Genomic DNA, 72,089 nt, shown 5'->3' with positions numbered 1-72,089 from the left:
GAAAAATAATATTTAATTCGTAGTTCAGTATGTTTACCTTAAGAAGATTTACGTTAATCGAAAGATGGAGGTCTTTAGTAGCGGTCCAAGAACGACGAGCGGAGATCCCTAGCAGCTGCTCCTCAAGTGTGAAGCACTCCACCGGTATCCACCAAGGGTATAATGTGATGGAGGAGGAAGAGGTTGAGAGAATTAGTTACCTCCCTCTTGTTCTACTTTAGAATTAGGGTTAATTATTTGGGTTGAGGCAAATAGGGTTTATAATAGTATATTTATAGGCAAAATTTTCAGCTGAAAATTTTCCATAAAATATTATTATTATTAACCCTTTAATTGATTATTCTTATTAACCAATTAACTAATAATTAAAACACCTTTTAATCAATAATGCCTTTTCTAAACACTTTAGAAAAATAATTCTCTCACTTGATTTAATTTCCAAAATTAAATTCTTAATTAATAATATTAAGAATTAATTAAATCTCATTTAATCAATTATTAAATATGCTAATTAATTATTTATTTCACAAATAAATAATTACCAGCAATTATTAATTAATTTCTCAACCATTAAATCATTCTCTTTTATGGTGTGACCCTGTAGGTTCAATATTAAGCCGGTAGTAGAAATAAATAATAATAAAACTATTTTATAATTATTTATATAAATTCTCTAATTCATTAAATATGATTAATTAATAAATTATTCATATTTATTCTACATCGTGAGGGATACTTCTCAGCATATCGCGACTATCCGGATAATACGAATTCACTGCTTAGAATACCAAGAACCTATTCAGTGAGTAGTTACCGTACAATCAATTCCTTCTACCCTGCAATGTCATGATTAAATACAAGGCATGGAACTTGTGTCAAGCCTATCTTATTTAATCACTTGCTTTCCCATTCACTATGCTTAGTTCTATTTAATGTAAATTAGAAACTCCGTTCTAATTTCATTCACTCTGGCCAGAGATTCCTGAACTAACATAAGTTGATCAACATTGAACATTCTATTCCTTCACTGGAAGGGGTAGATCCTTTATTGATCATACACTATCTTCGTGTACAAATTCCTATACCCAGTAGAGCCCTTATAATTGTCCCTGAAGACTAAGAACTAAACCAAAGCATAGTTCAGTGTACACAAGATGACTATGATGACCTCAAGTCTAAGGATACTTGTACAACTATCACTATGTGAACAACTGCTGATACGTGAGTGAACTCCATCAGTTGTTCAGCTGTGTGAGTCATGTTCAGTGAACTTATTCTATAATAAGCTCCTACATACTAGCTATAGTGTCACCACACAAATGTGTATGAGAACAGACATCCTTCATAATGAAGCAATCATAGTATGTACCGATCTTTGCGGATTATTAATTACCAGTTAAAAATCCTACGACCATGAACTATTTAAGTTTAGAGTTATCATCTTTTAGGTCTCATTATTATGATCTCATCACAATCCATAAAAGCTTTACTCTAAACTGTGGTATATCTTATTTAAACATTTAAATAGATAGAGCCCGCAATAAAAACAAAATAAGTCTTTTATTAATATTAATGAAATCAAAACAGATTACATAAAAGTTATTCCTAAATCCTCATACATGATTGGACTTAGGACATATCTCTTTCACATACAACTCTTGTAGATGCATAAGGATAGTGTGAGCATCCATATGCTCATGTTGCTTCTGTAGCTCAATGTTCATGGCAGCTAGCATGATGCATTGAGCAATATTTGCATCATCTATCCACTTACGATACATAACATGTTCATCGTTATGTGCATCGCTAGCAAGTTCAGTAGGCTTAGGGAGTCAAGCACATATTCCAGCTTCTCAACCCTGAGAACAATTTTCAAGTTTCGAAGCCAGTCAGCAAAATTAGGACCAGTCAACTTGTGAGCATCTAGTATACTCTGGAGTGATAGTGCAGAAGACATAACGAATATAGTAAATCTGTAAATGATGAACACATAACAACACTTAGCAAATATTCAATTTCATTTCAAGACACTATATGAATCGGGTCTTTATTCATAAGTGGCTCCCACTAGTTTATCTAATTTATACAACCCCTAAGTGAAAATTAAGCATTCATAATGCTAGTGGGAATAGGGATCCTACATTCCATCACACAACCTCGGCTGTAGCACGAAACGTCATGTGATATTCAATAGGCAGACAACTCTTGTCAATTACATCTTATGTTATTCCCTAATAAAACTTTAGCCTCTTGAATAATTGAGTCACGGCGGTAGCACGACAAACTCAATATTCTAAGTCAAGTCTAACCCAATATTTCGTATAATTAAATCAGTCTCCAACGGCCCACGGCTGTAGCATGTAACGACCTTTAGATTCTAATTCAATGTACACATCTCTATGTAATAGACAAGTATTTCTTATTTCGAAATCAAAGCCCTCGGCTGTAGCACGAAACGACAATGATTTAAAAATAAGAACCACTTTCTACCATGTTGGAAGGCTATGACCAACACAAGCCCGTTGTGTCATTGGCCAATTACTACTTGATATTATTTAATTTTAGAGGGATTGTATTATGTTGCAATCATAATCATATTATAAAAAGATTCTTCCTTTTAAATTAAATATTTCAAATCAATAATCGATAATCAGATTATTCCCAGATCGGGGGGAGCATTGTCAAGAGGCGTCACTTAATACCCCTTTCTTACAGATAGAAATCTGCTTTTGACAGAATCATCCTTTCTCCCAATATTGAAAATTGATATTTAATAACGTGTTTCATAAATACAAGAATCTCATGATTGTATTCATAATATTATTGTTAAGGCAAGAAACGATTCCTATTCTAGATTTTCTAGAGCACGCCTTATATTGATTTAAGTTCACCTAAATCTATCATCGCATGGTAAACATAGGCATATATCTCATATATAAAATTAAATAAACAAGTAAATGTAAAGTGCAATAAAGTAAATATGTTTGGTTATGGCCCCATCCTATGTGATCTTTATCAAGCTCATGATAAAGATCAAGGTCAATCTAATATGGTGATGGAAATAAATACAACTACTTATTACATAAGTCTTCTTCTTTGTTTAGACTTCTTGTATGCCTCGTCTTCTTCTTTATATCACCTCCATTGGATAGCATTCTTGAGTCTTCAATTAAATTACATAGATTGAAAGTAAAACTAATCTAATGAACTTACAAGAATAACTCGAGTTACATTCGAGATTTATGATTACAAAGATTGATGACATGCAAGTCGTATTTAAAACCAAAACCAAAACCAAAACCATTACACTAAGGTCGAAAGGCCATAACCATCCACCATGCTCATACAACACATAAAAGCATGTTAAAACACATAATATGATCTTAACATATCATATTATCCATGATCTAATCATAAAAAAATATGATAAAAGTCAGAAAAATCAGAATCAAATCAGAAAAACAAGAATCACTGTTTACGGGCAGTAAACGACGTCAAACGCCTTACAGACGAGTCGTTGATAGCTTTATCTATCAGTTTTGTTCAGACGCTCGTTTACCTATGGAATAAGGTATTCGTTTGCGTAAATCGGACACCAGACCCAGATTTCAGCAAATCTGTAGCAGCCAATTCAGAATTCGTATCTAATATGATTCTCATAATTAGAACAAACATAAATCATGTATATATCAATATATATACAGATTACATAATAATCTTATGATTATACAACTCACACGAATATCATATATTCAAAACCATACATATATAAGCATATTATATCAACGTCAAAATCATGGCGAATCACGTACATGCTCATATATCGAAAACAGTTAAACACATAAACGAATTAAAAACTTTTCGCAAGTAGCTCTGATGCCATTGAAGGGTTTTTAGCACATAAACGCAACGAAAACGTAAATTTAAATCTTAAAAAAAAAACGAAACCCTCCGCAGGATCCTTGAGAAAAATAATATTTAATTCGTAGTTTAGTATGTTTACCTTAAGAAGATTTACGTTAATCGAAAGATGGAGGTCTTTAGTAGCGGTCCAAGAACGACGAGCGGAGATCCCTAGCAGCTGCTCCTCAAGTGTGAAGCACTCCACCGGTATCCACCAAGGGTATAATGTGATGGAGGAGGAAGAGGTTGAGAGAATTAGTTGCCTCCCTCTTGTTCTACTTTAGAATTAGGGTTAATTATTTGGGTTGAGGCAAATAGGGTTTATAATAGTATATTTATAGGCAAAATTTTCAGCTGAAAATTTTCCATAAAATATTATTATTATTAACCCTTTAATTGATTATTCTTATTAACCAATTAACTAATAATTAAAACACCTTTTAATCATTAATCCCTTTTTCTAAACACTTTAGAAAAATAATTCTCTCACTTGATTTAATTTCCAAAATTAAATTCTTAATTAATAATATTAAGAATTAATTAAATCACATTTAATCATTTATTAAATCTGCTAATTAATTATTTATTTCACAAATAAATAATTACCCGCCATTATTAATTAATTCCTCCACCATTAAATCACTCTCTTTTATGGTGTGACCCTGTAGGTTCAATATTAAGCCGGTAGTAGAAATAAATAATAATAAAACTATTTTATCATTATTTATATAAATTCTCTAATTCATTAAATATGATTAATTAATAAATTATTCATATTTATTCTACATCGTGAGGGATACTGCTCAGCATATCGCGACTATCCGGATAATACGAATTCACTGCTTAGAATACCAAGAACCTATTCAGTGAGTAGTTACCGTACAATCAATTCCTTCTACCCTGCAATGTCACGATTAAATACAAGGCATGGAACTTGTGTCAAGCCTATCTTATTTAATCACTTGCTTTCCCATTCACTATGCTTAGTTCTATTTAATGTAAATTAGAAACTCCTTTCTAATTTTATTCACTCTGGCCAGAGATTCCTGAACTAACATAAGTGGATCAGCATTGAACATTCTCTTCCTTCACTGGAAGGGGTAGATCCTTTATTGATCATACACTATCTTCGTGTACAAATTCCTCCCATTAGAGCCCTGATAATTGTCCCTGGAGACTAAGAACTAAACCAAAGCATAGTTCAGTGTACACAAGATGACTATGATGACCTCAAGTCTAAGGATACTTGTACAACTATCACTATGTGAACAACTGCTGACACGTGAGTGAACTCCATCAGTTGTTCAGCTGTGTGGGTCATGTTCAGTGAACTTATTCTATAATAAGCACATACATACTAGCTATAGTGTCACCACACAAATGTGTATGAGAACAGACATCCTTCATAATGAAGCAAACATAGTATGTACCGATCTTTGCGGATTACCAATTACCTGTTAGTAATCCTACGACTAGGAAATATTTAAGTTCAAAGTTATCATCTTTTAGGTCTCATTATTATGATCTCATCATAATCCATAAAAGCTTTACTCTAAACTATGGTATATCTTATTTAAACACTTAAATAGATAAAGCCCGCAATAAAACCAAAACAAGTCTTTTATTAATATCAATGAAATCAAAACAGTTAACATAAAAGTTATTCCTAAATCCTCATACGTGATTGGACTTAGGACACATCTCTTTCACCAGTTGCTCTAGAATTTTGACTTGGATTTGAGCCAGAAGGTGGTTGATCATCCTGCTTCTGCTCATCATCATCCTTGTCATCCTTTAAATTGAATTGTAAGTTTGGAAACATGGTATCATCATTTGTACGGTATCTTTCAAGAATTCTGATAATCTTATCATCTTCAGTTTTCTTGTACTTTTTGCATTTCAGATCAGATTGAAGAGTCATTATCAGCCTCATGTTTCATCTTACACAATTCTTAGGAACAGTAAAGAGTTTGCATCTTTTAGACTAAGGACAGATGTAGGCCACCCCTTGCTTGGATAAAGATTGGCTTCAGGAAAATATCTATCTGAGCCTTCTTGAGTTCATGTAGCAATTGGGTGTCCTCTGGAATTAATGTATGTACTTTATCAATCACTACATCCAGCTCAAATGCTCTCAATTTTTGAATATTGGAGAGAGACACCTATATACATTTGTCCAGTCCACAGTCATTCACATTTTCTACAAACCTCTTCTCCAGAAAGTTATCAATTTTGACAATAACCACTCTAACAAAGTTGATGTTGTTGGCCAATGCTCTTTTGTAGGTGATGTAATTATTGTGGAGAGACACCCTTAAAACTGACAGAAGTTCATTGAATTCTTGATCTTGACAGGGTCCTTCTGCAGCTTTTAGAAGTCCTTCCTTTCCAACATCTTTAGATAATTGAGCTTTTGAAGAGCTTTGACCAGCTCAAGTAGTAGTAGTTGATGTTAATTTGCTAGTCTCCTTTGATTTACCTGCATCCTTAAATTGTTGAATTCTAGCTTCTATCTCTCCCTTAGTCTTGGTGACAGGCATGAGTAGGGGAGTTGGTATTTCTGGTCTCACAATCTCAGGAAGTACAGGCAATAGAATGTTGAGGTTTCCCATGATGGCTCCCAAAGCTACAGAATTTTATATTTGTAAATGCTTGTGGGAGTCCATCAAGGTCTGTATATCTGCCTGTTGACTCTGCACCAGAGTGGTGAGAGCTTGCACTTGAAATGTGAGTGAATCATTTGAAGACTATAAAGTTTAAACTTGTTGTTGAAGTGCTTGCAGTTGGAGATTTGATGAAGTGGCAGATTGTTGTTGAGAGCTTGAAGGTACTGAGATGCCAAAGGTTGCTTGCACAACTTCCTTTATTCCTTCCATGAGTAGTGTAGAAGGATCATACCTACTTTGATGAAGTTGGTTCAATTTGAGCTTTGTATAATTATAATTGACAATATGTTGTTGAACCACCTCATGCAGAGCTATAAAAGACTGTCTGAGATTTTTGACATCTTTTTCTACAGAAGTCAAATCAAATTTTGCCATTTGGTCGGCAAAGTGTTGGAATCTTGAAGTGATCTTGACTTGAGAAGAAATAATCTCATCCATCTTATTTCTCACTAGCTTCCTGATCTTGTCTTCATGACCAGTCAATTTTATTTCTAGTGCTTTACCAAATAGGTGAAAAGTTTTGAGTTGAGACTTGTGATCCTCATTAAGTGCATCATAGACTTCCTCAGGAGTTAAGGCTTTTGCATTGCTTCCTAGTATTGTCAAATAATCTTCCCTGAATTTTGCCAAAACAGCTTCCATCTCAAGACTGTAGACTTTGTTCAACCAAGCATCACAGTTGCCATTCTGTTCAACTTCATTAACAATTTTATCTTGTTGTTCTTGGATCTCTGTCTGATATGTGAGCATTTTGGCCTGATAATCTTGGTTGGACATATCTAAACTTAGCAGCTATTGAGAGATTTGAGCAAGTCCAGACAGCTGATCAACTAGAAGATCATCTACAGTTGTTGGTTGAGCTTCAGCTGCCTGTAACCATTGGGAGATAAGGTGTGGTTGTTGTGGTTGAGAAGTAGATGGTTGATCTGATGGATTGGAATCACCTGTGACTGAAGTCACAGTTTGACTCACAGATTACTCTATGGTTTTGACAGTTTGTTATTCCTCACTTGTGGTGGGAACCTCCATTTGAATTGGAGGGGAGTTAGCTAAATTACTGTCATGTACTCTAGCCTCAAACCCTTGCTCATTTTGCAGTGAGCTTGCACTTGAATGTGCTAAACTTGCCTTCCCTATAGCAGGATCATTGGCAATTGAACTCCTAGCTTCAGTTGTGAGAGCAATCTCAGCTAGGGTTGTGAGGGGAATTATTCCCACAAGAGGAACCTCCATTTGAATTGGAGAGGATTGAGATAGCTCCCCCTTGGGAGTACTACCCTCAAACCTTACAACCTATGAAGGTTGATTTACACATGAAGGTGCATTTGTATTTATCACAGGATCTTCATTGAAAGCTGATGAAACCCCTGTGTTTATGTTGGTGTCATCAAGGTCTACCCCGGCATGTAGCCTCTCACCAACTAATTGTGGTTCCTGGGTGGTAATCACAGTTTCTAGAACCATGTCACTTGAAGTTGGAAATTCTTGAGAACTAAAATTAAGAGTTTCATTGTAGGAAGAAGAAAGTTGAGATATAAGATTTTGAATGTCAGTATTGAGTATTGGCAGCTCCCCTGAGTAAATGAGGGAGCTTCAAGAGATGCTCTAATTGTGTGTGCCATCCTTATTCCTCCTTCCATACACTTGAATTGGTTCAAGTGTTTGTGCAGACACTGTACATGATGCACTAGGGAGAATGCTCTTTTCAATAGAGACACCCTGTTGAGAGGATGCCCCTAGAGTCTGTTCTTGTCCCTGTTTTACAACTACATCATTTTGAGAGGATGCAGATGTGGCTTGAGTGGTCAACTCAGTTTGTTTTACCTTCTTTGGTTTCTGACCAAGGGTGACTCTTTTTCTGTTATATCATCACCACTCTCAGGAATTATAGATATTGGTGTCTGTTTTCTCCCCTTTTTACTCACTTCACCCTTTTGAGAGGATGAAGTGGTTGGTTTCCTAGATTTTAATGCTAAAGAAGAAAAGGTCTCAGCATTGGAAGGTCCCTGTTGGTGTTTTTATGTTTGTACTTCCACAAGTATATGAATCATTGCTGCACTAGATTCAACATTTGACCTCATGTCAGGCATGGGGTAAGGGTAAGTCTTAAACCTCTCCATCATAAATGGAGTGAGCTTGAGACTTACAGTTACCTTGTTCTTTGTAGTAAGTGAGCTAAATATAATTTTGGACACTTACTTATAATTGCCAGTTTTTGTCCTATCTATACCATTAAGTAAATGAATGTTTGAAACTTTATGAATTAAAGTAGACATGATAAACCTATGAAAGAAGATTTTCCTAGCTCTCTCTTGTAGCTAGGGGCATTGTGAGCCTGGTGGCAAGTTCTTCCATGATCAATAGACCAACATTCAGGTGTCTGTTGTAGGCTATGGAGAACACCCGCTTCTGTACCACACTTGATATGTTGTCATATCCTGTCTTCCTGCATGTGAAGGCTCTCACAATAGAATCAAACAAGAAAGACCATTCCTTCCTTAGTTTTTTTTGTTCAGATTTGCTAGGTTGATTCTTCCATCATACTTGATGAAGTCCATGAATTCAGCTAGCTCATTTTGTGTTGTAACCTCCACCAAATTTTCAGTTGGAAGACCCAAAGCTTGATTCACATCTTTCTCATTAAACTCCACTTGTTGGCCTCCAATAGAGCAGTTCACCACTATAGATGTAGAATTTTCATTCATAACTGTCCTTACCACAACAGTTGTCCAGAACTCATGTAGAACATCCAGGTACGGGATGGGGTTAGCTGTTAAAGCACCTGCAATATAAGATTCAGACAAGAATTTAACAAACCCCTTGAAAGTATCAGGAGCTTGGTTATCATCAGTGATAGCAAGGTAGTTAGTTCCATTCTTGGAGATTTCAGCTCTAACATTATTGAGTGCCATTGTTGTTGAGTAAGATTGAATGGGTAAGAAAATGAGAGCTTGAAATGAGAGAGAAATCGGTTTGGATTTGAAAATTAGGTCACTTAGAGTTCTCGAAGGCATAAAGAGGTGTACGTCGAGATGTCTGGATATTTATAGTAAAAGGTAAATGACTTACCAAGATCTCAAAATAAACGTTCTTATCTAAAAGTCATATAGAGAAAATAGATACATATCGATATGTCATATTTCTGAGTCTTATCGAGAACTAGAAAAAGACTTATCAAAATGTCAAATAAATACCCAGTTTGTCCTAAATGGATTGAGTAGTTTCCAATTTTTATTTGAATGAATCAAAATAAAATCAGAATGATTTTGTCAAAAGTATTTTTATCAAAATAATTTATTAAATTAAATTGTCTCAGTTCTGAGTTATTTATAAGTGTAAGATTGTACTTGTAAAGAACTCTGTAAGTTAAGACTTGTAGAGAACTCTATAATAACTTATCGATAAGTCATAATGAAGCTTTAGAAAATTGACTTATCGAGAACTCACTTGAGAAATCTTAAAATGACTTGTCGAAGTCAGTTAGACTTATTGAGAACTCAGTTCTCTATAGACTTTTGGTTATTTTGATTCTTCCTTGTGTTAATTTTACATATTGAAAATGTAAATCAACATTTAGACAGTTTTCTTAGAATTGAAAAATTCCAAGCTAAATTTTGAATTTTGAAAAATAAATATGCAGAGATTTCTGAAATATTTATAATTCATATTTCAGTTAATTTCCAATTAAATCAAATTAATTTTGATTTATTATAAGTTAATATGCTGCAAAACATTTAGCTGAGTTCTTGCCTTTAGGATGAAAAATTTAACATTCCAATTGCACCAACAAGCCTGGTGAAAGTTGCTTCATCCAAAGGTTTAGTGAAAATGTCAGCTAACTGTTATTCTGTTAGAAAAAAAATTAGCTCAATGGTACCATTTGCAACATGTTCTCTAATAAAATGGTACCTTACATCAATGTGCTTTGTTCTAGAATGATTAACTGGATTAGCCACAATAGATATAGCACTAGTATTATCACACATAATTGGAATTACTAGGCCATAATCCATTAGCTGATTTCTAATCCAAAGCACTTGGGCACAACAACTTCCAGAAACTATGTATTCAGCCTCATCTGTGGAAGTTGACACAAATTGTTGTTTCTTGCTATACCAGGATACAAGTCTTTGTCCAAGAAACTGACAGCTTCCACTAGTGCACTTTCTGTCAACCCTGCATCCATCAAAATCTGCATCTATGTATCCAACAGCTTTAAAACCAGTACTCTTAAGATACCATGATCCCAAGTTTGGAGTTCCTTTCAAGTATCTGAAAATTCTCTTCACGACCATCAAATGTGATTCTTTTGGATTGGCTTAAAATCTTGTACACAGACATGTTGCAAACATGATGTCTAGTCTACTTACAGTTAAGTACATCAAAGATACAATCATTCTTCTATAGCTTGAAAGATCTATACTTTTGCCCTTTTTATCTTCATCCAAATTTGTAGCTGTAGACATAGGTGTAGATGCAGGTGAATAATCAACCATACCAAACTTTTTTAATAAATCTTTGACATACTTAGTTTGGCTGATGAAGATTCCATCACTTCTTTGACTGACTTGAAGTCTAAGAAAATAACTCAATTCCCCCATCATAGTCATTTCATATTCACTCTGCATAACTTGAAGAATCTTTGACAAAGCTTTTCATTAGTAGATCCAAAAATGATTTCATCCAAATAAATCTGAACTAGGATTATATCACCACCATGTAGCTTGTAGAAGAGTGTCTTGTCTATTGTTCCTCTAGTGAATCCATGTTTCAGTAGAAAATCTGACATTGTTTCATACCAAACTCTAGGTGCTTGTTTTATTTCATAGAGAGCCTTGAGTAACTTGTATACAAAATTTGGAAATTCTAGATCTTCAAAGACAGGTGACTGTTGCACATAAACTTCTTCTTCCAACTCACCATTAAGGAAATCACTTTTGACATCCATTTGATATACCTTGAAATTTGAATGTGCAGCAAATGCACGAAAAATCCTTATTGCTTCAAGTCTTGCAACTGGAGCAAAACTTTCATCATAGTCAATTTCTTCCTCCTATGAGTAGCCTTTTTCAACCAACCTTGCTTTATTTCCGATGACAATTCCATTTTCATCCATTTTATTCTTGTACACCCACTTTGTTCCAATTACACTTCTGTTCTTTGCTGCATGAACAAATTCCCAAACTTTATTCCTTTCAAACTGATTTAGCTCCTCTTGTATAACAGATATCCAATCAGGATCAAGTAGAGCTTCTTCAGTTTTTTTTGGCTCAACTTATCAAAGAAAACATGCATGCATATATTCATTTACAGTTGCACTTCTAGTCCTCACTCCATCAGTTGGATGACCAATAATTGCTTCTCTAGTGTGACTTCTATCCCACTTTCTGGTGTGAGTTTGTTGACTTAAGTTTTCTGCATTTTCTTCACCATTGGCATGACTTGCAAAACCTTCTTCTCTTTCTCCCCCTGAATTTGCACTATCAAATTCAGGTACACCAGATGAACTTCCATTCTCATGATCCACTTGTTCAGTTGACTCTTCATTTATTATGTGATTTGTGTTGACTTCAACTTCATCATCAGAATCACTATCAATGTTGAGATTTTCAAACTTTAAGGCTTCAGCTTCATTTTCATCAAGGCATTCCAAGCCTGGGCACTTGTCATCATCAAAAGTAACTTCCGTGCTTTCTATAATTTTTTTTTGTTCAGGCACATAGACCTTGTAGGAAGTTCTTTCCAATGATTATCCCAAAAAAATTGCCTCAAAAACTTTAGAGTCAAATTTTCCCACATATTTAGAGTTGTCCTTCAAAACATAGCACTTGCTTCCAAACACATGAAGATGCTTCACAGTAGGCTTTCTTTTAGACAATATTGAGTAGGGTGATTTACTAAGATTCTTGTTAATGAGATATCTATTTTGAGTATAGCATGCAGTGTTCACAGCTTCTTCCCAAAAATTCATTGGCAATTTTGCATCTTGCAGCATTGTTCTAGCAGCCTCTGCTAGTGTTCTGTTCTTTCTCTCAACTATCCCATTTTGTTGAGGTGTTCTAGCAGCTGAGAATTCTTGAACAATGCCCTTGTATTTGCAGAATTCAGTTAAGGTTGCATTCCTGAATTCTGTTCCATTATCATTCCTCAATCTTTTCACACAATTTTGATTTTCAGTCTGCTTCTTAATCTTCTTGATGTATTCAATTATGATGTGTGGAGTTTCATCTTTAGAATTTTGTACACTACATTGTCAAGTGAATCTATTAAAATCAGTTGCAAGCCACTATCCAGAGAGACATTCTCCTTTTCAGGTTCAGTGTACTGTGAGGGATCCTTAGGAGTATAATGAGCTGGAATGACCATGTCTTCATCTGTAGTTTCATCAACTCTTTCCATGGGGATGAAAGGGCTATTCTTGAGAATCTGAACATATAGTGGGTTGGCCATCCTTATAAACAACATCATTTTCTTTTTCCATAATGTATAGTTAGATCTGTCAAAAGTATGGATTTTGATACTGCTAAACTTCTGTGTATTCATTCCTCCATGATCTTTAATCTGTTTGCTTTCATATTTTGCTCTGATACCAGTTGTTAGGTAATGAATACAACACAGGGGGTGAATGTGTTTTGGATTATTTTTAAGTTTTTTAAACTGTTATGGATGTGGTGAACAAAGTAGTCTAACTTGTAGAGATAAATTTTTTTAACAGAAATAATAAAACATGCACATGAACACACTATCTTCAAAACTCAATTAATTTTATATTAAAATCAAGAATGTCTTGTTACAAATTTCTGGGTTCTTTTTTGATAAAGAACTCAGCTTCTTTTTTGAGAGAGTTACAAGATTTTCTAGATCTATTTGTTACATCTAAAATAATGTATCCAGTGTTTACTTTATAAAATATTAAACACAGGTTTTACACAGCATGCAATAGCATGTACTAAACCCTACTTTAAGTTAACTAAAACTTTTTATTTCTGGCTTAGTGTATCTTTGCAAATCTAGCATGTCTGTGACTTTGCTTTGTTAATTAATCTTGGCCTTTGATCTTGTACTCTTCAAGATGTTTTTTGTATACTTTTCAAATCAGTGGTTGATTTGTTTGTTGATTGATAATCTTGGATCTTTAACTGGTCTGCATTCTGTACTTGAGGTTTATATCGAGATCTCCAGTTTGTTATATAGAGAACTCGACATCTCGATAAGTATAATGGCTTATCGAGATCTCTTATTTCTCTATAGTTGTTTTGACTTATCGAAGTCTCCAAGTTTTCTATAAGAGAATTTGGCTTGTCGAGAACTCTGAATTTTTGCATGTAGAAAAGACTTGTCGATATCTATGAAATCTCTATAGGCATATTGACTTATCGATATCTCTGAGATCTCTAACGAGAGTTTGACTTGTCGATATCTCCAATCTTCACATATTCAATTTGACTTGTCGATATCTCTGAATTCTCTATTGCAGAAATGACTTTTCGATATCTCCAATCTTCATATCTTCATTTGGCTTTTCGATATCTGTGAGACTTCTCTATAAGCTATTTTTGACTTGTCGATAACTCATTCTGGGGTTCTCGAATAACTTCTTTATATGACTTGATCTGTGACTTGTATATTTCTTGACTTAGAATGTTTTCTTAAAATAGATTTATTCAACTCCAAGTTTCTTCACACTGTCTCTGAGGCATGATCTTCATGATCTTCTTCTAGAGTTTATTCTTAGGATTGAGATTGTTAACAGAAAAATACTCCAGTCTAATCTATCGACACTTTTATAGACTCAAGTAATATAATACAAAATGCACACTTAGATTATCATACAACTTACTTAGGGCTGTCAGTTTGACTTAGTCTTGTTATAGTACATGCATGTTTTGCACAATAATGGCTTCAACAAAAAACAGATAAAGATAGGTGCTTCCTACATATTAGGAGCTACATGGAATAAGATAAGATAAACTATAAAGCCCAACAGACCTGATCTAAGCTACATTTCCCATAACTCTCTACAACTACGGATTATTCTGATAATACTAAATAAATAAAATACTTTTACTTAATTAATTGTTTTTATTTTTCCTGCTGCTATACTTCTGACCATAGAAAGCATCTCTAACATTACTTCCCTCTTGGACAATGAGCTTGTCCTCAAGCTCAAATATGGATAAACTTCTTGAAATTGAGCAACATCTTCCCAAGTAGCTTCTGCGGAAGTTTGACTATCCAACTTCACTAGTACTTCAAGCTTACCTCGATTAATTCGTGAACGAAGAACATCAAAAGGATGAGGAACAACTTTACCGTCACATAAACGAGGTAATAAAGGAGGAGTCAGAGGAGGTTCACCGTGGAAATCCTTAAGCATAGATATGTGAAACACATTAGGAATGCAACAATCTGAAGGAAGATTAATAGCATAAGCAACCTGTCCCACCTTGTTTAAAACTTTAAAAGGCCCATAAAATTTTGGGGACAATTTTTTTCCAGAACTCTTGCTTACTGACCATTGACGATAAGGCTGTAAGCGAAGCCAAACAAACTGCCCAGGCTCAAAAGACAGATCACGATGATTAGCATCATATGAAAGTTTCATATGACTTGAGCTTGTTGAAGACGTTGCCGAACATCACATAAGATATAATCGCGATCTTGGAGTGCAATATCAACTGCAGCTACCCTGGTGGCACCTGGTTCATAAGATAAAAGTTGAGGCGGAGCACGATCATAAACGAAATGAAAAGGAGTAGTACCTAATGCAGTATGGAAAGAGGTATTGTAGCAAAATTCGGCCCATGGAAGCCATAAAACCCACTTTCGGGGTTGGTCCCCAACTAAACAATGAAGGTACATCTCAATTGTACGATTAACCACTTCTGTTTGGCCGTCCGTTTGAGGACGATATGCAGATGAAAAAGCTAACTTTGTGCCACATAGACGAAATAGTTCACGCCAAAATACACTTATGAAAACTGGATCACGATCACTTACAATTGATGCCGGCATCCCATGCAAACGCACAATATGCATACAAAATACATGAGCAACTGAAGAAGTTGTATAAGGATGAGCTATAGTCATAAAATGAGCATATTTTGACAATCGATCAACCACCACGAACAAAACAGACTTACCACCAACCTTCTGAAGTCCCTCAATGAAGTCCATTAAAATATCTGTCCAGATTTGGTCAGGAATTTTCAGTGGCTGTAGAAGGCCAGCAAGGTGCAAATTCTCCCATTTATGTTGTTGACACACTTGACAACTTTTCACATAGTTGTGGACAGTGTTCTTCATACCTTTCCAGTAAAAATCAGCTTTAACGCGAAAGAATTGAATTCCTTCATGACAAGAATCATGCGTTGCTGAAACAATTGAAGGAATTAATGGGGATGTGGGCGGTAGATATATTCAATTTTTATAAAGCAGCAAATCATCTTGGTCATCACAATTTTTTACCCCGTCACCGCTAGATATCTTGGAAATAATATCTTGGAGGGTTGTTGAGGTGGCAACTTCATCTTTGATGTTATCAACGAGTAAGGAACATGGAGATGAAATTGCATAAAGAGTGTCAGATTCTATGTCCCAACGAGATAAATCATCTGCAGCTTTGTTCAAGGCTCCAACTTTATACTCCACAATAAAATCAAATCCTAACAATTTGCTAACCCAATGTTATTGAGGTGAAGTGGTGAGTCGTTGTTTTAACAAGAATTTCAGACTATAATGGTCTGTTTTAACTACAAATGGACGACCCAATAGATATGGACGCCAATGTTGAACATCTTGTACAAGTCCAATTAACTCTCGCTCGTATGGTGGCAATTTCAGATGACGATCCCCAAGCTTGCGGCTGAAAAAAGCAATAGGGTGAGATTGCTGATGTAAGACTCCACTAATACCAGCTCCTGATGCAACACATTCCACCACAAAGTCCAAGTCAAAATTTGGAAGTCACAATACTGGTGCTGATGAGAGAGCCTTTTTAATGCACAAAAGCATCTTCTGCAGATTCTGACCACTGAAATTGGTTCCTTTTCAGCAAGTTTGTCAAAGGTGCATCAAGTACACCATATTTTTTAACAAACTTGCGATAGTAGCCTAATAACCCCAAAAAACAGCGTAAAGACTTAACTGTTTGTGGGCGTGGCCACTCTGCTGAAATTTTAGCATTGTCAACAGAAACTCCTTTTCTGTGGATAATGTGTCCAAGATATGTGACCTGACTCTCGCCAAATGAGCACTTGGATTGTTTCAGAAATAATTTGTGTTGCCTTAGTGTCTCAAAAATCAGCCTGATGTGATTAATATGCTCCACCTAAGTTTTGCTATAAATCAAAATGTCATTAAAAAATACTAAAACAAATTTTCACAATTAAGGGTGAAATACCTCGTTCATTAAGGCTTGAAACGTTGAAGGACTATTCGTAATCCCAAAAGGACCTACCAGAAATTCAAAATGACCGTGATGCGTGCGAAAAGATGTTTTCTCGACATCTGCATGGTTCATACGAACCTGATGATAGCCTGACCGAATATCTAATTTAGTAAAAATTTGGGCCCCGTGTAATTCATCCAGCAACTCATCAATCATTGAAATTGGAAATTTATCCTTAATGGTTTTTGCATTAATTTCTCGATAATCTAAACAAAGTCGCCAAGCCTCGTCATTTTTCTTGACAAGTAATACCGGTGATAAAAAAAGAGAACGGCTGGTCCTAATGATCCCTTGACTGAGCATAGCGGCACACTGTTTTTCAATCTTGTCATTTTGCCGATATGGATAACGGTATGGTCTTACTACAATAGGTTGTGAACCTGGTATGAGATTGATGTGATGATCACAGCTTCTGGATGATGGAAGACCGCTAGGTTCTTTGAATAGGTCAAAAAATTCTGCCAGTATGTTGTCCAGCGAGGATCTTTGGGTCACCTCATCATATAATGCATTAACAACCATTGTTTTTTCCACTACTTCCCCTTTCCAAGTAACAATCTGCCCATGTGACTTAATGGCATTGTAAGTGATGTAAAATCCCATAATATAGGCCCTAGTGTCCGCAACCACTTCACCCCGAGCACAACATCAAAAATTCCCAGCGCAGTCACAAACACATCAATGCAAAAAGTTTCTTTCCCAACTTATAATTGAACTGCTTCACATATACCAGAGCTAGTAATCTTCTCACCATTAGCCACTGCCACTTGAAATCCTCGGCGCTGCACCACTGTTAGTCCAGCCTTGAGGGCAGCTGCTTCACTCATAAAATTATGCGTACTTCCAGAATCCACCAAGCCCAACATGGGTTCCTTTGCCACAAAAATCAGCAATTGCATTATGAGAATTTTTAATACAAGAAATGGCATGCAATGACATTTCCGGTGAAGTATCATATTCTACTTCCACATCTTCTTCATCATCTACCATTAAACAAAATAGCCTCTTACACTTGTGCCCGGTTGAATATGACTCATCGCAGTTGCAGCAGAGACCCTTTCCACGCCGCTCCGCCATTTCTGCTCGTGAAAGCCTTTTGATTACTGGAGTTTTGTTAATGCTTCCACTGGATGTTAAACTTGTTGTTCCTCCAGCAGGTCTGGAGTCACGACGAGTTGGTACAACACTTGTGGGAGCTATAGTTTTACTTGGGGTCCAAGATGAAGCAGAGCGTTGTAAACTAATAACATCAGTGATTTGTGATTTTCTTTCAAAAGCTCTGGCTAGATTCATGGCTTTCACAAGGTTTGGAGGACTCTGCATCTCCACATCAACTCTAAGTCCATCATTTAATCCAGCAGTGAATAATTCCACATGTTGGTCGCCTCGTACAGTTATTTCCCTTGCTAGTAATGTTTGAAACTGTTTTTGATATTCTTCCACTGAGTCCATTTGTTTCAGATTCACCAATTCGTCCAAAGGATTTCCACTTAATGATGGACCAAATCTAAGGAGGCAGTAAGATTTAAACTGATCCCATTTGAGATCAGGCTCCTTTTGTTCCAACTTATAACACCATATTGAACTTCACCCAGTTTGTGGAAAGCTGCTAAACCAACCTTATCCTCGTCGTTCATTTTTTGATTGCTAAAGAATTGATCACACCTATAAAGCCATCCCAGTGGATCCCCTGAACCATCATACAAAGGAAATTCTAATTTAGAGTACCTGGGTATGATATTTTTGTTGATGACTTGCTCCGTCGAATCTCTCTTCCCTGATGATTCTTTTTCTTTTTTAGCACCAGATGATTCCTTAACCTTTAGAATTTTCTCCTGATTACCCTTTTGAGATTTCAGAAAGTGTTTTATCCCTAGTATGCCTTCACGAAGTTCGCGAATCTCGTCTCCCATTTTCTTTTCTAGATCCCTTACCTTAATCAACAATTATTCAGAGTCACCCATGACGTTAAACTCTGATACCAAGTTGTTATGGCCCCGAGAAATGGATCTAGTCACAGGTCTATTTGCTGGAAAGAACTCTCTGGTCACGTTCTTGCCTTTCTTGGAAGAACCTATCTTGTTAAAGAAATTTTGTTGAAGAGACTTCTAACCCTCCTGACTTTTACTGATTAAATGAATCCATCATTTTTCTTTTCATTCCTACATCCCCATTATATTAAAAGGATGGCTTCAACAAAAAACAAATAAAGATAGGTGCTTCCTATATTTTAGGAGCTACCTGGAATAAGATAAGATAAACTATAATGCCTAAGAGACTTGATCTAAGCTACATTTCCCACAACTCTCTACAGCTACGGATTATTCTGATAATACTAAATAAATAAAATACTTTTACTTAATTATTTTTATTTTTCCTGCTGCTATACTTCTGACCATAGAAAGCATCTCTAACACAATATCTAACTATTATACAAACACAAAGATTGCCAAATAAATGATTCAAACTATAATTTAAAAATATTCATGATTGTTGCTTCAAAAGAAATAGAGCTACAAGTTTAAGTGCAGTTTGCACACTGCAACTGGAGTTTGCAATCTACAGTTCTGCACAACAGTTTATAATCTGCAAAGCAGTCCCTAATCTGCACATCAGTTTTAAACAACCAAAGAAAATAAAATAAAGTTCACTAGCACCAACAAACTAGACAAAAAAAAGAACAAGAAAAACCAAATTTTGTTGCACAAGTAACCTTGGGCACTTGGGCAGAATTTAGATATCATCATCATCATATAAATTCAAAATATTATCTCTTGCGCGTTCTTCATCATTTCTCTCGCTATTATTGTTTGGTCTATGACCAAAATCATCTTCAACATGCTAATCATCATCCAATATTATACGCGTATGGTCTTCCATCATCTCAACATCATCTTGTGAAGAAAATCCACTTCCACTAGCACGCCTACGAGTACGACGACTCTCAAGGTTTCTTGATGCATCCAAGACAACATCTACGGCATCCCATAATTCATCATCGACGGGATCAATAACTTGTCCATTTACCCCCTCATTGTCCCATTGAAAATCTTCCAAAATCAAAGGAATAATTTTTTTTCCCTCTTCACGCCCCTTTTGGAACCTTGTCACAATCAATATAAACCAAATCATTTAACCGTTAATGATCTAATCTATTCAATTTTTAGTGCGAATCTAAAAAACAAACAAATATGTATATTTAGTAAACTACTTCAAAAGTCACTTGCCAACTCAAAAAAACAGAACAAAGAACTTACAAATTCGAAAATACTCCAATTACAATCACAAACGGATGAAGAACAACAAAGGCCGATCCTTTTTACGAACATAGTGACGGGTTGAAATGGCTGGAAAGATGCGCGGCAAGAGGTAATGTTTGAGGAACGGGTGATAGAGTGATACAGAGAGCGATAGATACAGCAGAAGGGATGAAGTTTTTCTTGAAATTCAAGTTGCCATTGAACAAGTTTGACGTCCATACCAACATGTTTTTTTGTCAATGAATGGGTATAGCTATAGCACTCCAATTTCAGGAATTAAAGTACAAAACAGATAATGAACCAAATATCTAATTTATCTATGTTTAATTCATATGAACTTACAATTCTTTTCATCAACTTCACAAACAGAACCAACACATTCTCAACATAAAACCTCAAAATTGCCACCCTCAACTTCATTTTCCTCGCCTTCTTTAAACAAAAACTTTAGAAAATACAATGAGATAGTTCTACTTGCAACCCTGCATACCACTACATTATAAATGCATCATTCCCATTTATCGCATATATAATCCATACATCTCCAGAATACTAGCTTATGCGTGCTTTATCAACTACACTTGAGTACTCAACTACTACTTCAACCCTGTTTTATAATATCAACCATCCTGTTCATGATTATTCAAATTGTATCACTATCATATATTAGTTTAAATAAAAGTAATAAGCGATAACACTGGATTACAATGACTTGGCAGCTCCCAAAAGATTTACAACAGGTAACAAATCATCGTCATTATAGAGCCATCCAGTCGAGTACCGTGCATTATTACCGAGTAGGAGGCTGCAGCAAAGAAATAGAAGTACAGTAGTCAGCATTTCTGTCCATATATATATATATAAAAAAAATACTATGGTTTCTATATAACCTCAGAGCCTTTTGAAATATCCTTCATCATCTCAACCATTTCTCGTCTCTTCTCAACAGCTGCAGAAACCGAACAGTTTCTCAGAAACAACATTTCACACCCAAAAGCTATAGCTTCAAAGCTAGGTACCAACTTTAACAAAAGACAAACCTTTCTCAGATAGTTCTTGAAATTGTTTCTCTGTTCTCACAGCAAATCTTTGAAATGTACGGCTGACAAATCATAGTCATGTACATTAGAAGGGCATATGACAGTTTTGTTATGCCAACATTAATAGGTACCAGTAATGAATCAGGAAAAGACAGAGAAACTGTGAGAAGTTCAAATATTTATGTTGTCCATAAAGCTTTAGAAGGAATCAAAAAAATATTGTATTCTTTTATGCAAATTTATTCATAATTTTTCTTTTGTATTTGATCTGACAAATTATACCAAAGCTGTATCACACCAATTTAAAAATCGACAGTTACCAACAATGTACTGTATGATCATTCATCTTTCTCTTCTTACCCGCCAAAGCAATAGCAAACAAAGACAGCATTGAAAAGATATTTTGGTTAATGATATTTTCTCAAATCCAGACTCGATCTGATAAAAGTGATGTGGGGCCTTGAACAATTCAAAAAGTCATATTTGCAAATTAAGTCCACAATCAGCCACCAGTACAAAACAATCTACAAGTTCAAAAAGCTATGGAGTCAACTCAATGAAAACTACCAATTTATCATGACCAGTGCAAACCAAATAGTTTCCTCAGTTTCTTCTCTCTATAAAATTCTCAATTCACTCAATCTACACTATAATCCTTCCTTCATGTTTCATCCACATATTTCAGACCCTAGAATCAATACAAAGCCTTACATAGGCTTATCATACTCTGAGCCTCACCGGAAGTCAGTATTTGATATCTGTTCCTTCATCAAGATAGTACCCAAATAATCTCATTTAATTCATGTTTTCCATGAAATGAGGCTCTAGATAGATTCTTTCGAAAGGGCGATAAATTTTTATTCTGTATCTATGTTGCATAGTTGTTCTTCGTATGATAATTTCATTTAAATAAAATAGTTAATTTTCACTCCACAGTCTCTAGGTTAAAGAGAAAAATTTAGTTAGTAATTACTCCTTTGTCCCACTCATTTATATATACTTTCCATTTTTGGATGTCCCATTCAATTCTATACATTTCAAAACTTACCCAAAATAGTAAAGTTTTATAAATATGAAAACTAACTACACCCATTACTTTCTTCCACTACACTCACTTTATACATTTAAATATTGATCGGTCCCACCACCTTACCCACTTTTCTTACTTTTTCTCCTTAAATTACACTTTTTCTTAACCTCCGTGCCCAAACCATACATATACAATTCAACGGAACGGAGGGAGTAGTAAATATCGTGTGCAGAGCTAGCTTCTAATTTCAGGTAATTCAAGATAAATGATTTAGAAGTTGAAGCCAGGCACTTGACCCCTGAAGAGCTAAAAGTATGACATACAATTGCTATAACATTATTCTAGATTGGAATTGAATCACCGAAGTCCTAAGAAAACCCTAAGTTGAGATCTGCATACTGTGGTTCAGTTATGTACATTATATAAACTACATACAACTGAATACTTAGGGTATGCCACGAGAACCCCTCGGGATCATTGTGCCCCGCCTATGAACTGACATTTTACTACAGATGATCAAGCTTACATGAACATTGAACTTTAGTTTCAATGTTACATATAGATTGTACGCAAGATGAAATGGACAAGATTCAATATAATATAACATCTTGCATTCTCTCTCCCCCGGCAAACATCTATCTGCACGAAGCCGACCTAAAACATTGATAGGTAGACTTGTTTGCATATCTCGGACCCATTACTGGTTATATTTAAAAAAAACAAAATAAACACAGAAATCATTTATTTTAGGTAATGCATACAAAGTTTCAACAATACTTTGAGCTCGCATCTAAAGTAAAAGCATTATCCAGTAATCATTAATTTTGAACTCCTCACAAATGCTAAAACAAGAAACATGAGTAAAGTGATACAAAACCTACTCTAATGATGTAAATATCTGGCCTAGCACAATACCACCTTTATTTTCTTTCTTATTTTGACATAAAACTGATAGAAATAAAAAGTCAGTTTAGAACTTCAGATTCTTGTACCCTTTATAAAGACAAAAGACGTCCCAGGTGTGCCGTTGGCTAAACTTTATATTCAAGAATGTACTTTTTCTAGATTACTACAATACAAATTCTTCATTTGATACGTAAATTCAAAAGCATAATGTTCACAGCTGAAATACAACACTAAACTTTCATCACCCATATCTATCTCTCTCGTGCATATTGTGCAAGGTACACATAATGAATATGCAAGTCAACAAAATATCTATGACGCTTTATTCAGATTGCTACTTGAATAAAAATTAGGTTGCATCTGACAGAAACTTGAGGGGACATCAATATGCAACTAGACTTCCCATAAATCCTGTGCAACCTCATAAGGTTATACTATGTTAAAAAGTTACAAGTCTGTTGAAAAAATGTAATACATTGCTGCATTTGTGGTAAAAGCTGATGAGACAATATGTGTATTACAAGCTGAGTTACTCAGACTCGGGTACGGAGTGTCGGATACGACACATATCCGAGTGTCGGATACGACACATATCCGAGTGTCGGACTCGATAATCTTAAAAAATTAGGACATGGGGACACTGTCCGAATTTTGGACACGGGTACGGGGACATGACATAATTTAAATATTTAATTAATTTTTTATAAATTAATAAATATTTCTTTGTCATTTATATTCATTTAATTATTATTTTGAGAAATATAAGGTAAACCATTCGATTTTTTGAAATATAAAATGTAAGTGACGGGGAAGTGCAGTAACATTTCTGTACAATATAGTAAATTTTAAATAATAAATCTTACATAAATATAGATATTTGTGGTGTAAAACAGCTGGATCTGCCTAACTAATGAATGTGGACAAAGGTATGTCCAGATACATTTATCATACAATACACCTATACATACACTAATGCATACACTGTACATTTGTCGGTCATTTCTTCTTCTTTTTTTCCTATCATCTTCATCTCTTTCGATCTACATCCCGAATCTTTTTCATCATCTGTATCCTTCGTCATCTTCTCCATCACTTGTTTTGTTATTCCATTTTTACCCTTATGCAACGACGCCTTCGAACTTTTCCGGCGGCCTTCAAATTTTCCGGTGACGAAGAACACGTGTCGGTTTTCCAGATGACGAATCTGCCCCGTATCCCGTGTCGTGTCCCGTGTCGGGTCGGGTCGACACGGGTACGGCGGCCGGAAGTGACGAGTCGGAATAACAGAGATTACAAGTACTACTAATATTACCCCATAAATTTAAATGAATGCTATGGTGGTCAATAGAGAGAACAAAACAAGGGCACAAGAAGAAAAACAAATATAGACAAAAGAAATTAAGCACCAAAGGAAACGAGTAATCATTGTGCTTAAAATTATTTTGCTAGCTAAGTTCCCAGAGTCCCAGTTTATGAAAAATTCATCGATATTGCAGAAAAATGTTCAGGGAAATTAAAAATGCGAAGAGTAATATAGCGGAACAGAACATCCCAAACTTTTTCTCATTTGTGAAATTATTGTAATCTGGTAGATAAATGAATGTATGCAAGGTAACATAGTTTATACTGATCACAACTTTAAGAGAGTGTCTGAGAATTTCCTGGGAAAAATTAGCAAGTAACAAAGCCAACATTTGGCTTAACCAACAGTAACGTCGAAATACCAACACTAATAATTTCACAAGAACACTACGCAGAATCGAGCCATTCCATGCATCATAGTTGTTAAGACATCGACTAGTTGTCGCCTAGGCGGAAAGGCGGTAAGAAAATAAAAGGCATCCCTACCGTCTTGATTTTAATAGGTTAGACGAATTAGGCGGCGCCTAGGCGAGTTAGGCGGTACCTAGGCCACGCCTAGGCGAGTTAGTCGACTTTGCCTATTTTCGTCTTAAGACAGTTAAATTTATAAAGTTTTACAATTGAGTATTGAATCATCATACTTATAGCAAAAGTCTCAAAATTAAACAAACAAAAGTTGATAAAATCTATTTGTTTCATTCAAATAAACTAATCTTTATATTAATGTCATTATTATGAAAACTAATTAAAATGTATGTCCATAATATCTAATATACATGCCTATATTTAGTATAACGCCTAATTCGCCTAATGGACGGCTAGGCAGGCAGTCAAGGCGGTTCGCTATCGTCTATGTTCGTCTTTACGCCTTGACAAGTTGACATGCATGTGCTAGGGCACTTTCCGCACCTAAGGGTCTTAGCAGCAACTCTACTCAACTCTACACAGGGTAGATAAAGCCTAATGGTGTGCCCATGCAAAACTCTACTTAAGATTTCTTAGAGGTTCTACATGTGTACATCCAAGTTGGGTCTACTAGCGGTAGAAGCTTAAAATGAAAATCATTTACTTGACTTTGATATGAGAATGATTCAGACAAAGGTAAAGAACATAAATGGTGCAAGCAGGTCTAGAACAAATTTTATGAATCCGCCAACTTGACAATAACAAAGATGTTGACTTTTCAGTTCTCTTCCAAATGTTTTCACTTAAATATTTTCCTTCATGACCGTGAAAGAAGCTTGAAAAAAAATGTTGAATTGATCTTGGAAGGTTTAACTTATCTTTCGCTAATAAGGGGAGCGGAACATACTGCAAGGTTAGTTAGGTATCTATAATCTTAACTGCTCATACCACACATCAACCAATAATGGTGTAAGCCTATTTAGTACTCCCTCTGGTCCATTATATAAGTCACTTTGACTTGTCTGCACGTAACTTCAAGTGCTTTGACCACCTATTTATAATTTTTATTTTTAAAATTTTCTTTTTCTGAATTAAAATTTGAAACTAATATTTGTATTAAAAAAAGAAAAATTTACTATGATGTCAAAGCACCTAAAGTTACGTGTAGACAAGTCAAAGTGACTTACATAATGGACCAGAGGGACTGGAACGGCACGCTCACACACACGCACATATACTCCCGCCGTCCCTTTGAGTTGTTAACATTTGAAATGAAGTGTCTGACACGCATTTTAAGGCTCTTATCTAGTATAGTTGTATAACTTATTTTGAAAATTTTCTTTTTTGAATAAAATTTTAAACATTTAATAATTATTCAAAAGAAAGAAAAATTAAAAATAATTTATGTAACTATACTAGATAAGAGCCTTAAAATGCGTGTCGAAAACTTCATTTCAAATGTTAACAACTCAAAGGGACGGAGGGAGTAATATATAGTAAGGTTCTATGGAAAACCAGTTTATCTGGGCTATGTAACATCGGATGCCTTATTTGTATTCTAAACTACAACAATAGTGTTTCTTTCCTCAAGAATTTACAAGTAGCATAAAGACACCAGTTTTCCTTGTCAATTCAGCTTATGATTCTTGGCAGGTAATATTTCGTAAGGCTATTTCAACTTTCCAGCGCATGTTTCTTTATCATGTTATGTTATTCCTGTAATTCGGATACAAAACATATTGGCACCAGTTTTATCAGATTTCGGTGGAGAATGGTTTAAGTGCAGGCTTAAATTTCACAGCTCTAGTCCCAGCCAAAATGGAATACTACAAGGTGATGCGTAGCTAACTAAATTCTGAAGCTAACATTATTCACTGGCTATTGGCTAAAAAACTACAAAGTTATGTCTACGGGATATACGTCTATGGGATATTGCTAATTAATTATTATGCTATCTTTATCGATGTTTATTAGAATGTGGGGAAAAACCCCAATTATACAGCAGACAAATATCAAGCAAGTGGTGATGCTCGAAAAGAATTATATCCTGCAAGAGCATTGCAATCATCTATGGGTTACAATTACATTAAGTACCTAACTCTATAGATGGTTATTTTATCTAATGGAAAACACCAATTACAGGTAAACTATAACTTGAACAAAAGTTTAACCGACAAACAGAACACTGCAGAAATATGTGCAAAACATATAATTGTTATCCATTTTACATTTCTACATATCCATATCACTGATTAATTTGTGAAATCATCGACTTGAATGATACAAGAATCAAATTACAAAATCCTAAGTTCACTCATGGCACATCAAACAACAAAACCCTAACTCCATATATCATTTATCTCCACCAATTCTTTTAATACAGAATAACATAAAACAACCACAATACCGTAAAATTTGTGTTGTTTTCGAAACAAAAAAAAACATAAAATAAAAAACAAAGAAGAAAAAAAAACAAAAGAACATGTAAAAAAGTAGTACCTATTAGCAAGGCCTTCAACAACAAATTGATTAATGACGTATGATATAGCTCTGTGCAGAAAATTCCCTCCCGCCATTTCCTCCCTCAATTTGCTTCTATTCTCTATTTCAATTCCAAACACAAACAAACAAATCTCAAGATTAAATATGACAATACAAACACGTATGTATCTATCTAGAAGATTCTAGAATACCTGAGCCAAGAAACAGATTTCTGATCGACTCCAAAACCCCTAATTTTACATATAAGGCTGCGGCCTTGCAAATGAACCGGCCCATTAAGCTAAAATCCAGCCCAGTAAAGTAGGCCCAAATATTATAACCGGGTCATAAAATTAACAAAACAGAGTCGTCTCCATTTTGACAAACATCTGCAATACAATCATAAACTTGAATGGCAACTATCAATTCATCATCATCTTCGCTACTACATAATCATCTTCTTTCTCTTCCATCCTTTTCTTCCCCAAATGCCCCTATCATTTCACTCAATTTACAATCCAAGCCCTCCTCTTTCACCTCTCTTTCAATTAAGTCGAAGCGAAACGTCGTCGTTTCGGCCTTGAGTAAGATTGCTGAATCTCAGTTTATTAATTTTTCGGCGGAATCTGATGGAATTTCCGGCGTGTTTCCGGCGGAATCCGGTGTTTATGCGGTGTATGATGAGAATAGTGAAGTTCAGTTCATCGGAATATCGAGAAATGTTGCTGCTAGTGTTAGTACTCACCGTAAATCGGTGCCGGAGCTTTGTTCTTCAGTTAAGGTAATCTGTTTGTATAATTTTGTTAATTGTATTGATTTACCCTTTTTATTACACTATATTTGAAGACTTTAGTAGTATTTCGAGAAATTTTGAGTTATACTATGGTAATTTGAGACATTCTATATGTTAGTTGCGTAAATAGGGTTTACTTTCCGATCAAGGATGTTTAACTATAATAAACCGAACAAAAATGACACAAATATTCATAGTATATCGCCTCTCGGAAAATAAGTTTTTTTTGTAATCCTACATTTAACGAGTTTAGCTAACCCTACATTCCTACCGGATATATCTTGCAAGTCTGTTTCACTTTAATGCAAGTCATTTACTCCTACTTCGGGTACTAATTAAACCATTTATAGAGCTTTTTGTTTAGAATTAGTGAAATTAAACTCTACTCGCACTACTTGAATCAGCGATACCTCTATGAACCAATGATTAAGAAAGAAAGCAAACTTGGCATTTCTATTCTTGTGGTGATTAGCAAGTGCCAAAGAGTATCCATCTTTGCTTGCAATCTGTAGGTACTTGATTGTCATTTACGTACAATCCATATTTCAAGAGAGGTAACCGTTGTTAGCAGGAGCATCAGCTAAAGCATTGCCTTGTCTTGGACTATGATACACTTTTTATTCCCATCTGCAATAATATTCAGCTACTTTTATGATATGCGGCACACAAATACTTTTATAATGTGTGGCACACAAAAACCATTACTTTTACAAGGCATTGTGCCATTATATTCTTCTAGCAATAGTGTGGAAACAATATATTTTGTTGTTAGATTTCCTTGGAACTCTTCTCGTGAATTTGGAATTACAACATCTAAGTAGTTAGAATTATGCTAGGAAGCAGGTATACTTGATTTACACAACGCACCTAGGATTTATTCCTAAATTAGCATATACTGCAATTCAGTGAGAGAGTAAGACACTTGACCAAATAATCTGATTTCATCGTTAGGTTGGCAAAGGTGGTAGCTTATTACTGCATTTTAATGATAAAATTGTACCCGTGATATGTTGTGTACGTAAATTGGCTGAATCCCCCAGTGACAAAGTTAAAAGAGCCGTTCCAATTTATTTAAACCTTTGTTTTCCTTTTAATTTGATTGTGAAATTTTTGTTTGGCAGGTAGGGGTTGTAGAAGAGCCTGATAGAACAGCTTTAACCCAAGCATGGAAATCATGGATGGAAGAACACATAGCAGTCACGGGGAAGATTCCGCCAGGAAATGAAACTGGGAATACTACATGGGTCCGGCAGCCACTCAAGAAGAAGCCTGATTTGAAGTTAACACCTGGCCGCAATGTCCAACTTACAGTCCCTTTGGAGCAACTCATTGACCGTCTAGTGAAAGAAAACAAGGTGGTAGCATTTATTAAGGGATCAAGAAGTGCCCCTTTATGTGGATTCTCACAGAAGGTAGTGGGGATTCTTGAAAGCGCAGGAGCAGATTATGAGAGTGTTGATGTTCTTGATGAAGAGTATAATGGCGGATTAAGAGAGACATTAAAGAAGTATAGCAACTGGCCTACATTCCCTCAGGTGTTTGTGAATGGTGATTTGCTTGGTGGATGTGATATATTGTCCTCAATGCATGAGAAAGGGGAGCTTGCTAGTATGCTAAAGTAGACGAGAGTAGCAGATGATTGTTCTGTAAAATGTCTGTGATATTTGTTCTATATACTTCTGTTCGTCGTGTATGATTTAAAATAGATTTTAGTTGCGTTTGGTTTATAAATTAAGAGGACAAAAGCTAGTTGTTCATTTATTTGGCTTGAGTGACTCAATTTGAGTCGGTAAATAACGTTTTCTTATGTAATACTGGTGAGAATAACAATTCCCGGATGCAGTGGTGAAAAATAACAAATCGAACATGCATTATGCATTTTCTTATACCCTCGTCTTTATATGACAAGTCATGACCTTGTACGGGTGTTTAAGTGGGGGAAGAAGAGATGAAAAGAGAAAAATAAAATAGAGATGGGAAGGAGTGCACGTATAGTAAAAAAAGAATGTATTTTAGGCCGTGCGTGGTATTGCTGTTGCAGACCGTTAAATCATCAGAAAGATGTTTGATAAATACTAAAAACTGTTGTCCGGAAAAGCGATTTTGGTCTAAAAGCTGCTGTTAGCAAAAACACGAGTGTTTAGTAAATTCTAAAAGTTGTTGTCTGGAAAAGCGTTGGTTTAAAAGTTGCTGCTAGCAAAAACACGTCCATCCATACTTTTGGAAAAAACTGTTTTCAGTTTTTGCAAGAAATATCTATCAGTTTCACCATCAAATCTTCTCAAAGACATAAATTTTATATAGTAAATCTCAAAATACAATATAATTTAAAAAATTTACCAAACAGTTATCTAATTTTTGTGATTACACTTTTTCCACCTGCACTTTTTCTCATAGTACAATAGTTCTATCAAACGAAGCCTTAGTAAATAAAATCAAGTGATTGTTCGAACAAAAAATATGAAAACCGAGTGATTGTAAAAGTGAAAATATGATTGAAAGGACAATTGGCTTTTCATAAAAAAAAATCGGTTAACAAGAATGAAATTGACTTTTCGTAAATATTTTCGCTTAACAAGAATGAAAGCAATGTTATTTGAGACAAAATAATGTTCGTTATTTTCGCGGTAAGAGGAATTACTCGATTATTTTGCGGGAAATAATATTGGGAGTTACTCGATTAAAAATACTTGTCAAAAAATTATTTTGATCGGAAAAATGAATACATTCTAAATTTGATACTATCTTTAATAAATATTTTCAAATTTAATTAAATACATTTTTTAAAGAAAATCGAATCTAAAAACTATTTACCATCATCATTTAGCCCCCATTCTCTTTCACATTATTATTACTATCCGGAATTATCATTCAAGCATCGCCGCATTAGCAATCGGTGATATTTCTGGATCATCTTTTAGCTTATTTAGTTTTGTATTTGTAAGTTACTGCACTTATAGAGAGCTTGCCTGAATCATCCACGTATATGTCATGTTAATCTTCATTATATTAGTCTAATTCACCTCTCGCTTTGCATTATTATGTATTATTGATTACAGTGTTTTTATCGTCAATTCGGAGTGCCTTGGCTATCGAAGGTGCTTGCTTTATAATGTGTGTAAATACCTAATAATAATTATTATTATCACCAGCTTAAAATCGTGACTTAAAAATTCTAGTGATCTACCCAGTTTTTTACTGAATTGCTTTGTAATTGTGATGTAAATGTCATCATTTACTATCTTACTGATTGTTCCGGTTCTGTTGCGTTATGCTATATTTCCGTGTATGCTTTTGTTTAGTTGTTTTAAAGATCATTAATAATAACATTAGACTACGTGTCTTATGTTGTTAGGCTATATTATTGGCAGACTTTGTTCTAATTTCTGTCTTGAATGACATGCAGATTATATTAATCTTAACTTACTTTTGATTGTTTTTGGCAGGATTCTTTTTCTGGACTGCATTCGGCAAATGAACACCATTCTCAAAGATCAGTTTACGGCTAAAATGTGCGAGTGAAAAATAAGGGAAGTTGGTGAGAACTGCAACCCGGATACAACTGGCAAAATTCTTAACAAATTTGTTCATATTACTAACAAATCCGTGGATGCTGCTGGTATCGTGTTAAAGGAGTTCTTTTGGAAACAGCACAACCAAGGTAGTTTTTTGCTTTACATCCCCCGTCTATTTCTTTTTTCCTTTTCTGTAATTTTTTGCGCCTGAATTTTCAGTTTTGTTCATTAATTTTATGTTGTGGTCGCTATTAGATGGGTTCATTGTTGAGCAAGCACATCCCCTGACACGAGGATACTACGGCTTCAGTGATTTTACAGAATTTCCTGCATCATTTAATGCAAGTGTGAGGGCCCTCTTCCCTTTTTTCTCTGTTTTATATTTAATTTTCTCAACCTGTTGTTTGATATTTGATTTGAAACGGTAGTCTTGGCTAGGGTCAGGGTTGGTTAACACTTACTGAAATAGAGAAATGCTGATTTTTTGTTGGTTCTAGACCCAATTGACAGGACTACCAGTTTTGAAAATGGCAACATAATCTTACCTCATTGTAACCGTCATTCGCTTTCAGTTTGTCCTTGAAATTGATTGTCTGTGATTGCCTCTTTCTATGGTTACAGGAGTTCCTTTGTTTGCCACTCATTGTTCTTCTGCGTAAGAGTAAGCTGATATGATTCTTATGCTTTTTTGTGTTTTTTAAGTTCATCTGCGTATCTTTTATTTGTACAACGTTCTGACTTTTGGGAACTATTGACCAGCCAATACTTCTGAAAAGATGGGAAGGAGCGGTAGAAAGAACGACCACCAAGGATGCTCTACCTATACGGACCCGTCCTTGTGAGCAGCTTTCCAGAATTATGTCAAGTCCCTCATCAAATACCGAACCAAATTAAATATTTACCGAAAATCGAATTACATACCCGACTTTTCAGATTATTACATAAAAAGGGAGATTTTGCACAAAAGAAGAGTTTGTGTAAGATTATTGACAATTTACATCACGACTTTAAATTAAGTAGTTTACTTCTTTGAGAAATGTTTTCTTTGTGTGCCAATAGTTCTATGCCGACTGTCTGGTCACCGTATCATTTTTATTATAGATTTTTCCCCTACTTAGAGGTCATTTGGTATGCAGTCATGTATCCAGTAATTTTAACTTCCCAGAAATTGATTGTGATATACTTATGATAAGTACATCTATTGCATCAGGATGTTTATACTGGTTCTTGAAATGAAATGCTTCGTATAATTAAAATTTATAATAAAGGTGATTCACTTGTGCCATATTGTTTGGGTTTTGTTGCGTTGCACTGTATATCTGGTATATGCTTCTGTTTAGTTGTCTTAAAGATATTAACGTTGTCATCACGAAGACTAGTTGACGACTAGTCAGCAACTAGTCGCAGCGAAGGTACTCGGGCGCCGAGAGTCTCGAATCCCGACTTGTCGTCGACTAGTTGACGCGAAGATCGCTCGGGAGTCTCGAAGCCCGACTTGGGACCTTCATAACCATAATTGTGTTGTACCATGAACCAAATGACAGTACACATGAAAAAGATGGAGATGAAAATGATATTAAGATAGATGACTTCGCTTGATTTTCATCATATTTATATTTTTATTTGCTTGGATATGTCTGATATTTGGAATATTGATGTTATATGCAGTACCTATGCTTATTTTGAACTTATTATTTTAGTACTTTAGATATAAATTATGAAACTGATCTGTTTGGTTATACTAAATATTAAATCTGGTAAGTAAATGTATAATGAACGCATTATCGACTTTTTACGACTAGTCGAGCGACTTGTCGACTAGTCTTCCCGAAGGTACTCGGGCGTTGAGGCTCAACTTAGCGCCGTGATAACCATGATCATCAATGATCACACATCAGACTATGCAGCTTATGTTATTAGGCTATAAATTGGCAGAACTTTATCTAAATTCTTTCTTGAGTGACATGCAGATTTTAATATTATCTTAACTTACTTTTGATTGTTTGTGGACAGGATTCACTTTCTAAACTGCATTCAGCAAATGAACGCCATTCTCCAAGAGCAGTTTACGGCTAAAATGTGCGAGGAAAAGGAAGGGAAGTTAGTCAGGACTGCAATCCGGATACAACTTGAATTGTTTTTTAACAAATTTGTTCTTATCGCTAATTAAGCCGTGGATGCTACCGTGTTAAAGGAGTTCTTTTGGAAACATAAATTGATTCAAACATGTAATAAGCGCGACCAAGGTAGTTTCTTGCTTTACATCCCCCGTCTATTTATTTTTTCCTTTTTTATATTTTTTGCGCCTAAATTTTCAGATTTGTTCATTTATTTTATGTTGTGGTCGCTATTAGATGGGTTCATTGTTTAGCAAGCACACCCCTGCCCCCGATAATGCTACGGCTTCAGTGATTTTACAGAATCTCCCACATCATTTAATGTAAGTGATTGGGCTCTCTTCCATTTTTTATCTGTTTAATATTTAATTTTCCCAACATGATGTTTGGTATTTGATTTGAAACCTTAGTTTTGGCGAGGGTCAGGGTTGGTTACTACTTACTGAAATAGAGGAATGCTGATTTTGTTTTGGTTCGAGACCCAATTGACAGGACTGCCACTTTTGAAAATGGCAACATAATCTTACATTGTAACCGTCATTCGTTTTCAGTTTGTCCTTGAAACTGATTTCCTGTGATTGCCTCTTTCTATGGTTACATGAGTTCCTTTGTTTGGCTCGCTTATTGTTCTTTTGCGTAAGAGTCAGCTGATATGATTCTTATGCTTTTTTGTGATTTTTAGGTTCACCTACTTGTTATCAGATGCATCGTATGTATGTTTGTTTCCTCCACCAACTGGTTGATGGTATCTTTTATTTGTACAACTTTCTGATTTTTGGGAACCATTGACCAGACAATACATCTGAAAAGATGGGAGGAGCACTAGAAAGAACGACCACCGTGGATGCTCTACCTATGCGGACCCGTCCTTGTGAGCAGCTTTCCAAAATTATGTCAAATCCCTAATCAAATACCGAACCGAATCAAATATTTACTGAATAGAATTATATACCTGAATTTTCAGAATATTAATGAAAAGCGAGATTTTTCCACAAAAGAAGAGTTTGTGCCATTGATTGTTGTGTAAGATTATTGAAAATTTACATCATGACTTTATATAATGCAGTTTAATTCTTTGAGAAATGTTTTCTTTGTGTGCCAATAGTTTGAAAAGTCGACTGGCTGGTCATCATATTATTTTTAGTATTGATTTTTACCCCTACTTAGTATTATGTGTCCCCTGGTTTCTTTTAGTTATTTTTGTTTTCCCCAATTTCATAATGGACTATGTTGTAAGTAAGTACATCTATTGTGTCAGGTTGCTTACACTGGTTCTTGTAATTAAGTGCCTCATATATAAAATACTCTTTTGGTTAACAGTGTTTAAAAATACAAATCTCGATAAGATCGATATTTTTTGAGTAAGCATCTCGATATTTCACATTTTTGCTCCTGTCTAATTATTACATTCTTCAGTCTTTGCTGTTAAAAAACTCTGTTTTATACTAGGGTCTCATCTTTATATTTTTAGGGATCACAAGAGGTTGTCAGAAGGGTCAATGATGAATAAATAGAAGAAGATAATTATTATGCAGACTCTACCATGGGCAATCATGAATCTTCAAACCGTAGTTGAAAGGTATGATAATTGCTGCATGTCATGTTATATCATGTTATGTTTATAATGCATGTGTAATATGTTATGTTAAATATTTTTAATCACCTTCTTCCTGTGCTTAATTAGTAATTTCAGTTATCAACTTACTAAGTAAAATAAAATTGAACATAATCATTGTTTATTTTAAGTTTATATATTATAATTTCATCTGTTGTATACTATGTACAAATTTTGATAATTTTTTTTCATCTTACATATTATAATTTTTTTTTATGTTTTATTTATGGAAAGAATGTTATTAGGACTGGTACTTAAAACTTGGTATTGACTAAAACTTATTTAATATATAATTTTTTTAAATGATTATAATTTGAAATATTATCATAAAATATATATAGATATAAAAGAATTGATTTACCCGTTTGGTGGTGGTGTTAGAAAAGTTAACAATCATTGTTTTGGGATCGGGGAATGATTTTTACTATTGAATATATATATATATATATATATATATATATATATATTCGGGGACATCGATGACACCTTCTGACCTCCAATAGTACATATGGTATTTAAATTAGTATTTCACTTAATATTTTCTTTAATCCAAATACACCTTCATCATTTTCTTCGTTGTTTGCTTATATTGATTAATTTGGCATATTTGTTTCCCAATTTTCACTACAAAATAACTATTTTTATTTTATAGATAATAAGTTGGAGAACAAAAATAAACATTCTGAAACAACAAACACACATACTATAAAAGTTAGGCAATGACACCCTCAACAAGAGACTCAGGGATGAGCAAGGATATCTGAAACTGATCCAAATCGACCAAATAACGATCCTCTTTTATTTTCTTCCATAATCTAGAATATTTCTACAAATATATATAGTATTTAACTTTAATATAGATTACAATTAAATCCATTCTCAACTAATAACATAAAATATACACAAACTATATTCAAATTATTTATTCTGCATCCCCAAATTTTTCGGATTTATAACGGTTTGGTGTGGTTATGGTTAATGCAATTAGAAAACTTGCTTCTTTCTGTTCGGTTTGGTTTGGTTTGATTTTCCGACCAATGAAACAAACCGACTAATGAAAATTATATGTGAACATGATATATATATGGGCTACTCATATCATCAAAAGATTGGAGTGTCTCTTTTAATCTAGTCTAAGTTCATGTTGTAGATTTTGAATCAATTGGGTTTGACTAAAGATAAAGCCCACATTCATTCTTGGGTTTTTAATTCATAATGTAGTTCTAATTCTGATTACCTAACATCTTATTATATATTTTATTTCTCTGTTCTTGATGCTTTTTCTTTCATCGTTTCTTATTATTTTCCACTATCACCTCCATGAAACAAAATTCTGCCCCTACAACGAAATTAAAAGAACAGGATAGTATACTTATCACGAAGAGTATGATGACATTAAAGATGAAGATATGGTATGTAATATTAAGTATAACTCACATGTAATTTCTTCATCAGAAGCTGACAGTCTAATTTCTCGTCCTCTTGTTTCAATCTCTCTAAATCGAAAAAAATCTATTTCATTTTTGTTGATGTACTTGTGAGATGCGTAACAATTATTGATGAGGAGATTAGTGCTTGTTGGTCATTATTTTAAACCGAAACTGACGCAAACTGAACTGTTCTACACAAGTTGTTTTGGTTTAGTTTCATTCTTTTTTGGTCTGGGTACAACTTCAATTTTATAAAATCAAAAATATTTGCTTTTGGACCCCCGAAATTCGACCGAACCAACCTATATTCACCCCTTAAAAATATGTATTTCTCTCTAATTCTTACATTACTTTCCATGATTCAGTTTGAAATATAAATTGAGAGCAAGTATGAAGATTATAGTGGAAGTGGACACATTAACCTATGCAATAACTTACCAAGAGTTATGTATATTATTTTTAGGTTTGAATATGGAGGCTAGTGGAGATGGTATAGTATAGGCTCATGTCAGTGCCTATGTTTTCAGTAAACTCCTTTCGTAGTTTTATTGCCCTTTACACCACAAATTGTATATGAATATATATATATATATATATATTGATTTTAGTTTCTTTCAGATATGTAAGTTAGAGTATACTTTTCTATACAAAACAATTATATTTTCTAATCACTAAAATCATAAAATAATTGAAATTTACATATGTATTATCATGTTATGCTTAAAATGATTATATTCAGTTAACTGACTTGTTTTTTTAAACATGTATTTTTTCAAAATCATTAATACTATTAAAATAACAATTAAAGTTTAAATATTCATCGTCACATTGTTCCTGATGAGTCCCAAGGATTTATCAGGTATTACATCGAAATTTTATTTATTTTATATATATATCTAGAATGGGTATTAAAGTGTGTAGGAGCAAGTCCACTAGACTAGTTATTTATGATCCTAAGTTAAAATTCTAAAAATGTTAGTAAAATAAGTGCTCCAACAATCAATTTATTAGTGATATTGAATCCTAAGAGCATCCACTCATTACCTATGTTTAAGTACACCCCCCCTCTTTTTGAGAATCTCGTAACTTATGTTTAGTAATAAATTATAGAACCATTCTTACTCTCTCTTGTATGTTGCACTTTTATTGCTTGAATAATTTTATAATAATAAAATATTAAATAAGGAGCGAATATAAGGAGTGTTGTTAGAGACAAATATACATATCGTAAGTTACTAAGAGCCAATTTTTTATATTATTAATGAAAATTGAGTTAGGAGACTGTTAAACTTGATTTAATAGGTTTTAATGGTTTTAATATTTTAAAAGATAATTTTTTTCTTCATTTTATTATATTAATTCCGAACGAGATAATATATTGGCATGTTGGTCGGTGTTAAGGCCTTACTTATTTCTAAATACTATATCTACATATAATAAATATTTTTTTTCTATTCGGAGAATGCTTATGTATCTAGGCTTAGTTAAACAATAAAGAAATTTGAAAAACATATAATTGGATCAAACTATTTTCTAACACACAATTACAGAAACATATACTATGATATATTACTCTTTATAATTTGAAATATACATACTACACTGAAACTATCCACCTTATTAACTTGAAATAAATTAACTTAAAAAAAATTACAAAAAGTTAATGAAGAATTATATCCTATATATAGCAAGTAAGAGTAAGAGGGATCGTAAGAGAGTACTACAAAAAGTCAAGAGTTCGATACTTCTTTGCAACATTAATTTTATTTTTAAATATGACTAATAATTTGTAATTATAATAGAGTTTTAATTGGATATTAATATGTCAAATTACATATCAAAAATAATATTTAGTATTCAAAGTCCGTAAGTCCCACGTCATCGACTAACGGATTGTAAAATATATATCACAAGAAATATATATACTATTTCCCATAAGACCCATAGTATTGACTAATGGATTATCTCGAGTTTGGCTATAATGCAATTTATTTATGTTGGCTATACCCGTAGAATTTTGTTGCAAGTCATGATTTGCAATACTATTGAAGTTCTAATTGGATGTTAATAAGTTAAAATTATATACCATATAACTAATACAAAAATTTTTAGACACCGACAAATATTTTTACGAGATTTTGAATTACAAATTATGACTTCAATAACATTCTATCAAGATTATGTACATATTTCATACTATAATCCAAAAATTATATAATCAATATAAATTATTTTATAGCCAAACTCAATATAATCCACTAGTCAATAGTCAATACTATGGGTCTTCTGAGTCTTATGTGCATTATATAGTATAAATAGTTTGTATCAATAATTCTGATGATATTTATTTTTATAATTCGTCGATAATACTGGACTTACAAACTTCGAATAATATACATTAATTATCATTTATAATTGACATGTCAATATGCAAATAAAAATTTGTATATATGAAATAATTCTTTATCAACTTTTTGCAAATTTTTTAAATTTAATAATGTAGAAAGTTTCAATGTAGTATATGTATTTCAAATTATAATGAGAGTAATGCATATTAATATTATTATGTATGTTGAAAAGTAGTTGGACCCAATAATCATTAAAAATGATTGTGGACCAAAGCCTTTCCACATCCATGCATTACTTGTTATTCTAAATACATAGTCGTATTCATTAGGAACCCTTTCGTCTTCATCGTTTTCGAGCTTATTCTCTTTATGGTATTAATCGTAGAACAAGACTAACGTAGCACGGAAGCGAATGAAGAGCAAACGCTAATCCTTGCAAGAACTCTCAAACGACAAATCCTAAAACACCTTGAATCTAGAAGGCAAATCTCGAATTCACGAGGAAAAATTCTTGAATCCACAAGAAAGATAAGAGAAAACTCTTAGGTTTTTTTATTCAATCAAAGATCCTAATATGTTACTCCCTCCGTCCCTTTCAATTGTTTACATTTTTTAGAGAGTGTCCGACACGCATTTTAAGGTGCATATAAAGTATAGTTCTGTAAAAAAATTTTACAATTTTGTTTTTCTGAATAAAAATTAAAACATTCAACTTTTATTCAGAAAAAGAAAATTGTAAAAATAAGTTACATAACTATACATTTTATGCACCTTAAAATGCGTGTCGGACACTTGCTCAGAAATGTAAACAATTGGAAGGGACTGAGGGAGTACATCATAATATTGTTTATATAGAGATAATAACCCTAAAATAAATTGTAAACCAAATCCTAATTAAAAACAAAATATTTAATGTAAGTAGCATGATTATGCAGAGTTTCGAGCATGCTTATGCACTAGAATTGAAGACTAGTGCTCGGCTACCGGAATATTTTTCTATTTCGGCATGATCATGCAGTTTGTCAACATGCTCGTGTCGTTGTCCTCCCTTCCTCGTAGGCCTTTTCATGTCAAGTTTCTCTTCAAAATCCCGGGCCTCTTGTCCTATATCAGTCTCCTCCACTTCTAAAAAACTCGACCCCGAGTTCTCATCTAAAATCATCTTGCTTATCTCTCCATGGTGGTATCTTTTTAGGAGAACTCTTTATTGAAATCTTGTACTTAGCTTTCTCCTCAGAAATAATTTTTAGACATGAAAGCATTAGAAGAATCAAACCAAAAAAATCATGATAAACCATTGCAAGCGCAAATTTAGAATCGACATCCGAAAAATCATGTGTTAGAGACACCACATAATCACATGGTCGCTTTAAGATATTCTTATCTTCTAACAAATACAAAACATAGTTTCCATAATTATTTATAATAAAACCAACTATTTTCTCTCTACAGTTGTGATATAAGTTAAGATTGAACCGATAAGGTCCACCTAATACCAATTCACGTGAACCCACGTCAAAATTATCAAAAACAGTAACATCCTTGTACTTCAAACTAGCAATGTCGATCACATAATTTTTATTTGTGTTAAAGTCATCAACAGACTATCCCAACGAACATTAAATGGTACTACATAAGTTTGTGCAGAGAATCAAATTTTATGAACCAAGCACATCATATTCAAGTTCTTGTAGTTTTCCCATTCTAGCACAATCTCGAAAGTTTAGGGACTCGCCTTGCATAATGATTGAGTTAAGCTCTCACGTTGCAAATCATCCGCTAAGTTACATTTGTCCAATAACACTTTTTGTATGCCTTCATGATGATGTTCGTCATGACCATCATTCTCATCTTTGTAGGCATCATCAAGTATTTATTTGGTGTGTTCTTCAAAATCCTCAATCTTATATTTTTTGATTATATTACCTTCCCCAAAATTTGCAAGACACAAAATTTTCAAAATTCAGTATCTCACCTTTTTCCAAATAATTTTCAGATTTTTCACGAACAAACTCTTTTATATTTTTCACACCCAACAAGTTACCTTGGTTTGGTCGAGGACAAACACTAAACACATTGTCAACATTATCGGGTTGATAACGTTGAACTGTATCATCATCGTTCTTAAGTTCTATATGCATGTTATACTCATAACTCTCTGGTAAAAATCTCTCAAACATCAATCGCTTCATCCACCTCCAAGACTGAATTGATGCTTTGACTTTACATCTCCCATCTAATTGCAACTTCTCCCACCGTAAAGCAGCACTACTTTTTAGTTTACTAACAACTAGTTTCACCAATCAATGTTCAGCAACCTCTGTAAACTCAAACAAACACTCAACCTCTGAAATCCATTCTAAGAAATTCTCAACTCTTGACCTCCCATGGAATAACGGAATATCAACCTGAATCTTGTAATCGTTACGATGTTGTTTGTTGCTTTGATCACAATCACTATATGTGTTGAGGCAAAATCCTTCAACTCTGTTTTCGTTGGCTCTAGTACTTCTGACCTCGGTATATTGTTGAAACATTGTTTTCAATCTTGTCATAAATTGCCTCAACTCTTCAATTGGCCGTGTATTAGCAGCCTCACGATCACCATTGTTAGAACCTCTGGTTGTGCCTCCCTCGGTCATCGTAGAACGAGATGAAATCCTTGCTCTGATACCACTTGACGCAGTACGGAAGCGAAGGAAGAGCAAACGCTAATTATCGCAAGGACTCTTTATTGAAAGATCCTGAAACACCTTGAATTCACAAGGCAAATCTTGAATTCACGAGGAATAATTCTTGAATCCACAAGAAAGATAAAAGAAAACTCTTAGGGTTTTTTTATTCAATCAAAGATCCTAATATGTTACATCATAACATTGTTTGTATAGATATAATAACTCTAAAACAAAATATAAAACAAATCCTAATTAAAAATAAAATTTTTAATGTAAGTAGCATCATCATGCAGCGTTTCGAGCATGCTCATGCACTAGAATTGAAGACCGGCACTCGGTTACTGGAATATTTTTTGTATTTCGGCATGATCATGCAGATTGTCAACATGATCATGTCGTCCTCCCTTCTTTCTCGCAGGCCTTTTCATGTCAAGTTTCTCTTCAAAATACCGGTCCTCTTGTCCTACATATTTATAAGAATTTCGAATCTGTTTTACTTTTATATTTTTAAAACTATAAAACTTTGGGTCGGATTGGCTTCTCAAAGGTTTTTACGGTTGATATAATTTTTGAAGGAAAATATTTTATTAAAACATCACCTGATTTTTGAGAATATTTGTAAGTAAATCTGCTGAGCTGTGTAGTTCACTCTTTTCTAATATTTCATGTTCATACGGAAACTTATCGAGGTTAAAGATATGAATTTGTGAATTTCGTGCTACGTGATTTATTATTGTGATTGTTGGATCACTTATCGCATTATTAGACTAAAATTTGTTAGGTGCAAGATATTGAATATTTAATCTTTGGAGTTATGTCTCCGACTTTATGATTGCTTTCGTTTTTTGTAAAATTTTGAAAATATAATCCATTTTAAGTTTTGTATTTTTTTTTTGCCACATAAGTTTTGTATTTTAAAATAGTAGTTAGTTGGTATTATATTATGTGGTGCTTCAAAGCGTGTTAGGTGCGAGACTAATACATTTCCTAGTATGCAATCCTTTATAGTTTATACTATCGTTTAAGACAAGATTTTTGGAGTAGATGTGTCACTGACTTTTAGACTTTTTGGAGTTTAAGGGTAATATGTAATGGCATGTAATTTTTAGAATAATAATAATGATAGAATAATAGAAAAAGGATTAAAATTTGATAAACATTAGGATTTAAAATTGAATTAGAATAATGAGTTTAAGATATGAATTTGATTAAAAACACTATTTACTAGATTAATTTTTTATTTAGATAATTATATTAGAATATTCTAAAAATATTTGTACAAAATTTATTTTGAATTAGTAATCTGTGCTTGTCAGAAAGAAATGTTAGAATTTTATGAAAATTTGATATCTGTTTTATTTTAGTTAATCGCCTGTGTTTTAATTTTTTTATTTTTAAATATTATTTGAAGGAATTGTAGAAACTTTAAATACAAGTTTTTGAATTACTCAATTTAATTTAGATTTTAGGTTCCTATATAAAAACCCTTTAGAATACAATCAAGCCATCTAGAAAACTCAATAAGGCACGTTCTCGTTCGGTTGTTTGATATTAAATTTTTTGGATCCCTAACATTCTCTTTAGTTGATTCTGTGAACTGCATCTATAAATGTGTTTGTATGTTGTCTGCATGTACTTAAATTATTATATGGCATGTATATATTTGTGAAAACTTGGTTATGCTTGACGAACTGTACGTATATAAATTTATTGATCATGTAAATGTTTCGAAATAAAATTATATTAATTTCACGATGGCTGAATTTTTATGATAATATGTATGCTATTTAGTATCACATGAGGCCTATAGATGAGGCCTATAGTTTTGTAGTGGTGTTAAATGAATATCCGGTCATAAAAAAAAGAGTTAATTGCACTTTGCACCCTACTATTATTTTTAAAAAACAAATTTGTATCAGAACTTTGGGAAATTCAGTTTGCACCCCTACACTTCAAGTTTGAGATTCATTATGCACCCTTTCCAGAATTTTGTTGAATTTGATAGGGGTAAAATCGGAAATTCAGCAAAAATATTAAGTAAATTAATTTCATAGCTTTTAAAATAATGTTAAAAATTGAATTTTGATACAAAATTATTAGTTTTTAATTTTTTAAATGATAATAATAATTTCAGTTTTGATTTCATTTTATATTATTAATGCTAGTATTTTGTAATTCTACAAAAAAAATTAACAATTAATTTTATTATATAATTAAATTTAATTTATATAATTAAATTTAATTAAGTAAAGTAATAAAATTTTGAAATTGATATTAAAAAAATGAAAATCGAATGTAAAATTAATAGTGCTATTTGAAAATAAAAAAATTATTATTTTATAGTTAATATAAAATAATATACAATTTTTAATAATATTTGAACAAGCTAAATTTTATTTTGATTAAATATAATGTTGAATTTCCGGTTTTACCCCTACCCAATTCAATAAAATTCTGGTAAGAGGTGCATAACGAATCCCAAAGTTGAAGTGGAGGGGTGCAAAGTGAATTTCCCAAAGTTCTGGTACAAATTTGTTTTTGAAACATAGTAATAGGGTGCAAAGTGCAATTAACCCTAAAAAAAATCAAAATATTAGTATTTTTTTATAAATTACTATAACATTTATTGGCTACGTGTGCATTGTTATATGATTTACATTACAAGCTGGGCTAATTTGTGTGCATTGTACATGCCGTGTTGGGCTTGTAAATACCGGTTTACTTTCTTTTTATTATAATTTGATTTGTTATAATTCCTGGCCGTTTGTTTTAATTTTAATGGTTAATTTGTTCGAGATTTATACAATTAGCATGTTTGTTATATGATTCTAAGTGAGCACTTAATTGTTGTGCATGTATTCATATTTGTTAACTATATAATAATTTTTACGATCAATCGCATATGTGTTTATTTAAATGAATTATAGGTTTGTTTGTGTATTAATTTTTAATTTTGGGTCGACTTCGCAGGGCCGGCCCAGGGATGTATAAAGCCCTAAGAGAAATTCATTTTGTGTCCACCAAGAATTAGAAAGAATTATAAGAAATAAGATATTGATATGTTTATGTCCGTCCAACTAAATGCTAAAGATATCTTATTTTTTTGGTGGTCTTTTAGAATAAAAATAAAAAACATGTGCTCCTAAAGTTTACTATGTACCTAAATTTTTAGTTTTATTTTATTTTATTTTGTTCCTTCATGTTTATAAAAAAATGTGCCTATGAAAATTCAATTTTTTCGGTGCCCTCATTCGTTAGCATTGAGAGTTTGGTCTCAGCTCTCGGAGCTCTCGAGGCCTGCAACTTCAAGGTACCCACTTTTTACTTTTATCTTCGAAAAATATATTGATACTTTGATTTTCGTATAAGATATAAGATGAATGGTTCGAATTGTAAAAAATATAAGTTACGTGAATCTTTGAAACCGTTGGCCACGTTTCGGACCCGTTTGAAATTTACGTTATAGTTCCAAAACTAGCTTATATACCCTTAGCCTTAGTACGCAAGTCATAATTTTTTAATTATGTTAAAGTTCTAATTGGATATCAATAAGTTAAAATTAATTTCCATAATTATTATTATATTTTGAAGAGCCTATAATAAGGCTCATATGGCACTACCAAATATTGTTTAGGGTTTGAATAGGATTACTAAACATTTTTAAAGCTAATATTCATAGCTAAAGATATGATGTCTTATACTTATAGTTCGAACTTCAACATGTTAACGTAAAATATTTATATTATTTGCTATTCTATAACACTCAAACTTTTTATGATATTAATATTTGTATCAATAATTTTAATCTAAACAATTACAAAAAATACATAACTATTTATATCAATATTACAACGTGTATAAATTAAACCTGTACTTTGCACGAGATATAAGATAGTAATAAAAATTGACTATAGAATTATTAATCAATTTATTTTTATGTGTAAGAAATTATTGATGCAGGACAAATATTAAAAATAATTAAAATGATAAATATTTGTGGATTAACCGCAAAAAATCCACGCCTAAGGCAATCCAAAAAGATCAGAACAAAGGTTTGTTAGGATCGCAACCCATAACAATAGAGAAACAATTCTTCTATTATGACATTGAATTGATTGATTTTTGTATTGAGAATTGTTTCTGTCTTGTTATGGGCTGCGATCCTAACAAACCTCTCTTATGTCGTTGAGAAATCTTAGAGGTAGTGATTCTTCTTCGGTTGGATCACCTTAGGCGTGGATTTTCTGCGGTTAATCCACAAATATTTATCATTTTAATTGTTTTAATACCTGTCCAACATCAATTATCATCGATAAATTCCTTTTCATACATAGGTAACTATATAATTAATAATCAATTTCTTGAGTTATAAAATTATTTAATTTTATTTAATCTTTGTTGTGCCATCGTATCGGTATCCCAAATTTGAACATCTCCGTGACCCGCTTTTTCAAGAGTGTTGAAGTCTAACACTTTGTACCGGAGCCCAAACAACAAATCATAGTATTTATATAGTAGAGAAAAGAGAAATTATCATTCCTCCGCATATGTATATCTGAATTTTTGGTGGAATATTTAGATATTGGTGAGATTTATGTTTGTTTTTTATAAAATTAAATCTTAATCTATCTTTTTCTTTTTTTGAGTAAAGGTAAGAAGATATTATGAAAAGATTATTCATAAATTTGAATACCATTTTTATAGAATTTGGTCCAATTACAAATTTCCAACATTCATTCCCTTATAAGTTTGTGTTTTCAGAACTAGCATGCTTAAGTTTAACTTGAGACGTCTCTCTTGATGCAAAGACAATAATAGGAGGAGCCTATGAACTGATTGTTGTTCAGGCGTAATAATAATAATAATAATAAAAGCGGAATTTTTTAGTTTTTAAATTATGTAGTGGGCAATTGCCAATTTAACCCAATTTAAATACAAATTACCCAAAGTTCCTCAAAATGGAAACATGGCCCAATTTACCCAACTCCTATGTGATTTCGTTTCCCGTATGAGACGATACGTTTACCCACCTCCTACGTGATTTCGTTTCCCGTATGAGATGATACGTTGCTTCGTGTGTCGTATCTTAAGACATCCAAGTTGGTTCCGATTGAGATGTTATTAGATAGGCCGTTAGTTTCTTTATTACCTACAGATTATACACATCTAGGTATTTCCTTCCTCCATCTGCTACCAAATATTCACCTACCTTACTTTTATATATACATACAATCAATATATTCAATATTTAAAACCAAAAATTTAAAAAACACAACCAAAGTCTCTAGATTCCTCAATTCATAAACCTAGATACAAATAAACAAAGGGTGAAACTACTATTCACAATCGATAATTAAGAAAACATAAGGTGGATATAATTTATAGTGATGCGGTAGAAGAAAAGAACAGAGAGAACACCCTTCAATTTGTATTGGATAGATTTTTGTATCTATATGAATCATCTGCCTTGCCAAACTAATGTCTATTATATTAATATTATTATTTAGATACGAAACACGAACTAATGTGTTACGGGTAGACCTGGCAACGTTTTGTGTCGTGTACAAACGTTCCGTGTACTTTCGTGTTTTCGTGTACCAAACCTTAAACCCAAACCCGATTGGATTTGCATTCGTGTACCAAATTGGTGACACGAACCCGGAGATAATATATTCGTGTTTACCCACTTTAGTACACTAAAGTACACGGATTATATACGAAAAAAATTAATTGTTAAAAAATATAATAAATAATTAAATGGTGAAGTGCTCATTCACGTAGTTAAGGAATAATAAAATATATTTTAGTATTTACAATTATATATATGTTATTTAGAATAGGTAAAATTTACATTTGGTATTTAGTATATATACGTATATTATATATTTTAAAAAAATTAATTATTTATTTATTCCGTGTACTTTCATTCCATGTTGTGTACCTATATAGAAAACCCAAACCCAACACTATTTATATTCGTGTTTTTTCGTGTTCGTGTACTTTCGTGTTCGTGTACCAAATTTTCGAACCCAAACACTAGTTATTTCTGTCATTTTGTACCGTGTTCACGTGTCGTATACCAGTGTTGTCAGGTCTAGTTACGGGGATAAAAGGGCCTCAAAATTGAAAGAAGGCATATAAGGCCATACATTGTCAACCACCGGTGATTTGGTCATTTTCTCTTATGCAATCTGATTATAAATTTGAGATTTTTGTAATAAAAAGGAATAATAATCCTTTTTGTATGAAGAATATAAACACATAATAAAGTTTAGATATCACCTTTATTTATGGATATTGTAATAAACACATATTTTTTATGGATATTGTAACATAAAATTTTGTAAATTGTTGAATGTGAAGATTACAAATATAAATAAGTTTGTTTATCTGTGGCAATAAAAAACCTAAAAAAGCACAAATATATAATTACGTACACATAAAACTAACCACATTAATATTTTTACATTTTTTTAATTATTTTTTTAAATTGCATATATAAATCTTATTGAGAATTAAAAAAAAATTAGAATATTGCAATTTTTTTTAATATTCATATGATTCTACGAGTAGAAAGTGAAGTTGCTTCAGCAAAAAAAATGAATTTGAAATTTTGTAAAAGAAAGTGAAGTTAATAGATTATCTAAAATTGAAATTGAAATGATTGCTAAAATTTTTGAAGATTCTGTATTCAATTTTATTTTTCTTTTCTCCAAAATAATTAGTAAAAGAATATCACTAAAATATTTGAGATGCTTCTGGAAAGTTCTATCACCATCATAATCTCCTATATAAAGGAGCATGGTGTATGTCATTCTCACTCATAAACACATTTTTCATATCTACAACCAAAGCTTTTGTTTGTTTTTTCGTTTTCTTAAGGTATGTATATGATGTCTATGTAACTTATGTTTACGTTTATTGTTTGTATTTAAATCTATACATACTCGCGATAAACAAGATACATATACTTTTTTTTCTCTAGTTTTGGGTATCAATTTTGAATTTAAACATATTCAACGGTTAAATTTATAGTTTTTTCTATGTTTGATGTGGTTGCAAAAGAATTTGATTTTTTTGTTTAGATGTTATAATAAAATTCAAAATTATGAGGAAAAATGGAATGAAGCTATTTTACCGACCAAAAAAGATGGATTTCTTACATTTCGTTATGTCAAGAAAAAATGGGATGAAACTACTATGCTGACCAAAAAATGTGTTCCCTTCGGGCAGGTTCTATGTTGCATTACATATTAGTTTTGTGAATCATCCCGCAAAAGAAAAGAGTTGATTGCAATTTTTTGTTTGGCTTGTTTGGCTACTGATTTATTTATAGATATATGCAAAGTTGTAAAAATCGAAAATTGGTTGTACGCGAATTTATCGTTGAAATCCGAGTATGTGACCAAGTACTCGGTTATACTCCATTACATTGTGACCAATTTTCGAGTACTCATTCAAGTTTCCGATTTTTACAACACGTGTAGATGGTGGACTTCTTTATTGCTTTTAAAATTTTATTTAATCTATTTTTATATAATTAATAACTCAAAAATATTTTCTTACAAATGGCATTTCATTATATTTTATTCATATATCTGTTATTATAAATATTGTAATAAATTTATTATTGTATTCATTTAAGTTTTAAATAATTTTAAAAAAAAATCAAAACTATATAATCATTACAACAAATATTTCCACATAAGTATTGATAAATGATTGGTTGAAAAATAATTCATGTTCGAGTATAATTATTGTGGTACAGCAGTAAAATGTAGTTTGTTCTGTTAGTTTATATAAAATTTATATATATTTTATCTAATTATTATAAGACTATACGGTTTCATAAATAAAATATATTTAGAAAATTGTAGTTCATATTATGAATTAAATCGTATCTTAGTATCAGTCAAGTACTTCCAAAAAAAGTTATGTAAAAAGCTACTTTTACTTTTTAATAACATATAATGTACCATTATTTGTTTGAGATGTCATCTATTCAATCAAACATAATAAAACTTTTCCTAACAACAGTTTTTAAATAGTAATTTCTGTTCGCATTATACTAGTCATACAGCCCTTAGATATTGTTAGTCTTCTCCCTTGCGTACAAATATATGTAATAAATTCATGGATGTATGAGCATGAGTTTATGTATTTGATTGAAGTGTATACCAAAATACATGCACATAGCACATATATGCACAGCTGTAACTTATGTATCTGCTGTGGCATGGACAGATTGAAATGGAGCAGAACTCGGCAACAGGACATCAGGAGGCAGGCCTAGTCGGATTCGGAGGAATTCAAAACGGAGATGGATATGACAACCAAGGCTTCACTGTTGTTGCTGCTGGGGCTGGTGCTCTTGCTGCTGGTGCTGGCGCTGGTGCTTTTGCTTCTGGTGCCGGTGTTATTGCTATGGGTGGTGCTGGTGGCGCTGCTGTTGGTGGTGGAGTTTCTGTCGCTGACTACTCTGGTGGTGCTGCTGCTGTTGCTGGCCCCTCCTTTCAGTCTGCTAGAGGGAAAAAAAGGGCTTATCATCGCCATAGTCAGGAAAAAATCGATGCAATGGAAGCGTAAGTCCTCCTTCCTCTTTAATGAAGTAAAGTCATACAGTGTCCTATATATTTAGTCATGTTCTGATCTTGATGTGACATTGGCTTGTTTTGCGTCTCTTGCATTTCATTTGTTTTCATTTTTTATTTCTCTTGACTAAATATTGTTTTCTTTGTTCCTAATCTAGCTGCTTTAAGGATCATCCACACCTTGCCGAGCCACAAAGAAATGATCTCGCTAGGAACATAGGGATGGCCTCTGAACAGGTCAAGTTCTGGTTCCAAAACAAGCGCACTCAAGTTAAGGTATTTAACTGTTCTACAACTGTACGTTCTTTTACCTTTATGATTTTTCCGGCCTCTTCCTGTCTTATGCATAATGTACCTTGAGTTGTATATATATATGTTGGTAATCATATGATAAATTATTGTGTGATGTCAGGCATGTTGCTTCTTCTTTTTTTATTGATACTTGCATCGTATTCTGTAAGTTAATCTGTTTATATAACAATTTAATTTTCATTCACCTCTGATTTTTTTCTAGAACCAATGTGAACGCGAGGAAGTTGAGACTCTCCGTTCTGCGATTGAAGTGCTCACAGCGCAAAAACAACAAAATTTAGAAGCTCTGAGAAAAAACAGCTGGCTGTGTACTCAGCTCTCAGAAGAAAAAAATAGACTGAGGTCAAAAAATATTCGTATAATAGAAGCGGTATGATTAGTTTAATTCACTTAATCGATTAACTTGAGCATATAATTTTGTTGTAAAGCTATATTGTACTCAATTTGAATCATTGTGCTAGCACATTTTTCTTCTTCCTCTCTTTTTAATTTTTTTTAATTTTTCTTGTAGACGGAGGTGCTTAACAGGATTCTTGCTAGGTATATAGCTGGCGAGGATCTCCAAAACCTCGCTAAAACATTTCAGGATCTACCAAAGCCCTAAACATCTACCCCTGCTTGATATGGAATAAGGCACTGATAATTATATGTACCTTGGTTGGAACATTTATTTTCCTCCGGAAGCCTAGCAGTACTCTTTTTCTCTGAAGTTCCAAATTACAAGCTTGCCAGCTTATAAGTTTATTGTTTTTCGACTGAGACTTGTTTATTCACATGTTTTTGGATTTTTATTTGAGTTTATTTTATGAAGTGATTTGACATTTTATTTTTCTTGGTTTTTGGTTCATCTTGTTTCATATCACTCTCGTTTTTACCCATATTTGATATATCTTTAGGAGTAAGGTGCACTTTATGTATTCTCATTTTAGCTGTCAGACCACCTGAGATATTATACTTCTAAACTGCCACTTACTATACTAGACTTCAAAGTTTCTTACAATGTGTGTAAGTCCGTTAAATATGGCTAACTCCGTCGTGAGTTTAGTGGCATTTTTATAAATGCATTTTCAGACGATAATGATAATTATTTCAATTGACTTGCCCGCAATAGTAAAGCCTGCAAAGCCACTCTGGTGGTGCTGCTGCTGTTGCTGGCCCCTCCTTTCAGTCTGCTAGAGGGAAAAAAAGGGCTTATCATCGCCATAGTCAGGAAAAAATCGATGCAATGGAAGCGTAAGTCCTCCTTCCTCTTTAATGAAGTAAAGTCATACAGTGTCCTATATATTTAGTCATGTTCTGATCTTGATGTGACATTGGCTTGTTTTGCGTCTCTTGCATTTCATTTGTTTTCATTTTTTATTTCTCTTGACTAAATATTGTTTTCTTTGTTCCTAATCTAGCTGCTTTAAGGATCATCCACACCTTGCCGAGCCACAAAGAAATGATCTCGCTAGGAACATAGGGATGGCCTCTGAACAGGTCAAGTTCTGGTTCCAAAACAAGCGCACTCAAGTTAAGGTATTTAACTGTTCTACAACTGTACGTTCTTTTACCTTTATGATTTTTCCGGCCTCTTCCTGTCTTATGCATAATGTACCTTGAGTTGTATATATATATGTTGGTAATCATATGATAAATTATTGTGTGATGTCAGGCATGTTGCTTCTTCTTTTTTTATTGATACTTGCATCGTATTCTGTAAGTTAATCTGTTTATATAACAATTTAATTTTCATTCACCTCTGATTTTTTTCTAGAACCAATGTGAACGCGAGGAAGTTGAGACTCTCCGTTCTGCGATTGAAGTGCTCACAGCGCAAAAACAACAAAATTTAGAAGCTCTGAGAAAAAACAGCTGGCTGTGTACTCAGCTCTCAGAAGAAAAAAATAGACTGAGGTCAAAAAATATTCATATAATAGAAGCGGTATGATTAGTTTAATTCACTTAATCGATTAACTTGAGCATATAATTTTGTTGTAAGGCTATATTGTACTCAATTTGAATCATTGTGCTAGCACATTTTTCTTCTTCCTCTCTTTTTAATTTTTTTTAATTTTTCTTGTAGACGGAGGTGCTTAACAGGATTCTTGCTAGGTATATAGCTGGCGAGGATCTCCAAAACCTCGCTAAAACATTTCAGGATCTACGAAAGCCCTAAACATCTACCCCTGCTTAATATGGAATAAGGCACTGATAATTATATGTACCTTGGTTGGAACATTTATTTTCCTCCGGAAGCCTAGCAGTACTCTTTTTCTCTGAAGTTCCAAATTACAAGCTTGCCAGCTTATAAGTTTATTGTTTTTCGACTGAGACTTGTTTATTCACATGTTTTTGGATTTTTATTTGAGTTTATTTTATGGAGTGATTTGACATTTTATTTTTCTTGGTTTTTGGTTCATCTTGTTTCATATCACTCTCGTTTTTACCCATATTTGATATATCTTTAGGAGTAAGGTGCACTTTGTGTATTCTCATTTTAGCTGTCAGACCACCGGAGATATTATACTTCTAAAACTGCCACTTACTATACTAGGCTTCAAAGTTTTTTACAATGTGTGTAAGTCCGTTAAATATGGCTAACTCCGTCGTGAGTTTAGTGGCATTTTTGTAAATGCATTTTCAGACGATAATGATAATTATTTCAATTGACTTGCCCGCAATAGTAAAGCCTGCAAAAGCCACAATCCCCTCCCCCCCAAACAAGAAAAACCACCAGCGCGTTCACTTGATGCAAAAATCGATCCCTTCAGTCTTATCTCCCAAATATATTAGCGAAGATATCACAGAGTAACCACTAAAGACTAGAATTAAGTTGACAGTTTAGAACTGTTAGGCGATAGTATCCATCCCGTCGGCTGCGGCAGCACTGATAATCGGCGTTGAAAGAGCCGGAAAAATGGAGAATATTATAAATACCGGTAAATATATATAGATACCTTTTTCTGGTTGATGATATAAGAAATCGGAAAAGAATCGTGAATGGAGGAGTCATGGCTCATCTATTATCACAAGTGGGTGAAAATAGTACTTTCAGAAAAAAATGTTGTCTTTTCCAGCAGGGCAGCATTGATTCATAGTCAGGGTCAGTAGTTGATGAAGTAGTGTAGTACTGCTTATTTGTCACAATCTGGTGCTTTTACATGTTAAAAAAGTCAGTACTAGTGGTCTTCAACTTCTCACACATTTATAATTAGTTACCGGGCAGACGCCTGGTTGTATGATATTTATTTTAAAGTTAATATATATATTTTTTAAGAATATATTAACGATGGTATATTACATATTTATGAAATAAAATTTACATAATTATATACTAGAAGTCTAGAGCCAATGAACATAGATCCGGAGGCAAACCAAACTACAAATCTAGGAGCCTGGACCTTGAAATTCGATGGTTCATCAACAAGCGAGAGGTCGGGAGCCGGACTCATCCTAACAAGTCCTGAGGGATTCATGATAAAGACAGCTATATCCTTCGGCTTCCCGGTGACAAACAACCAAGAAGAATATGAAGCATTGATTGCAGGATTAAAGCTATCTGGGACTCTAAAGGTCCAGGACCTGAAAATCTACAGCGACTCCCAGATAGTGGTAAAGCAAACAAACGGAGAATACATAGCAAAAGACCCTATTCTAGCAAAATATCAAACACTAGTTCAAAGTTACCTAGATACAATCCCGAAGCATCAAGTCCTACAGATATGTCGAGAAGAAAACGAAGAAGCGGATATTCTATCCAAGTTAGTCTGGAACTCATCAGATCTGGACTGCTCAGTCTACTTCGAAGAACTCCAAAAACCCTCCATTGAATCAGAAGAAATCTTGGAGAAAGAAAGTAACCAGAACTGGATGAATCCCTTCATCAATTACTTAGAGAAAGGAGAGCTCACAGAAGACAAAAGCAAAGCTCAAAGACTGAGAACCAAAGCAGCCAAGTTTTTCCTTAAAGAATGACAACTTTAACACAGGACCTTCTCCTCTTCTATTCTAAAATGCATCGGCCCAGAAGAAGCTAAGTACGGTAATACAACTAAAAATCAATCACCAGTCTAAAAATATTACAAAGTTCAGAATTAAAGTTCAGAAATCAAATATAAGGCTAAGAATTCGGAGCAGACGGAGGGAGGATACTAGGGCAAGGACTGTAACACCCCTAAATCCGGGGTCGGGGATTCGGGTTGTCACGAGTTCCATTTTCCTTATCAATACTTAATCTTAACAGTCAACCAACTACTGAGTACTGTGACCCCACAATATACACACACACACACCACAAGTTATAGTCTCAGAGATGAATACCAAAAATAACACAAGTCATTTTATTCCACAATTATAAACCATTTTACCATAAAAAGGGTTTATGAATAAATTTACATTTCCTTGCCATTATTACAATTCATAAATATACATAAGTCTGGTACAAAAAAAGTTGAAAGCCTAGCCTATTTGTAATTTCTACCTCAGCTACAGCGGCATCAACGCCTATAGGAAACTGCGGAACGTTTCCTATCCGCTCGCAAATTTGGAGCTTAGTCCTGTTCATCTTGTCTATCTGTTGTTGTATGATGAAAGAAGAAAGTAAGGGTGAGCAACAAGCCCACCAAAATAATATGTATAATGATTAACAATATATGAGCATTCTCATAGTACTCATGAAAGTCTTGGTCAAAAGAAATGAACCAAGCTGATATCTTAACGCGACCAAGTCGCAAAATATTCAGTATATATATATATACATATATATACTTTTCACAATATTTGAAACCCTCTGACATGTATAACATCCACAGAGTTCCAGTTTATAACTGTATAAAAATATCGTTGCAAGGTGATCTCATATATCTAACCTTATCTCAACGTTTTCCTGAAAATCTTTGACATGCACAAGATAATTATTTACTAGATATAAGTTTAAAATATGAAGTTACAAGATACTCCAATATACTTATATCTTTTTCGAATACTACTTGAACTACCACCGTTCAAGTTATAATTAGTTTCAAAAGTTCATCACATAGATGAGACTATAAGAAAAGACTTGGATAGATTCAATCTTTGAAATATCATTATAAATAATGAAGTTACGAGATACTTCATTAATTCCCGATATATATATATACACCTATATATATACATTTCATACACTCCTTGAAAACCTCTGTTATGAAAATTATAAACAGAGTTGCAATATCCAATGAATTTGGAAAGGAGAAAACCTTGGCATAAACCTGATATCTTGTTGATCAGACAAAGATACCAATAAGTAACCTTTTCTACTAGTAGATGGACGAATTCCCCACTGGTCATCACCATGGCCGCAATAGGACCTTATGCTGGACTGCCACTCAGCTACTTACGCATTTAATGGACTCCCACTGAGCCACTTACACTTTCATGGACGCCCACTGAGCCCATGTTGCTTATGCCGACTCAAATAGATGAACTTACTTCCCGAACGATGGACAAGTAATCAAGATGTTTTCTCAAAATAGCAACCTTGTTGCGAATGTAAAATACACCACTGAGCCGGATCCCCCCAGGTTTTGAGCGAATATTTAAATCCCCTTCGAAAGGAAGATCTTAAATATAAAAATGAGTTTTGGGATCCGCTCTAACTTTTAGAAAATCATTTTGAAGACTCCAAAACATTTTTAAGAATGTTTGGAGTAATGCTGATTTAATAAAATAAATCAGTCCCAATATATTTAGAAAATATCTGAATATTATTATTTAAATAATATTCCCATAAAGAATAATCTTTATAAAAATAATTGAAGTAGAAGTTTTAAAACTCATACTTGGAATGAATATTAATAACCAAAGATATACTTATACGAAAGTATGATCTTTATTTGAATAATCGAAAATAAGTTTGATTATCGAAACATTATTCTTTAATAAAATAAAGAATATTAATTAGTAAATAAATGGATTCATAAGTCCTCGAATGAATATTCAACTAATATTCATTAATTAAAATAAACGGAGTCATAAGTCCTCGAATGAATATTCAACTAATATTCATTAAATAAAATAAAGTTATCGAATAAAACTTATTCGATTAATAGTTTTGAAAACTATATCAATATATATATATAAATATATATATATAATATACTCGGGAACATCGACTCTCGGTTTTAGAAAATGTTCACCTTTGGGTCCCCTCTACTAAGGGTATACGCAACTACTGCTTATCTCTAGCATAGGTATTATGCAACTATAAGCATTTGAATCAACAATTAGATATCAAGATTACGAAACAAGCATGCATATATACCATATCAACATGCTCCAATATATCGCAAGATTTGCTAATAACAATCATGCACTTATCACAAGATAATGCATATACATATATACATCACAACAACAGTATAACGGGTAGAAAACTTGTCTGAGTGTTCCCGGATAGACTTAAGCTTAGAGTGGGTCCGATAACCTATGAACAACAACATAAGTCGGAATTAATCCCCGGTCGCTTAAGAAACTAGACTTTAACCAATTAGACCCCTAACGTTCGCTTTCGCGCTTAACGATATACTTAAGTCGCTCGAGTACCCTCGGCTCCACCATTTTTAATAAATTAACCATTAAGAGTTTTAAGGCGATTCTTTCGCGAGTACCTTACCAACTTCCTAATCCACTTAACATAATTGCTTCATACCCCAATTAGTCATTTAAAGTCCTTAACCAAGGTTTCAAAGTAAGGCGAGGGGTAATGGTTCGGTCACGAAGCGCCGTTACTTAAAACGGTCGTTTCTCCTAAACCGTACATCGGATTCAAGCGTACCACATATCAAAACGAAGCTCGTAACATGAACTATCTAATCATGGCAATGGTCAAAACCTAACAGTGAGTTCTCGGATCCTGATGTTATGAACAAAAACAGTCTAGGATAATCGGACATTACGACGGCTATGTTTACGCGATTACCAAATTTGTACAACTCCAAATCAATCCACAATCAACCCACAATCAACATTACAACCCAAAATCCCTCCAAACCTCACCACATCAGTCCATTACTTCATTTTTTAACCAACTCATTCAATCACAACAAAAGCTACTAACCATATTAAGGTTCATTAACTAATAACCAAGATTTACAACTCCAAACACATCACAAAACCAACACATCTCTAAATACACAATAATCAAGCTTCTCATGAACCATTACAAACACAAAAACTCTAAATATACAAAAGTAGGGCTAGGGTATGAGATTATACCTTCCTTGGTGAGTGGAAGTAACTAAGGAGCTTGGAATTACCCTTGAAAGTCCTTACCAAAGCTTAATCTAAACAAAAACTCAAGAACAAAATTTCAAGTTCTTGAAAAACACTATTCACCAAGAACTTTGATGAATTGATTAGCTATGTTAAACATGGAATCTTGAGCTTAAACGTATGGCTCATCTAAGTTATGAATTATGGAAGCTAAAGAAACAAACCTCTTGAATTATGAAGGTGTGTAGCTTGATTTTTGAAATTTTTCCTTTGCTTTTCATGGAAAAGCCGAGAGCAATAGATGGGGGAAGAAGAGAAATGAGTTTGTTTTGATTGCTTTTGATTTTGGTGTTTGTGAAATGAATACTTGGTGGAGATTGCTTTGATAAAGTGATGACATCACTTGGATGACCTCACCTCCAAGCCACATGTCTTTCCCTTAAGGTTTGATGATGTCACCTTCTCTTTTAACCACTTGTTTTAGCTTTTCTTGGAAGCTTCCTTCCCATTCTACTTGTATGTGCTTGTCCCTTGGTCGTTTATTTTCTTACGGTTCGCTTAACTCTGTTCTCTTTCGTTATTTGAGGGATCACATCCGGGATCTTATTACTTGGGTTCCCCTAAATCTTTCTCAATATCTTATAATCCTTTAATGATCCTCTCTTATAATCCTTGAATTTAAATCCCTTTAACCATGTTACCTTGTACTCAATTCTTTCGGTATCTGGTGGATTTTCGTGAAAAATCAAAGTGTTCGGATTTGGATTCTGACGATCTTTACATACACTTATATACCACATAGAGTACTAATAAGATCTCAGAATAACAATAGAAGAACCCCTACATAGTGTGGCATGAAATGTTTTCTTATTCAGCATAATCAGCAAAATCACTATTCATAAGGGTTTCAAAAAAATTCCAAAAATTGGGGTTATTACAGTCTCCCCTCCTTAAAAGGATTCCGTCCCGGAATCAGATAGAAAATGAATAGGGATACTCTCTTAGCATTGCACTTTCTAACTCTCGAGTAAATTTCACACATTGTGGTCCTACCACCAAACTCTGCCTAATTTGATAACCCTTCTCCTAAGCACTTGTTCCTTTTCAATCTATAACCCTTCCTGGTTGCTCCATATAAGTTACGTTTGGTTACATGTCTATGCGCTCATAGGCCCTTATTTGTCTGGCATCCGAAATATACTTCCTTAACATTGATACGTGGAACACGTTATGAATTTGCTACAGGTTCGGGGGTAGGGCTAGCTCGTATGCTAACTTCCCAATACGTCTTAATATATCCAAGGGTCCAACAAATTGTAGACTTAGCTTTCCTTTCTTTCCGAACCTCATCAATCCTTTCCAAGGGATACCTTTAACATCACTAGGTCCCCTATTTCATAATACTCTTTGTCCTTTCGAGTCAAATCAGTATACTTCTTATGTCCATCTTGGGCTACTACCTTCCGTCCTCTGATTAAATCTATTATATCCTTGGTCCTTTGGACCACTGCTGGTCTAAGCATCTTGCGCTCTGCAACATCATCATATCATAAGGGAGATCAACATTGTCTTCCCTCAAGGATCTCATAAGGCGAAATCTCGATAATGACATATGATCTATTGTCGTAAGAAAACTCAATCCATGTTAAGTGATCATTCCAATTTCTTTCAAGTCTATTGCACAGACCCTCATCATAGCTTCTAGAATTATAGCTTTTGCTTCTCAATACCCACTCTTTTCCAGTTCGTAATCACTACTATCTTCCGTTCCTAATATTATACTGGTTACACCTTTGCTCGTTAGCATTCTATAACCTTTTAATACACGCGTCAACCTTAGTATCACGAATGTGTTTCCATTCCGAATACCACCATAACTTTACCACTCCTTTTTCAGCTGTTTCTATTTTCCAAAGTTTGATCAATCATATAGAAGTAAAAGAATTTATTGAGAGATCACTATGATCATGAACACTTGTTATATCGCATAGTTAGTACAGAAGGTGGCCAACCTTTAGTACTTGACAAGCAATTAAACAACATGTGGTATCCTATTAGGCTTCTATCACACAGATAGATAGTCATTCGGCAATACCTCCCCCTCTGGAAGGGTTGTTCTTCTCAGCTTACATGAAATTAAAAGAAGAGAAAAGAATGAACGGAAGAGAATTGTATATATATATAAAATATACTGCCACTTGGAATCTACCTCTGAACTATAGAGGTTTAACATAGGAGAACAAAACATATATGTATATAAATCCACATCAAGTATAATAGCATCGCATTTCACATGCTTAAATATTTACTATTCCATCCATCATTCTATGGACCCATGCTCTTGCTCGAGCTTATACACAATCACCTTTGAAACTCCCTCGACATCGAAAATCGAATCTGGGATTTCATGCTAGACATCATCGTTACTAGAATTCTAAGCTTGCACCGCAACCTTCCTCATATAGTAATACGACTCTCTTTTCATAAGAGGGAAATAAATATTCAATAGGTAGATACTCTACTTAATTAGTCTATCAATGATAACTTATACACTACCACGACCCGATTAGTGGTACTCAATCTCAACATCCATTCCAATACAACTCTCACGGTTGTAAGTAATCGGCTCATTACTCGTAGAATCATTCCTGCATTACTATGGTCCACCGTTGACCTACTGTAGTCATTCGTTTTCCATGAAGTCTTAATAGCTAACCATACGGAGTCCATGCATATCGTATTAAATTCTTCTAAGGAGGTAACATGATCACCGTTCATGATTCATGAAGAACACTCCTGAACTTGACGTACATATGACATGAAGCAGATAAAATTACAGAAGAGTTTCAATGAAAGCACCGATAGTAGGTTAATACCATTATTAACCATATGTCTTTATTAGGAGACATGAAGCTCAAAGGTTCATTTAGTCCTTTCGTAACATGGTCCTGGCTTATCTTAAGATATGACCCTCTAAGATAGATAGCCCGGCTCACGGTGATTGCAAAAATTAATCTTTACCCAACTACTATCATGGTTGAGTATCGCACAATCATCAGAAGGAATGTCAATCTTCCACACCATATTACAACCTTCACGGCCTTAACCATTATCACTATATTCCTCTGGCACGAGCGCCTATAATTGTCCTCTTACACTTAAAGTGTCGGCCACCTCTTTGGCCTTTCTTGATAGTAATATTTCCTTACAATAAATGTCATTTTAACCAATTTCACTAAGTTTTCTACCTCATTTCCAATCACTGCTTGTGTGAAGATGTTTTCTTTAAAATCTGATGAGTAAAAAAAATATCACCATTTTTCCATAAGTTATTGCCTCAGTCTTTAGAGGTTAATCATTGTCATGACTGACTCTCGATCATACTTAGGACATCTTTTATCTTAGGTCCTAATTGCCCTGAACAATTTCGACCTTTACTGGTTCGATCCATACTTTCTCGTGGTTTAACACATGCCCCACTTGGCATTATTATAATTACGTCACATTTCCTTTATCAAAATTTATATTCTTGAGAACTTTGAATATTACCTTTCTCCTTGTAAAACCTCTAAGGTTATCCTTAAATCTTTCATCATGTACACCCTAGGTACAGGGCATATCAAAATACCATTTACTAATACTAGAACCATTGTCTATGTACTTCTGAAAAATTTCTTTACTGATCTTTAAAGGTTGTTGCTACCTTGATCCTTTCCAATTCATACTGTCAAAACTCATGTTGTCCCTATTAAGGGTGGAATGCCAACCTTTATGCATTCCCCTAGGATTCATCTCAGGTTATCGAAGTTATATCCTTAATCCCACCTTTAAAAAGGTACTTGCATCCTTTCATGGATAAATCAAGTCATATATCCTTGATAGATTATCTTATTCATCATTCCCACCTCGATAGTCTATACCTAATTTCATAATAGCATCCTTATTCAAATTGAGGTCAATCCATATGGCCTTCAAAAGATAGCAATGGTTATCCGCTTTTCTTTCCTGATTTGGTAATGATAACATGGATGTTCTGGAAGATATTGGTCATGTTCAACGTGAACATCGTCTTAATAAATCCTCATTTTCTTTTGTTGTTTATCTCAACAGTCATCTCAATGTTGGGATATCTTTCATACCTGGCGTCTACCTTTCTGGGTATCATGCCACCGGTCTTACACTTCACATTCTTGAAGGTCACTTCCTTCATCCAATTTTCCTAATTTCTTACTTTCTTGTCTCCTCAGTCTATCTGCGTCTCATTATTTATCCTTCGAACTATCTCAAGGTTTCCCCGAATCCTTCCAACTTGAAGGGGGTACAACATATATATCTCTTATGCCTTCAACCATCAACTTTAACTCATGGTGAATCATCCTCATCCTGACGATCATATACTTTTCTATTTCTATTACTACGAGTCTTTAGGGATTCCTCATACCCGACTCCCTTATCATTCCTCAAACTCTATTGCCTTTATGCTCCTTTCCACTTCAGTTTCTTTTTATTTTCCTTTCTCTTACAATCATTTCACTTACCCACTAATCATTGACTTCAAACATCACGTCGTTCTGGGATTCTTTTCCTCCAGACGAATCTTGACAACTTTTACAATCTTAGATTCATAATTTATCATATTCGTCTGCCTTTGTTCTGGCTCTTAAAGCTTTTACACTATCTCCATAACCTTGGGATTTACTTTCTCGAAAAAAAATTGACTGAACTTTAATCAGTTTATCATAACCTCTTGCTCTGTGCCTTTCTTGGTCTTTCACCTGTGGGTGGTCTCTCTCTCTTAGGAGGGTAAGTGACAAAAACAGTCTTTTGTGATTCGTCAATCATTTAGAATCTCAATTGATTCCTGTATTTCCTTTAGCCAGACTCTTGCCTCGGCTGGGTCAGCTATTTCCTTGGAACTCTGAGAGCTTAGTGACTTAAAGGTCCTGAAAGAATTTCACACCACATTGTTTCCTCAAGGTGGTGGTTAGGGGTAAAAGTATAAGTTTTGTTTTAGGCAGGTCCATGGATTGCCCAATAGGAGTACCATCCTGGTTCTTCCTATCTTGCTCGACTTCTGTTTTCTCAGTCTAAATATTTCTTCCTACTCTCCATAATTGGGGTCATCTTTTATTTTAAAATCCTCATTTTCCACTTTATTATATTCTGGGTTCCTTATATCTTAATTGCGACCTCCCTGATTATCACATTCAAGGTTTGCCCCTAATCTTATTCCTCGTGGGGGCATGATGCTTGGAAAAATTTTGAGAATCTCTAGATATTTGTCTTACTTACTTTGCTTAAATCTTTCCCTCGTTCAGTCCTTGCATGATTTCAAATTATGAATTCTCAAGTTCTATAAACTTCATGACACTCTCTTAAGTGTTAACAGCGCAATTAATAATATGAACTTATCACAAACAAACTGATCTGAACTGAAATTAACGAATATATACTTAACCATTTGTTCGAGGGTACAACAACTAAACACATTAAAGAGAATTACATCATTTGATCTGATTGCTTCTATCCCAAAAGTACTACCATAGATAATCATCTAGTCATCAAAACTAATCATTCATAACTTAGGCTAATCCTCCAAAAGCGGTGCTACATGAAACCCTTGTCTGATCGCTCTGGCTCTGCACACTACCATGGATCAAGAAATGCGGGCACGCACGACATCCCTAACCTGCTCCATCACAGAGGTGATGAGGTCTAAGATAGTCGCAAGTAGAGATGGATCAACCTGACCCTCAAGATGGCCTCTAGCTGTAATTCAGGTGGTAGCCTCAATCCTGTCCATGCTATGAGCTAATCCTGCCGGAAGTACCCCGCCCTCAATTCTTGGTGCAGTAAGTCGATCCAACAGATCACTCCTAACATTACGGGCCTCAGACAGGCCACCCAAAGTCATATAATAATCGGCGATAAGAGAAGCCTGAGTGGTAGCATCTAGCAGTCCATGGGGTGCAGGTGGTGCAGACCCAGGAGATCCAAATGGATAACCTAGCACGGTATCAGGTGACAATGGTGCAGGAGATAAAGGTTGCATTTCCTCAGTAGGTGTTGGGCTCTGTACAGGGGAGGGAACAGGAATTGGTGGAACCTCATGGATGTCTTCAGGAACCTCTGGAAGAGGGTCTGATACTGGTATAATTGGTGCCGTGGAAGGCCCCACTCCTTCTGCCCTCATTAACCTTTGTGCCCTTGGTAACTCTTCATCCTCTAGTGCCACCCTCGCGGCCATTCTTGCTCTGGTAGTCGCCCTGACTACGGTCATCAATTCCTCATCGGTCCTCTCTTCATTCTCGTCAGGATCCTCCACGAGATCCTCCTCAGCAACAATCCCTTCTGGGATAACATCCTCAACCGCAACATTCTCAATATGAATCTCATCTTGTCCCTCGTTAGGGTACTCTATCGGGTTCACAATTTGATCTCCAACATGTAATAAAACATCCTCATGTTGATGCTCCTGAACCTCAGGGTTCAGTGCCCCGCTGCCCTATACCAGAACGAACTATGTTACTATCATAATATTTATAAGGGTTCCCGTAAGGGTTTTAACTGTCAGTACTACGTTAGGTAGCCCGACTATGAACTTGGAAAGAGTTCTTATTATCTTAGTGAACTTATTATCTTAACGCCACATCATCTCTGAGGTTTATAACGCTTGGCTCTGATACCATTTCTATAACACCCCCAAATTCGGGGTCGGGGATTCGGGTTGTCACGAGTTCCATTTACCTTATCAATACTTAATCTTAACAGTCAACCAACTACTGAGTACTGTGACCCCACAATATACACACACACACCACAAGTTATAGTCTCAGAGATGAATGCCAAAAATAACACAAGTCATTTTATTCTACAATTATAAACCATTTCACCATAAAAAGGGTTTATGAATAAATTTACATTTTCTTTCCATTATTACAATTCATAAATATACATAAGTCTGGTACAACAAAAGTTGAAAGCCTAGCCTATTGGTAATTTCTACCTCAGCTACAGCGGCATCAACGCCTACAGGAAACTGCGGAACGTTTCCTATCCGCTCTCAAATTGGGAGCTTAGTCCTGTTTATCTTGTCTATCTGTTATTGTGTGATGAAAGAAGAAAGCAAGGGTGAGCAACAAGCCCACCAAAATAATATGTATAATGATTAACAATATATGAGCATTCTCATAGTACTCATGAAAGTCTTGGTCAAAAGAAATGAACCAAGCTGATATCTTAACGCGACCAAGTCGCAAAATATTCAGTATATATACATATATATACTTTTCACAATATTTGAAATCCTCTGACATGTATAACATCCAGAGAGTTCCAGTTTATAACTGTATAAAAATATCGTTGCAAGGTGATCTCATATATCTAACCTTATCTCAACGTTTTCCTGAAAATCTTTGACATGCACAAGATAATCATTTACTAGATATAAGTTTAAAAGATGAAGTTACAAGATACTCCAATATACTTATATCTTTTCCGAATACTACTTGAACTACCACCGTTCAAGTTATAATTAGTTTCAAAAGTTCATCACATAGATGAGACTACAAGAAAAGACTTGGATAGATTCAATCTTTGAAATATCATTATAAATAATGAAGTTACGAGATACTTCATCAAGTCCCGATATATATATACACCTATATATATACATTTCATACACTCCTTGAAAACCTCTGTTATGAAAATTATAAACAGAGTTGCAATATCCAATGAATTTGGAAAGGAGAAAACATTGGCATAAACCTGATATCTTGCTGATCAGGCAAAGATACCAATAAGTAACCTTTTCTACTAGTAGATGGACGAATTCCCCACGGGTCATCACCCTGGCCGCAATAGGACCTTATGTTGGACTGCCACTCAGCCACTTACGCAGTTGATGGACTCCCACTGAGCCACTTGCACTTTCATGGACGCCCACTAAGTCCATGTTGCTTATGCCGACTCAAATAGATGAACTTACTTACCGAACGATGAGCAAGTAATCAAGATGTTTTCTCAAAACAGCAACCTTGTCGCAAATGTAAAATACACCACTGAGCCGGATCCCCCCAGGTTTTGAGCGAGTATTTAAATCCCCTTCGAAAGGAAGATCTTAAATATAAAAATGAGTTTTGGGATCCGCTCTAACTTTTAGAAAATCATTTTGAAGACTCGAAAATATTTTTAAGAATGTTTGGAGTAATGTTGATTTAATAAAATAAATCAGTCCCAATATATTTAGAAAATATCTGAATATTATTATTTAAATAATATCATAAAGAATAATCTTTATAAAAATAATTGAAGTAGAAGTTTTAAAACTCATACTTGGAATGAATATTAATAACCAAAGATATACTTATACGAAAGTATGATCTTTATTTGAATAATTGAAAATAAGTTTGATTATCGAAATATTATTCTTTAATAAAATAAAGAATATTAATTAGTAAATAAATGGAGTCATAAGTCCCCGAATGAATATTCAACTAATATTCATTAATTAAAATAAACGGAGTCATAAGTCCTCGAATGAATATTCAACTAATATTCATTAAATAAAATAAAGTTATCGAATAAAACTTATTTGATTAATAGTTTTGAAAACTATATCAATATATATATATACATATATATATATATAATATACTCGGGAATATCGACTCCCGGTTTTAGAAAATGTTCACCTTTGGGTCCCCTAAGAATCATCTTCCTTCTCTTTTGTGGAGGTTGAGGAACAGAATTTGCCCTTTTTAGCCTAGAAGATGAAGGTCTGATGGTATGTGCTGATGGTTGTTATTGTTGTTGGGATTGAGGTGATGGTTGGATGTAAGTTCTGATGGTAGGTTGAGTTGGTTGAGGTTGAGAGGTGGTTGGTTGTGTATTTGTTGTAGGTGCTGATGAAGGTTGAGTTGGTTGGACATCAGGAAATTTAGTAGTGTATGTGGCTGGGTCAGAGTTTACCAGAAACTGTTTGACAGATGTAGGAATTTGGAGGGGTCTCAAAACAGTTTTCTTATTATCAGTAGATAATAAGTCAGTAAATGCTTTCTTAGCAAGTTTAAATGGTGAAATCAGCTCACTTGCTAATTGGGGTGTATCAGGGTTACAAAAGCTGTAAATAAGTTGACAGAATCTAGCAAAATATACAGTATTTCTATCTTCTGTCATCCTATCACCTATGAATCCTAGTACAGCAGTAGCAAAATCAAAATGAGATTGAGTAATCAGAGCATACCCAATTTGCCGACTATACTAAGGTATTATGGAACTATAAGCATTTGAATCAACAATTAGATATCAAGATTACGAAATAAGCATGCATATATACCATATCAACATGCTCCAATATATCGCAAGATTTGCTAATAACAATCATGCACTTATCACAAGATAGTGCATATACATATATACATCACAACAACAGTATAACGGGTAGAAAACTTGTCTGAGTGTTCCCGGATAGACTTAAGCTTAGAGTGGGTCCGATAACCTATGAACAACAACATAAGTCGGAATTAATCCCCGGTCGCTTAAGAAACTAGACTTTAACCAATTAGACCCCTAACGTTCGCTTTCGCGCTTAACGATATACTTAAGTCGCTCGAGTACCCTCGGCTCCACCATTTTTAATAAATTAACCATTAAGAGTTTTAAGGCGATTCTTTCGCGAGTACCTTACCAACTTCTAACATAATTGCTTCATACCCCAATTAGTCATTTAAAGTCCTTAACCAAGGTTTCAAAGTAAGGCGAGGGGTAATGGTTCGGTCGCGAAGCGCCGTTACTTAAAACAGTCGTTTCTCCTAAACCGTACATCGGATTCAAGCGTACCACATATCAAAACGAAGCTCGTAACATGAACTATCTAATCATGGCAATGGTCAAAACCTAACAGTGAGTTCTCGGATCCTGATGTTATGAACAAAAACAGTCTAGGATAATCGGATATTACGACGACTATGTTTACGCGATTACCAAATTTGTACAACTCCAAATCAATCCACAATCAACCCACAATCAACATTACAACCCAAAATCCCTCCAAACCTCACCACATCAGTCAATTACTTCATGTTTTAACCAACTCATTCAATCACAACAAAAGCTACTAACCATATTAAGGTTCATTAACTAATAACCAAGATTTACAACTCCAAACACATCACAAAACCAACACATCTCTAAATACACAATAATCAAGCTTCTCATGAACCATTCCAAACACAAAAACTCTAAATATACAAAAGTAGGGCTGGGGTATGAGATTATACCTTCCTTGGTGAGTAGAAGTAACTAAGGAGCTTGGAATCACCCTTGAAAGTCCTTACCAAAGCTTAATCTAAACAAAAACTCAAGAACAAAATTTCAAGTTCTTGAAAAACACTATTCACCAAGAACTTTGATGAATTGATTAGCTATGTTAAACATGGAATCTTGAGCTTAAACTTATGGCTCATCTAAGTTATGAATTACGGAAGCTAAAGAAACAAACCTCTTGAATTGTGAAGGTGTGTAGCTTGATTTTTGAAATTTTTCCTTTGTTTTTCATGGAAAAGCCGAGAGCAATAGATGGGGGAAGAAGAGAAATGAGTTTATTTTGGTTGCTTTTGATTTTGGTGTTTGTGAAATGAATACTTGGTGGAGATTGCTTTGATAAAGTGATGACATCACTTGGATGACCTCACCTCCAAGCCACATGTCTTTCCCTTAAGGTTTGATGATGTCACCTTCTCTTTTAACCACTTGTTTTAGCTTTTCTTGGAAGCTTCCTTCCCATTCTACTTGTATGTGCTTGTCCCTTGGTCGTTTTTTTGTTTTACGGTTCGCTTAACTCTGTTCTCTTTCGTTGTTTGAGGGATCAAATCTGGGTTCTTATTACTTGGGTTCCCCTAAATCTTTCTCAATATCTTATAATCCTTTAATGATCCTCTCTTATAATCCTTGAATTTAAATCCCTTTAACCATGTTACCTTATACTCAATTTCTTCGGTATCTGGTGGATTTTCGGGAAAAATCAAAGTGTTCGGATTTGGATTCCGACGATCTTTACATACACTTATATACCACATAGAGTACTAATAAGATCTCAAAATAACAATAGAAGAACCCCTACATAGTGTGACATGAAAAGTTTTCTTATTCAGCATAATCAGCAAAATCACTATTCATAAGGGTTTCAAAAAAATTCCAAAAATTGGGGTTATTACAAGGACCATCGAAGGGCTCCAGCTCCCCGAGCCCAGCCTCAATATTCTGCTTGGCTTTAATAAATTCTTGCACAAAGCTATCCCAGTCCGCCTCCGGATTAGTCTTAATATGCTTCTCGGCAATAACCTAGCAATGACCAACCTCCGAAGCACCAGCATTTGTGATAGCCCTGTCATATTCTTCAAATTTCTTGTAAGCCTCAATAACTTCAGCCTCCGGTCTAACAACAGATATCTGTCTCCGGAGCTCAGCTAGCTCTGACTTCAGGTCAGCAGCTTCCTTCTCAGCATTCTCAGCCCGGACTGTGACATCATTTGGATGAGTATTTATGCTGGACAGAGAAGTGTCCTTCACAAAAATCTGGTCCCTCAGCTCCGCAAGTTCGGTATTTTTGTCAGCAATTGTAGCCCGGTCATGCTTCAAGTCATTATACGATATAACAGCAGCTCCGTCTATGTAACTACCAAGCTACAAAAAGAAAATTACAAGTCTCAAAGCAATTTCTAAGGCAAAATAGAAGAAATAGAGCAAACACAGAAATATTGTATACCTGACCCCAGAGACGAGTACACTCCTTCATCGTGGCATCAAACCCGGAGTCATTCATTTCCTTCCCCTCAGCCTGCGAGGGAATCTCAGCCATAAAGCGAGCGACCCTTTCATCCAACCCCGGACTGCTCCTCGCCGGATGCTCCACCTCCAATCCCTTACCCTTGTCCACTCCGGACACAGTACCAACATCAGCCTTCTCAGCCCGTGGAGGTTTCGACCCAACACTCTAGAGCCTCTTCCTCCTCTGAGTGACTTCTACTTCAGGAACATCTCCAAGAGCCTCAATATCTTCAAGGTTCTCCAACGCATCCCCAGCCTCCACTTCAACATCTTGCTCCGGGACCCTTTCTCCAAGAGCCTCAATATATAAGTGATGATGTCAAAGATCACTGGAGATAACAATATCATTAGTGTCTCTGATCAAAGTATGAAGCAAGCCAGATGGACATCTGATCTAAGGAGGAGATTAATGAACTATTATTTTTGGTAATCAGTTAAACTTGGGGCCAACCCTAAGTAAATTATATTGTTATCTTAATTTGTATTTTGTACTTGTAACACTTAAAGTCTATAAAAATGCAAAGGAGCAGACTTGAGTCTTTTTCCTAAAATAGTATCAAGCCTAAGGATTCTATCTGGAAGAAGATCAAGAAGATCATGCCTCAGAAGAATTTTGAAGAAGCTTGGAGTTGAATAAATCTGTTTGGAGAAAAATACTCTAAGTCAATATCTCTACAAGTCACAGATTTAATGTTATAGAGAAGTCATTCGAGAACTCCAGAATGGCTTATTGAGAAGTCAGGATAGCTACTCGAGAACTCAGGAAGATATCGACAAGCCAAATTGAAGAACTGAAGATTGGAGATATCGACAAGTCATTACTTCACTAGAAAACTCAGAGTTATCGACAAATCTACATTCAGTAGAGAACTCTGAGTTATCGATAAGTCAAGTTTCACTAGAGAACTCAGAGATATCGATAAGTCAAAATTCACTAGAGAACTCTGAGATATCGACAAGGTGAATTTGACTAAAGAACTCTGAGATATCGACAAGTCAAGAAGCCACTAGAGAACTAAGAGTTATCGATAAGTCAAAGTGAAGATGTGAAGAATAGAGATCTCGACAAGCCTAAAATCTCTTATAGAGAACTGAAGACCTCTACAAGCCAAACTAAACATTGAATACTGGAGAGCTCAATAAGTCAATATACTTATCGAGATGTCAAGTGTTTTATAAACCTAAGCTGGAGATCTCGAGGTACAATCTCAAAGTACAAAATTGCAGATCAGTTGACAAAAATTGCACATTCACCAGTATTCAATGCATCACCCCCCCCCTGTGTGTTATTCATTTCCTAACATTTACAAAAAGAAAACACTAAAGAACAGTACAGATATAGAAAACAGTCCGGACCAAAGAGAAAGAACTTATACCCTAGCCTATGTATAGTTCTATGCATCATAAAGGTACTTCGGGTTAGCTGAAAACCCAAACACTCACAAAGGAAAAAACTAGCCGGATAGCATCTCCCCAGAGAACAGCCCGGAGAACCTAGTCCAGCTCCCTCAGCAGCAATATGAGGGAGATACTGCAAATCCAGACCCCTCAGCATAATCAGTTCCCCATTCCAATGCTTCAATGAAGATTGCTGAATGACGGGTCTATAAGAGGAACCATAACCGCACTCCGCAGCCCGGAATCGCAGCTCATATAATGGCATCTGATTAGACCTAACTAGGCTAAAGATGTGATGCCACAACCTGAATGTGGGCTGAACCTTGAACTGATTGCAACTCACAATGAATCAGCTCATCCACTTTATTCCGTTATGAGTTATCTCTATCGGAGAAAGCTTAGATTCATATTTACAAAGATGCTTTAGGAAGAGATGCCAATGAGGGTTCCACCCGGACTGGAGATGCTCCAGCCAGACCGGAACAAAACCATCCGCCAATCTGTGGTAGATCATCTCCCCGGACTTTGGCCATCTCCATTCAATCCGAGGATCCAACTGGAAGGCAGCCCAGACTGAAGGGTCTTGTGCCGCATGATCCAGAGCAACATACTCCTCTTTCAGCTCATACAACTCCTTTGCCACAATACTCCTAGAAAACCTCCTATCAAATTCAACCTGGTCATACGGCCCCAGACCAGTATTTGGCTGCCTCGCATAGTCGGACCTGAT

At 34.4% G+C, this 72,089-nt stretch overlaps 3 protein-coding genes across 9 annotated transcripts; 2 read left to right on the top strand and 1 right to left on the bottom strand.

The window, feature by feature from the left end:
• Positions 1-20,572: 20,572 nt before the first annotated feature.
• On the bottom strand, positions 20,573-27,678 carry LOC141707482 (uncharacterized). The gene is made up of 4 exons (XM_074510672.1): positions 27,522-27,678; positions 21,320-21,381; positions 21,170-21,228; positions 20,573-21,084 (listed from the first exon to the last, which is right to left on the bottom strand). The coding sequence occupies exons 1-4, from the start codon at positions 27,596-27,598 to the stop codon at positions 21,070-21,072; spliced, it is 213 nt and encodes a 70-aa protein (XP_074366773.1). The 5' UTR covers positions 27,599-27,678; the 3' UTR covers positions 20,573-21,069.
• Positions 27,679-27,874: 196 nt separating this feature from the next.
• On the top strand, positions 27,875-30,055 carry LOC141707481 (bifunctional monothiol glutaredoxin-S16, chloroplastic). The gene is made up of 2 exons (XM_074510671.1): positions 27,875-28,284; positions 29,418-30,055. Exons 1-2 carry the CDS (start codon positions 27,916-27,918, stop codon positions 29,916-29,918), a joined length of 870 nt encoding a protein of 289 aa, XP_074366772.1. The 5' UTR covers positions 27,875-27,915; the 3' UTR covers positions 29,919-30,055.
• A 1,062-nt stretch (positions 30,056-31,117) lies between these two features.
• Positions 31,118-53,279, top strand: LOC141707480 (homeobox-leucine zipper protein ROC2-like). 7 transcript variants are annotated; one of them, XM_074510669.1, is made up of 16 exons: positions 31,124-31,236; positions 31,743-31,957; positions 32,067-32,158; positions 32,433-32,472; positions 32,571-32,788; positions 33,825-34,057; positions 34,166-34,251; positions 34,722-34,799; positions 35,400-35,507; positions 50,241-50,578; positions 50,746-50,863; positions 51,102-51,269; positions 51,411-52,132; positions 52,300-52,417; positions 52,656-52,823; positions 52,965-53,279. In XM_074510669.1, exons 10-13 carry the CDS (start codon positions 50,247-50,249, stop codon positions 51,501-51,503), a joined length of 711 nt encoding a protein of 236 aa, XP_074366770.1. In that variant the 5' UTR covers positions 31,124-31,236; positions 31,743-31,957; positions 32,067-32,158; positions 32,433-32,472; positions 32,571-32,788; positions 33,825-34,057; positions 34,166-34,251; positions 34,722-34,799; positions 35,400-35,507; positions 50,241-50,246; the 3' UTR covers positions 51,504-52,132; positions 52,300-52,417; positions 52,656-52,823; positions 52,965-53,279. The 7 variants fall into 7 exon arrangements, with proteins under 7 accessions (XP_074366767.1, XP_074366770.1, XP_074366769.1 ...); XM_074510668.1 differs by having other exon boundaries at positions 34,611-34,799; XM_074510666.1 differs by lacking the exon at positions 34,722-34,799 and having other exon boundaries at positions 31,118-31,192.
• Positions 53,280-72,089: the final 18,810 nt, after the last annotated feature.

Source organism: Apium graveolens, chromosome 2 (genome assembly GCF_009905375.1).
Source record: "Apium graveolens cultivar Ventura chromosome 2, ASM990537v1, whole genome shotgun sequence".
Lineage (NCBI taxonomy): Eukaryota > Viridiplantae > Streptophyta > Magnoliopsida > Apiales > Apiaceae > Apium > Apium graveolens.
This window is presented reverse-complemented; position numbering and strand designations above follow the sequence as displayed.

What these genes read in the sequence shown, in the direction of transcription:
- LOC141707482 (XM_074510672.1), bottom strand. Translation starts at nt 27,598, where the DNA reads ATGGCGGGAGGGAATTTTCTGCACAGAGCTATATCATACGTCATTAAT. An exon ending in GTTGAAGGCCTTGCTAATAG is followed by an intron (nt 21,382 to 27,521) that starts GTACTACTTTTT and finishes ATGATTTGTCAG; the next exon opens with CCGTACATTTCAAAGATTTG. An exon ending in TCAAGAACTATCTGAGAAAG is followed by an intron (nt 21,229 to 21,319) that starts GTTTGTCTTTTG and finishes CGGTTTCTGCAG; the next exon opens with CTGTTGAGAAGAGACGAGAA.
- LOC141707481 (XM_074510671.1), top strand. Translation starts at nt 27,916, where the DNA reads ATGGCAACTATCAATTCATCATCATCTTCGCTACTACATAATCATCTT. An exon ending in AGCTTTGTTCTTCAGTTAAG is followed by an intron (nt 28,285 to 29,417) that starts GTAATCTGTTTG and finishes TTTGTTTGGCAG; the next exon opens with GTAGGGGTTGTAGAAGAGCC.
- LOC141707480 (XM_074510664.1), top strand. Translation starts at nt 45,196, where the DNA reads ATGTTTATAAAAAAATGTGCCTATGAAAATTCAATTTTTTCGGTGCCC. An exon ending in ACAAGCGCACTCAAGTTAAG is followed by an intron (nt 50,864 to 51,101) that starts GTATTTAACTGT and finishes ATTTTTTTCTAG; the next exon opens with AACCAATGTGAACGCGAGGA. An exon ending in ATATTCGTATAATAGAAGCG is followed by an intron (nt 51,270 to 51,410) that starts GTATGATTAGTT and finishes TTTTTCTTGTAG; the next exon opens with ACGGAGGTGCTTAACAGGAT.